This window comes from Salmo salar, chromosome 15 (assembly GCF_965601325.2).
Source record: "Salmo salar chromosome 15, fSalSal1, whole genome shotgun sequence".
NCBI lineage: Eukaryota > Metazoa > Chordata > Actinopteri > Salmoniformes > Salmonidae > Salmo > Salmo salar.
The window spans coordinates 90,480,444-90,552,532 of NC_138305.1; the positions used below are offsets into that span (position 1 = coordinate 90,480,444).

The 72,089-nt window shown below is 43.0% G+C and overlaps 2 protein-coding genes across 9 annotated transcripts; one reads left to right on the top strand and one right to left on the bottom strand.

Annotated features, from left to right (window-relative positions):
* Positions 1 to 6,379: 6,379 nt before the first annotated feature.
* On the top strand, positions 6,380 to 44,757 carry LOC106572391 (uncharacterized). 7 transcript variants are annotated; one of them, XM_082962139.1, is made up of 13 exons: positions 6,380 to 6,477; positions 8,165 to 8,277; positions 22,356 to 22,418; positions 22,527 to 22,662; positions 22,941 to 23,034; positions 34,830 to 34,896; positions 36,128 to 37,588; positions 39,785 to 39,903; positions 40,170 to 40,253; positions 41,375 to 41,509; positions 41,631 to 41,722; positions 42,635 to 42,735; positions 42,827 to 44,757. In XM_082962139.1, the coding sequence occupies exons 2-13, from the start codon at positions 8,229 to 8,231 to the stop codon at positions 42,976 to 42,978; spliced, it is 2,553 nt and encodes an 850-aa protein (XP_082818265.1). In that variant the 5' UTR covers positions 6,380 to 6,477; positions 8,165 to 8,228; the 3' UTR covers positions 42,979 to 44,757. The 7 variants fall into 7 exon arrangements, with proteins under 7 accessions (XP_082818265.1, XP_082818264.1, XP_082818263.1 ...); XM_082962138.1 differs by lacking the exon at positions 6,380 to 6,477 and adding an exon at positions 6,643 to 6,743; XM_082962137.1 differs by lacking the exon at positions 6,380 to 6,477 and adding an exon at positions 6,779 to 7,146.
* Positions 44,758 to 46,424: 1,667 nt separating this feature from the next.
* Positions 46,425 to 53,013, bottom strand: LOC106572390 (tumor necrosis factor receptor superfamily member 9). Of its 2 annotated transcripts, XM_082962143.1 has the most exons (8): positions 52,871 to 53,013; positions 50,654 to 50,736; positions 49,881 to 50,000; positions 49,591 to 49,734; positions 49,389 to 49,461; positions 49,065 to 49,177; positions 48,829 to 48,981; positions 46,425 to 48,642 (listed from the first exon to the last, which is right to left on the bottom strand). In XM_082962143.1, the coding sequence occupies exons 1-8, from the start codon at positions 52,885 to 52,887 to the stop codon at positions 48,530 to 48,532; spliced, it is 816 nt and encodes a 271-aa protein (XP_082818269.1). In that variant the 5' UTR covers positions 52,888 to 53,013; the 3' UTR covers positions 46,425 to 48,529. The 2 variants fall into 2 exon arrangements, with proteins under 2 accessions (XP_082818269.1, XP_014001972.2); XM_014146497.3 differs by lacking the exon at positions 52,871 to 53,013 and having other exon boundaries at positions 50,654 to 51,060.
* Between the last annotated feature and the right edge of the window lie 19,076 nt (positions 53,014 to 72,089).

The window sequence follows — 72,089 nt, forward strand, 5'->3', positions numbered from 1 at the left end:
TGTGCCTGCTCCCAGAGCCAGGCCTCCTGTGTCTCCCCAGCCTGGTGAGTCCTGTGCCTGCGCCCAGAGCCAGGCCTCCTGTGTGTCTCCCCAGCCTGGTCAGTCCTGTGCCTGTGCCCAGAGCCAGGCATACTGAAAGTCCCGCCAGTCCGGAGCCGCCAGAGCCGCCCGCCAGTCCGGAGCTGCCGGAGCCGCCCGCCAGTCCGGAGCTGCCGGAGCCGCCCGCCTGTCCGGCGCAGCCGGGAGCCGCCCGCCTGTCCGGCGCAGCCGGGAGCCGCCCGCCAGTCTGGGGCGGCCCGCCTGTACGGCGCAGCCGGAGCGGCCGGCCTGTCCGGCGCCCGCTGCGAGGGTCCCCACTCCAGAGGCACCACCTAAGTGGGCCAAGCCGAAGGTGGAGTGGGGTCCACGTCCCGCACCAGAGCCGCCACCGTAAGGAAGGCCCACCCGGACCCTCCCCTTTAGAGTCAGGTTTTGCGGCCGGAGTCCGCACCTTTGTGGGGGGGGGGGGGGGGAGAGAGGGTTTTGTTCTCTATTTTGGTTAGGCCAGGGTGTGACTAGGGTGGGCATTCTGTCCTTTTTTCTATGTTTTGTATTTCTTTGTTTTGGCCGGGTATGGTTCTCAATCAGGGACAGCTGTATATCATTGTCTCTGATTGGGAGCCATACTTAGGCAGCCTATTTTCCTTTGGGTTTTGTGGGTGGTTAATTTCTGTTTAGAGTTGATGTTCCTGACAGAACTGTTTGGCTGTCGTTCATTTTCTTGTTTTGTTTAAGTGTTCCATTAAACTTAAATGATGAGCACATACAGTTACATTGTTGTAGAATAGGCTACTACTGTATCCACACTATATTAGGATACCGTTTTGTCAGGCATGATTTTACAGTTGAAGTCGGAAGTTTACATACACTTAGGTTGGAGTCATTAAAACTTGTTTTTCAACCACTCCACAAATGTATTGTAAACAAACTATAGTTTTGGCAAGTCGGATAGGACATCTACTTTGTGCATGACACAGGTAATTTTTCCAACAATTGTTTACAGACAGATTATTTCACTTATAATTCACTGTATCACAATTCCAGTGGGTCAGAAGTTTACATACACTAAGATGACTGTGCCTTTAAACAGCTTGGAAAATTCCAGAAAATTATGTAATGGCTTTAGAAGCTTCTGATAGGCTAATTGACATAATTTGAGTAAATTGGAGGTGTACCTGTGGATGTATTTCAAGGCCTACCTTCAAACTCAGTACCTCTTTGCTTGACATCATGAGTAAATCAAAATAAATCAGCGAAGACCTCAGAAAGAAAATTGTAGACCTCCACAAGTCTGGTGCATCCTTGGGATCAATTTCCAAACGCCTGAAGGTACCACGTTCATCTGTACAAACAATATTGCGCAAGTATAAACACCGTGGGACCGTGAAGATACTGGAGGAAACAGGTACAAAAGTATCTACATCCACAGTAAAACAAGTCCTATATCGACATAACCTGAAAGGCCGCTCAGCAAGGGAGAAGCCACTGCTCCAAAACCACCATAAAAAAGCCAGACTACGGTTTGCAACTGCACATGGGGACAAAGATCATACTTTTTTAAGAAATGTCCTCTGGTTTGATGAAACAAAAATAGAACTGTTTGGAAATAATGACCATTGTTACATTTGGAGGAAAAAGGGGGAGGCTTGCAAGCCCAAGAACACCATCCCAACCATGAAGCATGGGGGTGGCAGCATCATGTTGTGGGGGTACTTTGCTGCAGGATGGCACCATGAGGGAGGAAAATTATGTGGATATATTGAAGCAACATCTCAAGACATCAGTCAGGAAGTTAAAGCTTGGTCGCAAATGGGCAGGGGCGAAAATCTGACATCAACTTTGGAGGGGACAATTACATTAAATTTTCTCAAGAGCAATTCCTGAGGGGGACACCAAAAGTAGTGCTGTAACACATAGCCTACGTTGTAATATGTTAAATGTATATTGGGGAACCATAATCACTACTACTGGATAATTGATAGGTACAGTAGTTAACAGAAGGATTGTCCCAACTTGTTCAAATGTTTAAATCATCATAATACTACTACTAATAATAGTTATAGCAGTGTTCCTTATCAGTCCAGTATGTCTGCAGGTATTTGTATTTACAACCAGCAATACCAAGAAAGGCCAGTAGGTGGCAATGGTACTGTACACTGTATGGGTGCAGTTTTCGTAAATACAATGAACATGGTGTGATCTCGTCTAAAATAATCTCCATTGAGTAACATCACAAAGTTGTTCTCCGTATTGAATTGACCTTTTAATTTGACTTTTTCTGATACATTTATAAAGTCATTAAATATGTGCCACTGGCCTGAGTCTACTACAATAGCTTTACAAGAACAAAAAGCTAAAAATAAGTACAGTTCTAAAAGCAAAATAACTACTTCTATGAATAACCCAAATAAATCAACCAAAATATCCTTCAGTCTGTGTCTCAACTCTTCAAACAGCAGCTATGAACAAGTATGTCACACAAAGTATGCAATTTTAAATAAAATAACATGAAATAAATAATTAGTAAGTGTACTGTCATGTACTAAAGCCTCCTGAGGACCTCTGCTGCCTCTCCAATGCTGCTACAGGGGTATTTGTTGTGAAAGAGAGGGATCTGCACTGAAAGAGAATCTATGTTCAGCTCTGGGTACTGATCTAGAGATCATCCAACTCCCCCGTGAGAAGCGCTCTTTCCAACTTTTGCAGGACGTTTAGACTGTCCTAGTCAAAACGGTCGCCAAACTGAACCTCCACACCATCAAACACTTAAAAAAATTCTGCCCTATAGTGATCCACTGCTTTGCCAGCAAATCGTCTTGAGTGTGTCTCAATGGATTCAATGGATTCAATAGAGTCAATCAATGTTGTTGCTTTCTCATACAGTGCAAGGTAGCTTTCGTCATTTCTCTTGCCCCTAAGAGATGACCGCACACACTCGACTGCAGCCTGCATACCAGAGACAGTCTGAGTTTTCTTCTGCAGTGAAATGTTTAGACATTCAAGCTCTCCAAGAACAGCAGAGGCAAGTGTGAGGCCCAACACAGTCTTGTCTTTGCTGAAGTGCTCGAATAAGCCACTGGCAGTTGAAGCTGTCTTGGATGCAGTTTTTGCCATCTCCTCTAGGCCGCTTAGTACCCGCTCATACTGCCCTAGCACAGCTCTAATAGCAGTATTCCGCACAGTCCACCTCGTTGGACATAGGGGTTTCAGGGTGGTCAGATTTGTATCTTTGGACGTGGCAATTGATTCAAACATGCTCTTAAACTTTCCTGACTGGCCATAGCGGACACCTAACTGATGGACCCAAGAAAGGGAATCCCTGATCAGTGGGGAGGCTGTGCAGCCAGCCTGTGTAATCAGATTACACAGTGTGCTCCACAATGCACATAGAGGGCTAATGGCTGCTGCCTCCTCACAATTGCCTGTGCACCAGTGTATTTTCCTGCCATGTTTAGAGTCACCATCGTAGCTCTGCCCACGTAAGCCAGACATGGGCAAATTGAGCCTCAACAACACATCAGTTGCCACTTTCACAATGCCCTCGCCTGTTGTCTCCGACACCCTGTATAGCCCAATAAACTTCTTGTGAGGGACAAGGTCATGGTAGACATAACGCAGGCAGACACTCTCCTGCTCAGCACCAGAGACATCTTGAGTACCATCAACAATTACTGAAAATTGTACAATCGGAAGAGACCTAATCTCAGCTGCAATGCCTTGAATGACTGTATTGGCCATGATGTTCAGAATTTAATTCTGTACTCCTAACTACCGGTACCCAAAACTACACAATTAATCAAAACAGCAATACCATTGCCTAAAACAAATCTTAGTTCAGTCACCAGTTTAAGTTGAGAGTGGGGGTATCTATGGCATTTTCCACTTATGTCCCTATTTTACAAGTTTAAAAAAAATAGAACCTTTCATAATGTTGCCAAACAAAGACTCAAACTTACCTGAGACTCCCTGTCTCTGCCAGTCTGTCCCTGCATATCTGTCCCCAACTCTGCTGTCTGTGTGCCATCTGTTGCCTGCTCTGCCTAATGACATCAATGTGAAACATTTCTATTAGCATTTCACTTCTTTCTTATGAACATTTTATCAACTAGTCTTTGAGATATTAGGCTACTAGGGTTCTTACTTTGCGTTTTGGTGTACTGAAAAATACTCTGATGTCCGTCTTTTTTCTGCCATTTTTCTACCTGGCTGGCTGGCTGGCTACACACACACACAGTGTGTAGGTTATTTACAGTAGGAGATGGGCTTCTATCATCTTCTATCATTCTATATGGACTTCGATCTAAAAGGTAGCTAGCAAATGTGAAACGGATTAAATTGACAAGAGTTGACAGCTGTATGAGTTCACCATTTACACAACATATGCTGCAACCTTTTGTAATTTTAATCGTTTATTTCATATTGGCTGGCTTCCAACAATAGCTGAATTTGCAAAGCTAGTGAGCACCAATTCCGTTTCAGTGGTGTTTGCTATAATCTTTGCTACCTGGGTTAAATAAAGTTGAAATAAAATAAATAAATAAAAGTTCCCTTGCGACAATTTAGCTTTTGCAACGAGACCATTAAATATATTTAAGACAATGGTAGAAGAGAGTGTAGATCTGTTCAGTTTGGATTTCAGTTTATCGCTAACCTTATCACAGGGACTTTGAAGCACTAACTTACATCATCTGCATGCTGATCTCGGAATAAATTGTCGATAGCAAAGATTCCATCTTTGACGAGGCCACATAAATGGAATAGGTACTAGCTAGCTTAATAGTTAATATTTGCGCGCTAGCTCTGCATATTCAGCTAGTGTGTGTGCGCGATTGACTGGATTAACCTCACGTCAGTTACGTGTATTGAGTGCCTTTCAGACAGTAGATACGACCTCTACGTTACCTAGCAAGCTAAGGAACTGGCAGTGGATCAAACCATTGTGAGGCAAAGGGTGGGGGTGTCGCAATCTTTTGAAACTTAAAAACGCGCTATTAAGTGTCTATAATCAGCACAATTGCTTTCATTGCGTATTATTAATATTATTTAAATTACATAGTTGTGTTTCAGTGATATATTGGGGGGGACAAATCATATTTTTCCCAGGATGGGGGGGTCGCCCCCCCCGGGATTTCCGCCCCTGCAAATGGGTCTTCCAAATGGACAATGACCCCAAGCATACTTCCAAAGTTGTGGCAAAATGGCTTAAGGACAACAAAGTCAAGGTATAGGGTGGCCATCACAAAGCCCTGACCTCAATCCTATAGAACATTTGTGGGCAGAACTGAAAAAGCATGTGCGAGCAAGGAGGCCTACAAACCTAACTCAGTTACACCAGCTCTGTCAGGAGGAATGGGCCAAAATTCACCCAACTTATTGTGGGAAGCTTGTGGAAGGCTACCTGAAACCTTTGACCCAAGTTAAACAATTTAAAGCCAATGCTACCAAACACTAATTGAGAGCATGTAAACTTCTGACCCACTGGGAATGTGATGAAAGAAATAAAAGCTGAAATAAATCATTCTCTCTACAATTATTCTGACATTTCACATTCTTAAAATAAAGTGGTGATCCTAACTGACCTAAGACAGGGAATGTTTACTTGGATTAAATGTCAGGAATTGTGAAACACTTTAGCCAAATACATTTAAACTCAGTTTATGTAAACTTCCGACTTCAACTGTAGGTCTTCCATCGAAGTTGCATGTTGTACCTCGTTTCCCTTCAGTGAAAAGTAGTGATTTCATTTATAATTGAATTAATCCATTAAATAAATACCAGCAACCCCCCAAAAATATTTTAAAATAAACCAAATTTTCCTTAACACAGTAGGACTAAATATTACCTATTGATATTACAAGTTAAATAAAGCCTACTTACTACTCAATTGGATCAAGTACATCTTGGCAATTATTTTGTTGTCTATAATGAAACTATCTGGGGCAGACACTCAAAAATCCCTTCTGCTGCTTGTTAAAAAATGTTTTTAAAAATGAATGTCTGTGTCGCTGCCGAGCTCACAAATACCGATGCCAGTCTCTCACTCTACTAACGGTCACTGCACTCCGGATTACTTGGGATGTCCTTACCCTAAACTAACACTAAACTTAACCAATTTACATGTATACTTGGTAGAGGTATGGACATCCCAAAGATCCCGAATAGCAACTATGAACTCTGAAAGCCGTGAACACATCTCTTATTGTTGTCTGATGTGGAACTTGTAACAACACAGTTTGTGATTGGCTAAAAACATTTAGATCTGTATACAGCCAGATAAGATAACATACCATGCCATGAGGTGTTGAGGGAAAGACAGATTATCTATAGATTGGGCATAATCTTTTCTAGGCCATTAGCCATAACAGGACATTCACAAGCCATAGGCTACACTATAGTTCAAGGTGGCTACGTCCCAATGTCTGCTTGGACAGAAAAATTGTAAGTTTCTAACATTTATGGTTGAGATTCAATTAATATAAAAATAAACTATGCACATTATGACTGTCATTAACACGCGATGCAGGCATCACACAGACGTTATAAGGCGTTGGTATCATGTCATGTAAATCAAAAAACGAAACGCATTGTTAGTAAGGCTTTGGTATCGTGTCATGTCAGGTGGAACGGTTGCCTAGGCTTATATATGTCCCTTATCACCCCCCATAACTGCCAGTGTTCGGTATCTCCAGCCAAACAACTTGACAGTGAGTGATCTAAGCTTTTCCTGGGCCTTGATAATGACTCTTAGTTCCATTGCACATAAGAGTCATTGGACGAAGGCGTCTTCTCTGTATAGGGTGGTTTTGTTAAGAGCCCTACTTGCGCTTGGTCTGAACATTAAACCGCGTCACTTACGGTATGGTTTTGGAAGCATAAGGACCTCGGCGAATTTGTATTTATTTTTAAACACCTTTATAGGGTTATTGCTCCCACACGGCCATATAAGCATGTTACAGCGCGTGTTTACGGAAGACAGTCGACTACCTGCGCTAATTAGTTATCTGAATCTCACCTGTGTGTAAATAGAAGATGGACGCCACAAACGTGTGTCACTGAAAAATACTGTCCGCTACAACGGTGTTAAAAAAACTGTTTAAACAGTGTACAGTAAGTATGTATTTTGAATTCGTGAAATAGTTGTTGATGTGATATGAAAGTAGAGTCATTTATGTTTCTGGAACCGTACCGCAATTAAGAATCAATCAAATTATCGTTTAGATGGCGTATTGGACTGTTTTGGCTGACAGGACATGTAAGGTCCTTGGACAATAAAGGACGCTCATTTAGTCCATTATTTGTCCGTGATGGCGTGCCATCAAAATATTAGCTTTGTTTCATTGATAAACTAAAAAGATAGTTGTCAGATCTAAATAGACGCCTGGAATAGGTTTATCGGATGTATCGGAGACTATGGCGAACGTGAAACGATAACTGCGGATAAAGTGTCTGGAAAATAGACAACCGCAACAAAATAATCTAAAGTTTATACTCAACTATCATGTTTACTTGTTGAATGTTCTTTTGTGTGCACGAAGGCTACAAACTATATTCATGGTAGTGCTGCGGATACAGATAGGTTACAGCTGTAGGTTTCTGTTTATTTTTTTGTTTGGGCATGTTTTTAGCCATTGATTGAGCTTGACAGACACGCATTAAACCATTGTTGATCTTTATATTAATTTGACAAAGAGCACGTTGTCTGTATCGCCATTATCATACAAAAAAAATACTTAATTGCAATGTTGTGCATTGCCTTTGTAATGGAGTTCTGCACGTGTTGTAGCATACTGCTGTGGAAATTCTTTCGAGTTTCTCGAGCTGTGTGTAACCGCCATGCAAGTATTACATGGGCGTTACATTTGTAGTTATTGTCATAATAGTTTTAGAATGTTTAACATAATTCCTATTAACTCTACTAAACTTATGTCATTATAATGTGTTTCAACGGTTTGCCTGCTGTAGACTTCTGTTCATACATAGACACATTTGGACGAAGGATTATTCAGCATTTGACTTTCATGTGCCCTCCTTGCTATAACAAAGAGTAACTACTGCAATTCAATGTTGAACATGACTGTTCTATGCTACTGGACTCATTTGTCTTTATGTACCCTTCATTCCCCAGGGTCTGTCTGTACTCTGACCGGCCCTGAGGGCAATGAGGCCGTGACTGACCTTCTGCAGCAGCCATGACAGAGCTGGAGATTGATCAGTCCCACCTGCCACGGGTCCAGGAAGGTATGTAGAGAACCAGACTCACTGGCCAGACCGACGTGTGTTTGGAAACGTAGGTGTAACACATTTGATTTGAAAGGCCAGGCCACAGATGCCCTGACAGTCCCCCACCCTCACTAAGACTTAAAAGAATGTGCCCAAGTGTGTGACTTCAAATTGCTGTGAAAATAAAAAGCCAGACCCTCATTACATAGATCCTTGAAGGATTTGGTTAAGGAAGGCTGGCATTAGTTAGCTACCCAGCATCCTTATTATGTGTTTCAGCAGAGGATTACGTGTTGTTGCCGTGTCCCTCTCCACCAGCGCTATGTTTTGTTTCCATCTGGGATAAGAGGTGCTCATGCGATGTCTTAGCATGGTAGGAAGGACTGTACACTGTCAAAGCCCAGAGTGGTCTGTAGCGTGTGGCAGCAGATAAGAGACTGTAATGTGATGGCCATTCCAGATACACTCCCTCTCTGATTGCAGCTGAGGGAAGAAGTTGGTCCCACTGGAAAGGTTCTTTGTGTGTGTGTGTGTTAGAGGCCAAGTTTCCTTAACTTGCTACTTTTTTGTTGTCACTTGTTGCAGTACTTTGACACAAAGTTACTGATTTCAACCTATGGGTTCTAATTTTCTTACATTATGAAAATAGTAGGTTGTGGCTTGGGTGGGTTAGCTTTCTTTGGCATTTCTGCATACATGCTAACTCATGAGCAGGACAGCAATAGATTTCTAGATAATAATTTCCCTTTCTGCTCTTGTTTCCATAGACAATGAGCAGTGTGTAAGAGCATTTTCACGCTTCATTAAGCAGCGAGCAGTGGACTAACAGTGGACTAACAAAGCCAGCTGTAGACTCTGTTGGACCCCTATACTATTCACTAAAACAATAGCAGCGCTCAAAGATGTCTGATCATGCTAAACTTTCCCTTAGAAATGTATTTTTACTGAAATGTTTTGTCAGTGTTCTCATTGTTTTACACTGATCAAAAATAAACGCAACATGTAAACTGTTGATCCCATTTTTCATGAGCTGAAATAAATGATCCGACAAATTTTACATACTCATAAAAAGCTTGTTTCTCTCAGTTTGTGCACAAATTTGTTTATATCCCTGTTAGTGAGCATTTCTCCTTTGTCAAGATAATCCATCCACCTGACTGGTGTGGAATGTCAAGAAGCTGATTAAACCGCATAATCAATACACCTTGTGCTGGGGACAATAAAAGGCCACTCTAAAATGTGCAGTTTTGTCACACAACACAATACTACAGATGTCTCAAGTTGAGGGAGCGTGCAATTGGCATGCTGACTGCAGGAATGTCCACCAGAGCTGTTGCCAGATAATTTAATGTTTATTTCTCTACCACAAGCTGCCTCCAACATCTTTTTAGAGAATTTGGCAGTACCATGTGTAACCAAGCCAGCCCAGGACCTCCACATCCGGTTTCTTCACCAGCGGGATTGTCTAAACCAGCCACCCGAAACAGTTAATGAAACTGGGTTTGCACAACCAAAGATTTTGTGCACAAACTGTCAGAAACCGTCTAAGGGAAGCTCATCTGTGTGCTTGTCATCCTCACCAGGGTCTTGACCTGACTGCAGTTCGGCGTCATAACCAACTTGAGTGGGCAAATGCTCACCTTTGATGGCCACTGGCACGCTGGAGAAGTGTGCTCTTCACGATCAAGAGCCTGATCAACTCTATGTGAAGGAGATGTCGCGCCTGGTGAGGAAAATTGTGATCACGCCAGATACTGACTGGTTTTCTGATCCACGCCCCTACTTTTTTTTTTTTTTTAAAGGTATCTGTGACAAACAGATGCATGTCTGTATTCTTAGTTGTGAAATCCATAGCCTAATGAAGGCATGCGCGTTCATCCTCGTGCACATGTAGATTTTGTTCCTCAACACCAGACGCGATCAGGACACGTAGGTTGAAATATCAAAATGAACTCTGAACCAACTATATTAGTTTAGGAACAGGTCAAATCACATGAAACATTCATGGCCATTTAGCTAGCTTTCTGTTGCTAGCTAATTTGTCCTGGGATATAAACATTGGGTTGTTGTTTTACCTGAAATGCACAAGGTCATTTTTATTCTGGCTCTTTGTAGAATTTTGAGTCACACAAAATGGTGTGTTCTCTGACAATTAATGCACAGATAAGAGGAAACCTAGTTAGTTTCTAGTAATCTCTCCTTCAGTCTTATTCTTATGTGGACTTTATATGGCAGTTGGCAACCAAATTTAAGGTGCATTACCACCACCTATTGGACTGGAGTGTGGACCTCAGTTCATCTTTCAATCACCCACATGGGTATATGCTCCTAAAAACCAATGGGGTGAGGAAGGGACATGCAGCGTGTCAAGTGTAAAAATAATACACACACACACACACACACACACACACACACACACACACGGTCTAGCGCCTGGTTATGCATACGCACATGAGCAGTTTGGATGAAAGGATTTTATGTGTACATTTTGCAGCGCATGTAATGCGAGCAGTGTGGTCAGCATGTTATATGAACTGTAACTCAGTAAAATCTTTGAAATTGCATGTTCTGTTTTTTTTTTATTCTTTGGTGTAGTTAGGTTTACTCAAAAGAGTTAAGTTAACATCCTGTATTTATGGGTTGTATTTATGCATCAATTTCCTGAAGTGTGGTGTTCTCAGTGTCCCACTTCTCCTTCCTCATCCTAGAATCTCAGCCAAGTCAACTTGCTTTGTTTTCACTCCCCTCTTATCTGTTCCTGTTTTAAAAAATGCTCTACTCTGGCTGCGTTCCTGATATAGCCTGCCTCACAGGGGGAATGTAGCTCCCTAAGGAATTCCCCCCATCCCAGTTACTCTTTCTCCCAGTGACTCTCTCCCAGTCCACACAGCCCCCCCCTCCCTCTCTGTGACCACTCTATCAGTGTGTGAGCACACAGGAGCTGATGGTCCCAACTCTTGTTAAAACAGTCCAACACAGAAAGAGAGGGACTGAGCGGAGTGCGATTTAAGGTTTACAGAACAGGGAATAGCAGTAAAAACAGACTCGTGGGAAGGAGTAAGGGAAGCAGTGAGGGGGTGCGTGGGTGATAGGGATTTGGCTTAAAATAGAACCCCTCGGCACTTTCTCCCACTCTCCCTCCTCCACTTCTTTTGTCTGCCAACCACTTTACATCTACAGCCAAGTGGCTGGGTAGATAAAAGCAAAATGGCTGTGTTCCTTTTGGAACACCAGTCGCTTCCTCTCACTGGAGGTTGGTTGGATAGATTTGCATTCTACTCGCATTGTTTAAGCACCAGTCATTTCCCTAATGCATGATTGACACCCTCCAGTGGAGGAAGATTAATGATAGGGGAAAGTGTTTTTACCCACAGGTCGCAAAGGTCATTGCTGCCTGCTTCTGGCTCTGCACTTTTTAACTTTAACCTTTTACAGTCCCTTCCCCTGGAGAGGCGACTGTCTGAAACCCTCATTAACCTCTTTCTGTATCGCTTTCAACCTTTCGGTCTATCAGAAACCCTGGCTGTCCTCCCCCTGACTCCCTCACCTTGGCAATCTGATACCCTTGTAACCCCTACCCAGCAATTCTTCCTTCCTTCATTCGCCACTACCAATTCCACTTGATATTTTACTCCCCATCCTCTTATGAAACAAGTTGGTGCCTTTGTAAAGAAGCTTAAGGTCCCCTCCCCTGTAAACTCACGTAAAGATCCCCTGGGTCATTCCATGACATTTCAGCAAGCCATGACACCCACCATCTGAGATTGTTCTGAAATCATTTCTGTAGTTAGATGCAGATAAGATAAGCATTCCTGCAACATTTATTTGGTTGAAAGACTATTTGAACCTTGAAATTAAGCTAGTTGATTTGCACCCAAATTGACCATTTTAGTTTTATAGGATTCAATCCAAAGAAATTGTCAAACGCCACCCACGGATCTCCCACACCCCACGCCAATCCCACCCTAACGAGTATCAATTTTCTGTCTCACGAGTAGTATGGCGATGCGGCTTGGAGTATTGTTTCTTCATCTTACGTAATGTATTCTCAGTGAATTTGGTGATATCATTTATCTGTACAGAAAAAAATTAAGTTATTGAAGTTGTTAGGTTTATGTCCCATCCTACATCCTGATATTACCAGTTTCTGACCACTAGAACCTGGTAATAAAAATAAAAAAAATCACATGGGGATAGTTCAGCCAAATTACAAAATCGCATATTGGTTTCCTTACCCTGTAAGCCAGGTGTTCCCAAACTCTTTTTTTTGGTCCCTCGACCCCATGTTGATATAAAAACAATCAAGACCCTACCATGTAAAAACAAAAAAACAGCAAGTTCACTAAGAATACATTACATAGGATGAAGAAACAATACTCCGAGCCGCAGATCCATACTACTTGTCAGACACAGAGAACTGATACTATATACTTGTTGTTGGGGTGTGGCGGGTCCAAATTGGATGTTAGGTACTATATTTATATTAATCCTATAAATTGAAATGGCCAATTTGGGTGCAATCAATTATCTTAATTTCTCAGTCCAAATTATATTTCAATCAAATAATGTTGTTGGAATGCTAACGTTTCTAACAAACAATTCAGAACAATCTTGAGGTGGTGGGTGTCATTCCTCTTTCTTGTGCTTGAGGTGGCCACATAATTGTTCTGACTCTATCCTCCCCGCCCTGAAAATGTTTTATTTTTGTTGTGGCCACTGACTACTTCCTCCCAGCCCTGTCATGTAATACTGTCTCTCTGTCCTTCCCGTCCACACCCTTGGATGTGTAACTTGAGTTTAGTTTTTAAAGGGCTGACTGAGTTCCAGAAAACGAGTTAACCCACATGGCGGACACACCTACACAGCCTGTCAGTCACTTCCACTGCTCTAGGGCCTGAGTGAGTTGAGCAGTCTTTGTTTAACATTCTTTTTTTTATTTCAAGAAGAATGCAGGCCTACTTGATTTTTTTTCTTTTCTTCCTGGAGTTCGTCCCATCCATTTAATTTCTCTTGAGTATGTTGAGGCATGGAGAAAGACTTAAACTCTTGAGCTGTTCTGGTTCAAAGCCCTACAGTCACATAATCTGTGCATTCTGTGAAGACTGGACACATAAAGGCAGCTGGCTGACCCATTTTGTTGCATAATCTCTTTAGCCACACGGCAGGTAACTGTAATTGAATGGCGTGTCTGTCTGGATGAGGGTTAATGCTGGGGTTAAACACTGAATGCTGGTTAGTCTCAGACTGGCATTCATCCACAGTGATAGTGGAATTTAATGTATCTGGGTTTAGTGGTCAGGAAGAGTGGTTACCTTTTGACTTGGGGTGTTGTCGAACACGTTTGCATGTTGTTGACCTCTAATTGACCAAAAAGAAGCGCCCTTCCTTCCCTACTTTACAGAACAAGACAAAGGGGAGACATCCTCAATTTCACTGGCTCTGTGAAATCCGGTTGCTTGTGTGAACCCAAGATGGAACATGGCATTGTTAGAGCAGGGTGTAGTGTAGGTACTAAAGGCCAACAGTTCCCTGTTAGCTATGTTGTCTCATCAGAGGAACCCACACGGAGGCTTAAGTCTACTGGAACAATTTAGAACAGCGAGATGGAGTGGAAAGGAAGAGGAGGATAGAGACACAGTGAGAGGGACAGAGTGGTCATTCACTGTTAACATAGGCTCTGCCAGTCCATGCTGAGAATCTTGTTTACACAGACATGGTTCAGTCTTGTTTATAGGTTAAGCAATGGGATTATGTGTGTTTAATTGGAATTGACATCTCCTGGCTCAGTGGCTTTCCCTGCAAGAGATGACCGCTGCCACACTAAATCTTGAGCAAATCTGCTCAGAACATACATACATACATACATACATACATACAGTTGAAGTCGGAAGTTTACATACACTTAGGTTGGAGTCATTAAAACTCGTTTTTCAACCACTCCACAAATTTATGTTAACGAACTATGGTTTTGGCAAGTCGGTTAGGACATCTACTTTGTGCATGACACAAGTAATTTTTCCAACAATTCTTTACAGATAGATTATTTCACTTATAATTCACTGTATTTCTGTTGAGTCTGCCGATTTAAGAATACGGTGATTGACAGAGTCGAAAGCCTTGGCCAGGTCGATGAATACAGCTGCACAGTATTGTCTCTTATCGATGGCGGTTATGATATTGTTTAGGACCTTGAGCGTGGCTGAGGTGCACCCATGACCAGCTCGGAAACCAGATTGCATAGCGGAGAAGGTACGGTGGGATTTGAAATTGTCGGTGATCTGTTTGGTAACTTGGCTTTCGAAGACCTTAGAAAGGCAGGGTAGGATAGATATAGGTATGTAGCAGTTTGGGTCTAGAGTGTCTCCCCCTTTGAAGAGGGGGTTGACTGCGGCAGCTTTCCAATCTTTGGGGATCTCAGACGATACGAAAGAGGTTGAACAGGCTAGTAGTAGGGGTTGCAACAATTTTGGCGCATAATTTTAGAAAGAGAGGGTCGAGATTGTCTAGCCCAGCTGATTTTAGGGGTGCAGATTTTGGAAAAATGCTTATTGAAATTCTTAATTATCGTGGATTTATCAGTGGTGACAGTGTTTCCTAGCCTCAGTGCAGTGGCCAGCTGGGAGGTGGTGCTCTTATTCTCCATGGACTTTACAGTGTCCCAGAACTTTTTGGAGTTTGTGCTACAGGATGCAAATTTCTGTTTGAAAAAGCTAGCCTTTGCTTTCCTAACTACCTGTGTATATTGGTTCCTAACTTCCCTGAGAAGTTGCATATTGCAGTGGCTATTCGATGCTAATGCAGTACGCCACAGGATGTTTTTGTGCTGGTCAAGGGCAGTCAGGTCTCGCGTGAACCAAGGGCTATATCTGTTCCTGGTTCAGTTTTTTTGAACGGGGCATGCTTATTTAAGATGTAAACTTCCGACTTCAACTGATGTGTGTGTGTGTGTGTGTGTGTGTGCGAAAGTATTCAGACCCCTTGACTTTTTCCACATTTTGTTACATTGCAGCATTTTTAAATTGACTAAATTGTTTTTTCCCCTCATCAATCTACACACAATACCCCATGATGACAAAGTAAAAAGAGGTTTTTAGAAATGTTTGCAAATTTATAATAAAAAAATATATATATTTAATTATTCAGACCTGTACCCAGTACTTTGTTGAAGCACCTTTTGGCAGCGATTACAGCCTCGAGTCTTCTTGGGTATGACGCTACAAGCTTGGCACACCTGTATTTGGGGAGTTTCTCCCATTGTTCTTTGCAAATCCTCTCAAGCTCTGTCAGGTTGGATGGGGAGTGTCGCTGCACAGCTATTTTCAGGTCTCTCCATAGATGTTTGATTGTGTTAAAGTCCAGGCTCTGGCTGGGCCACTCAAAGACATTCAGAGATGTGTCCCAAAGCCACTCCTGCATTGTCTTGGTTGTGTGCTTAGGGTCGTTGTCCTGTTGGAAGGTCAACCTTTGCCCAGTTTGAAGTCCTGAGTGCTCTTTGGCAGGTTTTCATCAAGGATCTCTCTGCCTGTTCGTCTTTCCCTTGATCCTGACTAGTCTCCCTGCCACAGCATGATGCTTCCACCACCATGCTTCACTCTAGGGGTGCCAGGTTTCTTCCAGACGTGATGCTTGGCATTCAGGCAAGTGTTCAATCTTGGTTTCATCAGACCAGAGAATCTTATTTCTCATGGTCTGAGTCCTTTAGATGCCTTTTGGCAAACTCAAAGCGGGTTGTCATGTGCCTTTTACTGAGGAGTGGCTTCTGTCTGGCCCCTCTACCGTAAAGGCCTGATTGTTGGAGTGCTGCAGAGATGGTTGTCCTTCTGGAAGGTTCTCTCTTCTCCTCAGAGGAGCTCTGTCAGAATGACCATCAGGTTCTTGGTCACCTCCCTGATCAAGACCCTTCTCCACCCGATTGCTCAGTTTGTCCGGGAGGCCACTGTGTTCTTGGGGACCTTCAATGCTGCTGCCATTTTTTGGTACCCTTCCCCAGATCTGCGCCATGACACAATCCTGTCTCGGAGCTCTACAGACAATTCCTTAAACCTCATGGCTTGGTTCTTTCTCTGACATGCACTGTCAACTGTGGAACCTTGTGTATATATGAGAGGTGTGTATATATGAGAGGTGTGTGTGTGTCTTTTTTCAAAATCATGTCCAATCAATTGTATTTACCACAGTTGGACTCCAAGTTGTAGAAACATCTCAAGGATGACCAGTAGAAACTGGATGCACTGGAGTTCAATTTCAAGTCTCATATGAAAGGGTCTGAACACTTACATAAATAAGGTATTTTTGAAAGAAAAAATATATATTTTTGCTTTTTCATTGTGGGGTATTGTGTGTAGATTTGTTAGTGCTTTATTTAATACAGTTTAGAATAAGGCTGTAACTTAACAAAATGTGGGAAAAGGGAAGGGGTCTGAATACTTTCCAAATGCACTGTAAAATGCATGCATACACATGTTGGAAAAGCACTGGAAAAACTGGAAAAGCTCTGACTTTGTTGAATGTGTATTCAGTCTGAGTGTGTTCTCTGAACTGAGGAAAAGGAGAATGTGACTGGGTAGAGCCTTTTGTCTAACAAGCATGTGGTGTTTATATTTATTTTATTTACCATGTCAGCCCCAGACTGAGTTTAAAAAAAATCCACACTGCAGGCAGAGATGTTTTGACCCTCTCAGGCTGCTGCAACAACTTAGGCGAAACAACCCACCCATTGGTCTCTTAACTAGCTATTAAAACAAGATCAGAGGACGGGAGCAATACAGTAGTCATTGTTCTACCTGAAGTTTCAAGTGTTTTGCTCCACTTAAACCTTTAACAACCAGCCTCCTCATTGGCCAGTTAATATTCTGTTACTAACCATGAAGTGCTCCTCTCTCTGAACATCAGGCATCACTTTCTCTCTGTGACCTACTCTCTTAATATCTCTGTCCCTCTATTTTACTTTCTGGTGGCTTAAGAACTGGGGGGAGTGATTAATGGTAGTGATGCACCGATATGACATTTTTGGCCAATACCGATAACGGATATTTTACATTTTTGCAGCCTTTTAAGCATTCTAGTACAGTTAAATAGTTAACACACATATGGACGCAGTGGTCTAAGGCACTGCATTTCAGTGCAAGAGGCGTCACTACAGGCCCTGGTTCGAATCACTACAGGCCCACATCCGACCGTGATTGGGAGTCCCATAGGGTGGCACACAATTGGCCCAGCGTCGTCTGGGTTTGGCCGGGGTAGGCCGTCATTGTAAATAAGAATTTGTTCTTAACTGACTTGCCTAGTTAAATAAAGGTTACACACACCACACTGACCAAAAAGTTATATTGTTGGCATTTACGTATGTCACCATTACCAGTAAAACATAATCAAAACCTATTTCTTTCACTTACTTGCTGTGCTGTTTCGTTGTTCATTTGTTCAGTCATTTCATTCTCAACCAGGATTTCTATGGAACGTCATTTGGGTCTTTGCGTGTCAAAGTTACTAGAGGTCGACCGATTTTAATCTGAATTTTTGGACACCGATTTGCCACATTTTTTATTTATTTAGCTAGGCAAGTCAGTTAAGAACATATTCTTATTTTCAATGATGCCCTAGGAACAGTGGGTTAACTGCCTTGTTCAGGGGCAGAACGACAGATTTTTACCTTGTCAGTTCGGGGATTCAATCTTGCAACCTTACAATTAACTAGTCCAACGCTCTAACCACCTGTTTTACATTGCACTCCACGAGGAGCCTGCCTGTTACACGAATGCAGTAAGAAGCCAAGGTAAGTTGCTAGCTAGCATTAAACTTAAAAAACAATCAATCATAATCACTAGTTAACGACACATGGTTGATGCTATTACTAGTTTATCTAGCCTGTCCTGCGTTGCATATAATCGATGCGGTGCGCATTCGCGAAAAAGGACTGTCATTGCTCCAGCGTGTACCTAACCATAAACATCAATGTCTTTCTTAAAATCAATACACAAGTATATATTTTTAAACCTGCATATTTAGCTAAAAGAAATCCAGGTTAGCAGGCAATATTAACCAGGTGAAATTGTGTCACTTGCATTCATTGCACGCAGAGTCAGGGTATATGCAACAGTTTGGGCCGCCTGGCTCGTTGCGAACTAATTTGCCAGAATTTTACGTAATTGTGACATAACATTGAAGGTTGTGCAATGTAACAGGAATATTTAGACTTAGGGATGCCACCCGTTAGATAAAATATCGAACGGGTCCGTTTTTCACTGAAAGAAAAAACGTTTTGTTTTTTGATGATAGTTTCCAGATTCGACCATATTAATGACCTAAGGCTCGTATTTCTGTGTTTTTATTATAATTAAGTCTATGATTTGATAGAGCAGTCTGACTGAGCGGTGGTAGGCACCAGCAGGCTCGTAAGCATTCATTCAAACAGCACTTTCATGCGTTTTGCCAGCAGCTCTTCGCAATGCTTCAAGCATTGCGCTGTTTATGACTTCAAGCCTATCAACTCCCGAGATTAGGCTGGTGTAACCGATGTGAAATGGCTAGCTAGTTAGCGGGGTGCGCGCTAATAGCGTTTCAAACGTCACTCGCTCTGAGACTTGGAGTAGTTGTTCCCCTTGCTCTGCATGGGTAACGCTGCTTCGAGGGTGGCTGTTGTCGACGTGTTCCTGGTTCGAGCCCAGGTAGGAGCGAGGAGAGGGACGGAAGATATACTGTTACACTGGCAATACTAAAGTGCCTATAAGAACATCCAATAGTCAAAGGTATATGAAATACAAATCCTATAGAGAGAAATAGTCCTATAAATCCTATAATAACTACAACCTAACTTCTTACCTGGCAATATTGAAGACTCATGTTAAAACGAACCACCAGCTTTCATCTGTTCCCATGTTCTGAGCAAGGCACTTAAACGTTAGCTTTCTTTCATGGCACATATTGCACTTTTACTTTCTTCTCCAAGACTTTGTTTTTGCATTATTTAAACCAAATTGAACATGTTTCATTATTTATTTGAGGCTAAATTAATTTTATTGATGTATTGTTGTAATTGTCATTATTACAAATAAAATAAAAATCGGCAGAGTTTTAATCGGTATTGGCTTTTTTGGTCCTCCAATCGGTATCGGCGTTGAAAAATCATAATCGGTCGACCTCTAAAAGATACTATTTGACGTGTCAAATAACATTGACCAATCAGGACCTGAAAATGACTGCACGTCACACAATCTAACGCGTTTTTTTTTTACATAGTTATTACACTATCACTCTTAATTCATGTCACATTGATTCATCGATACCTATGCTATGATGCTGGGAAAGTTGTCTCGCGCATATGCAGTGCTGGTCATAAAAAAGCTAGATCATGGGTGCAAACAATGTTCTTCCCCAAAAACATAGCAAAACGACATCTGTTTCAGTAGCTATATAGTTAGCTTTCTAACCGTGATTGGGAGTCCCAACTGTGGGACTCCCAATCTTATTCGATTAATGGTGGTCAGACCCATCTATGTGAAGCTAGCCACAATAGTGGACTTTGCGGTTAGCCTTCAAAAAAAAAGTATGGCATAATTCTACTGTTTGTATTCGTTTGCATCACTGCCAATGACATACTTTTATTTTGAAGGCACACCACAAATTCCACTTGTGCCTAATCATTATTGTGGCTAGCGTCACAACACAACCCGGTCAGGTCAAGCCTCACTAGCTAGATGGCTGCTTATGATGTTAGCTTTGGGCAACAGAGTTAAGTAGCTGGCTAGCTATTTATTTTCATGAACTGAAGTTCAATTTCAATAGGCGAACAACAAGTGGCAAGCTAGCTAATACTTACTCACAAGGATTCCTAAATCATTGCTAAGAATAATGAAAATGACTGCAGTTTCTACTGGTCATTGTTTTCAGGCTTGTTGTATTGGTGCTAGCTAGGTACCAAGCTAAAGCTAGCTACCCCAGAAGTTACGGTCGAATAAATTATGCTTTATTACCAACGCGGTATTGTAAACACATTGTTCGTGGCTGGTGTTTGCTTGTTTGCAGACTTTTTTTTGTACAGCTTTGACAGTGCTACTGTATCTTTTCTGACACTCAAAAGACCCAAACGGCGTTCCATAATGACAGTTTGTCGTGAAGCTAATAGCAGTGATGCTATTACTGTGTAACTCCAATAGGGCAACGTCAGAAAAATAATGCACTTGGTAGTGTGTACCGGTGCTCGACCAGTCGGCGAAAGCCAACATCACCCACGACAGAGAACGGTTGATTGTCAAGGGCAATGAATTCCATTATCTTGGCTTTAATGGATTTCGCCTTTGAGTTCTCTCTCTGAAATGTCCTTACTCTTTCAAATGACTGCTCGACTTGTTGACTGCTCGATCCACACAGCAGACATTGTGGGCTAGGTTAGGAATGCTGTGTTGCACGTAAGCGTAACATTTTACATGGCTTCATTACGTCATGTACCTTCGTTATATAGGTATGCACATCAGCTTTGACATTGGTTTTGCACATCGGGCTTTAAATTAGATATCAGCCGATACCGATGTTGGCATTTTTAGCTAATCTCGGCCGATTCCGATATATTGGAAACATATCGTGCATCCCTAGTTAATGGTGGAGTAAACTGATCTGCGGTGTTGCCATGTTCAGCAGGTGGCCAGGCCTGTGGCCAGGCCTGTGTTATCTCGGTCACTGATGGGGGAGCTGTGGCTGTTTAACAGTCGGACCATAATGCAGCAGGGTGATTGATTTGGAGGTCAGAGGTCAGAAGTCATTAGATGCTGCTGTGGAATGTCTTGGGGCCCCTGCCGGCACCCGCAGGGGCCAGGGCAAGGGAGTAGGTACTAAAGATATATTTTCTGCACCAACTGCTCTGTCCCCTGCAGGAACGGGTCTGATGGTCTGTTTAGAGACCTTTTTAATGCTTCTCCCACATAAAGACAAATATACCAAAGAGTTCAAACATTACACTTTTTATTCATTAGAACATGTGACAATATTTTTTGGGGGACATTCATTAAATTAATTGACAATCTACACAATTTTGCTGTTTGTGTAAGAGTGTGTAAAAAGGTTGCAATGCATAGGAGGCTGGTGGGAAGAGCAATAGGAGGATGGGCTCATTGGAATGAATGGAACAGTCAAATATGTGGTTTCCATATGTTTAATACCATTCCAGTCTTTTACAATGAGCCCGTCCTATAGCTCCTCACATCAGCCTCTGTTGCAATATAGTCTGTGGCTGTAGAGAGGAGTGACAGTAGAGGCACTGAAAGAGAGACCTGGCCCAGCACCTGGTTAACAACCACATCTGGTTTGGTGCACTGTTACACTGCAGCTGCTGGGTGTTCCTCTGAGACTCACTGGGCTGCCCTCCAGCTCCAGCCACTTTGGTCATCACACTACAATAATAGACCTACCTGTCCCAAACATGCCGAGATGGCTTGTGTTGTGTGAATAGCTGCCTGTTTAGATGTAGGCTATTTAGTGACTTGTATACCTTTCCATTGGTCTCTAGTGTGATTGGGACATCATGCAATGGGGAACTTTTGTTGTGCTCTGAGGGGACACCAAGTGCTGTGCCAAAAACATCAACTGCCCACTACATTGTGTCCATACAGCTCCATCAAGCACCAGTCAGATGTTTTGTCACTGTACCACACTGCCAGTTGCTGTTTCAGTTCAGTATTGTGCTCCTGTATATCTAAACATCTCCTAGAAATGTTTTGTGGCTGCAAGTGTCTCTCTATCTCTCTCTCTATCTCTCTATCCTTGTCAAGATATGGCCACATTTTTATGACATTGAAATATGAGTTTAAAATGTGTTGCTAAGGTGAATTTATGTCTAAAATAAAAAAATAAACTAGTTCTGATTGGCTGGGCCTGGCTCCCCAGTGGGTGGGCCTATGCCCACCCATGGCTGCACCCCTGCCCAGTCATGTGAAATCCATAGATAGGGCCCAATACATTAATTTCAATTGACTGATTTCCTTATGAACTGAACTGTGACTAAGTAAAATCTTTGAAATTGTTGCATGTTGCGTTTTTTATATTTTCGTTCAGTATAGATTTCTAAAATGCCTCTTGACTAACGGTCATGTCCTCTCCTTCAGTGTGCCATGTTTTTGCTGTCCTGGAGGATGGAGCATTGGCACAAAACCTACAGGAACAGGAAAGTAAGACCAACATTCCACGCACCCCTCACAGTAGTCTGTCAGAGTTACTGTAGTAGGTGGTCCATGGCTGTGTGTGTTTGTGTAACCCTGTGTTCCCCTCTGTCCCAGTTGAGCAGTATTACACCACCAACATCCAGAAGAACCAGCTGGTGCAAAATGACATCCGCATCGCCAAGAGGCTGCAGGATGAGGAGGAGGAACAGAGTGCTCAGCACAGAGCCCTGAGCCAGGTGTCTAGACAACTGTAAGGGCACTGTGTTCATCTAAATAAACACCTTGCTCGCACACCCGCATTTTTCATCTCACTCTCCTTGTACCCTCGTGTGTTTATTTTACTGTACACTCTGTCACTATTTTAAAAAACTATCTAGACTGTCTCCATAAACAATTCCTACATAATCTAAACGATCGGTGTACTTGTGGACCCCTGGCAATATTGTACTTACTGTATATGAAACACAGGGTGGTTTGGTCTCTGACAGTAATCCATGCCCCTCTCCCCTGTCCCGTCTGTGTACCCAGTGAGGAACAGGATTTGAAGTATGCCCGGATGATCCAGGAGGAGATCCAGAGATGTGCTGATGAGGAGGCTCAGAGGAGGGAGCAGGAGGATGAGGTGAGCTGCAGATGTCTTCTAATTTGATTTGAGGAGAAATTTGAGGTTCATAGTGGTTCTTTACAATACTGATAGTGTACTCACTACTCACTAATCAAGTGGATTTCCACTACATTTACATGTACACTAACTTTCTGTAGATAATGGAATGTCATCATTTGAGTTTCCCTGGCGACCAAATGGCTGGAAATACAGTAATGTGGCTCTGTAATGAATGAGGTCACAGTGGAGCTGAATGCTGCGCTCTCTGGGCCAGGGTTTACCCACTCAGATTTATCTACTCAACCTGAACACTGGGAGACGTCAATCTGAGCAGGCTCAAAGGCCACCACAGAGACAACCTGTGATCTATTATTAATCTGAATGCCAAGTTAAGCAGTTTCCCTGATAATTTACTCTAGGTTATGCTCCATCCCTCCTGCTCTGTCTCACTGAAGGTTAGTGTGAGGAGAAACATGCTAGGTAGATGCAGAGGCTTTATCTGTACCACTTTGTACAATATCATGTCTAAAATGAGTGCATGTAAGTTTCCACTTTCATGTATCATCTAGTTGGTCAACTGTAGAAAAGTAGCAGGAATTTTCAATCTACTGTGTTAGAAAGGAGGTATTTGACAAAGCGATCAGGGAGTTTCATGAAAAGGAGCTTCCTTTTATACATTTACATTTACATTTAAGTCATTTAGCAGACGCTCTTATCCAGAGCGACTTAGAAATTGGTGGATTCACCTTATGATATCCAGTGGAACAACCACTTTACAATAGTGCATCTAAATCTTTTAAGGGGGGGGGGGGGGGGTTAGAAGGATTACTTTATCCTATCCTAGGTATTCCTTAAAGAGGTGGGGTTTCAGGTGTCTCCGGAAGGTGGTGATTGACTCCGCTGTCCTGGCATCGTGAGGGAGCTTGTTCCACCATTGGGGTGCCAGAGCAGCGAACAGTTTTGACTGGGCTGAGCGGGAACTGTGCTTCCTCAGAGGTAGGGGGGCCAGTAGGCCAGAGGTGGATGAACGCAGTGCCCTTGTTTGGTTGTAGGGCCTGATCAGAGCCTGAAGGTATGGAGGTGCCGTTCCCTTCACAGCTCCGTAGGCAATCACCATGGTCTTGTAGCGGATGCGAGCTTCAACTGGAAGCCAGTGGAGAGAGCGGAGGAGCGGGGTGACGTGAGAGAACTTGGGAAGGTTGAACACCAGACGGGCTGCGGCGTTCTGGATGAGTTGTAGGGGTTTAATGGCACAGGCAGGGAGCCCAGCCAACAGCGAGTTGCAGTAATCCAGACGGGAGATGACAAGTGCCTGGATTAGGACCTGCGCTGCTTCCTGTGTGAGGCAGGGTCGTACTCTGCGAATGTTGTAGAGCATGAACCTACAGGATCGGGTCACCGCCTTGATGTTAGTGGAGAACGACAGGGTGTTGTCCAGGATCACGCCAAGGTTCTTAGCACTCTGGGAGGAGGACACAAGGGAGTTGTCAACCGTGATGGCGAGATCATGCAACGGGCAGTCCTTCCCCGGGAGGAAGAGCAGCTCCGTCTTGCCGAGGTTCAGCTTGAGGTGGTGATCCGTCATCCACACTGATATGTCTGACAGACATGCAGAGATGCGATTCGCCGCCTAGTTATCAGAAGGGGGAAAGGAGAAGATGAATTGTGTCGTCTGCATAGCAATGATAGGAGAGACCATGTGAGGATATGACAGAGCCAAGTGACTTGGTGTATAGCGAGAATAGGAGAGGGCCTAGAACAGAGCCCTGGGGGACACCAGTGGTGAGAGCGCATGGTGCGGAGACAGATTCTCGCCACGCCACCTGGTAGGAGCGACCTGTCAGGTAGGACGCAATCCAAGCGTGGGCCGCGCCGGAGATGCCCAACTCGGAGAGGGTGGAGAGGAGGATCTGATGGTTCACAGTATCAAAGGCAGCAGATAGGTCTAGAAGGATGAGAGCAGAGGAGAGAGAGTTAGCTTTAGCAGTGCGGAGAGCCTCCGTGACACAGAGAAGAGCAGTCTCAGTTGAATGCCCAGTCTTGAAACCTGACTGATTAGGATCAAGAAGGTCATTCTGAGAGAGATAGCAGGAGAGCTGGCCAAGGACGGCACGTTCAAGAGTTTTGGAGAGAAAATTAAGAAGGGATACTGGTCTGTAGTTGTTGACATCGGAGGGATCGACTGTAGGTTTTTTCAGAAGGGGTGCAATTATAGATGTAGCTTCTCTCCAGTAAGTTGTAGATGAACTGACCTCTGACCCAGACATAAGGAGAACACTCAGACATATCCCATCCATTACCTCTCTGCTCCTGCCATAGTAGTAAGGCCAGACCAGTCCCTACTATGCACACAGGAGCCAGGCCAGGCCTCACAATATACACAAGCTGGAGTAGACACAGAGAAGAAGTTGTGCATGTTTGAGCAAACATTCAGTGCGCCAGTATAGGACTGTTTAAAGCTAGACTGTTTAGTTGCTACATCAATATTTGGACATCTAAATTAATTATATATACCTGATTCTTGAAGAATAGGACTTATCCAGTGCTTTCAGGAAGTAGTCATACCCCTTGACTTATTCCACAAGTTGGTGTTAAAGCCTGAATTCAAAATGGATTAAATTGTTTTTTTTTCTCACCAATCTACATACTGACAAATAATGACAAAGTGAACACGTTTTAAGAAATGTTTGCAAATGTATTGAAAATGAAATACGCAAATACTAATTTACATATGTAAATATTCAAACCCCTGTCATTAATTTATAGAAGCACATTTGGTGGCGACTATAGCTTTGAGTCGTCTTGGGCATGTCTATCAGCTTTGCAAATGTGGTTTTGGGATTTTTCTTCCTTGCAGATTTTCTCAAGCTCTGCTGTTCACCACCACTCCCCATCTAATTTAACAATCTTCCAAGTCTTTCCACAGATTTTCAATGAGATTCAAGTCTGGGCTTTGGCTGGGCCATCAAGGGCTTTCACATTCTTGTTTCGATCCATTCCAGCGTTGCTTTGGCTGTATGCTTGGGGTCATTGCCCTGTTGGAATGTAAATCTTTGCCCCCAGACTAAGGTCGTTTGCACTCTGAAGCAGGTTCTCATTAAGGATTTGCCTGTATTTGGCTCAATTCATTGTTCCCTTTATCCTGACCAGTCAGTCTCCCAGTCCCTGCCGCTGAAAAGCATCCCCAGAGCATGATGCTGTCACCATCATGCTTCACGGTAGAGATGGTGTTATACCGGTGATGAGCTGTGCCTGGTTTTCTCCAGAGATGGCACCTTGCATTCAGGCCAAATAGTTGAATTTGTCTCATCAGACCACAGAATATTTTTCCTAATGCTCTGAGTCTTTCACGTGCCTTTTTGCAAACCGCAGGCGTGTGCCTTGTTCTTAGGAGTGACTTCCGTTTGACCGCACTCCCATAAAGCCCAGATAGGTGCGGAGTCTGGGTAGTTTCATATTTTATTTTCTATTTCTCAGTGATGCTCACTGTGCTCTTGGAAACTTTCAACACTCTAGAAATTGATTTATTCCCTTCCTCAGATATCCAGTGCATTTGGAAAGTATTCAGACCCATTATCTTTTTCCACATTTTGTTACTTTACAGCTTTATTCTAAAATAGATTAAAATGTTTTCCCCTCGTCAATCTACAAACAATAACCCATAATGACAAAGCAAAAACAGGTTTTATAAATGTTAGCAAATGTATTTAAAAAAAAAAAAAAATCCGGAAATGTCACATTTACATAACTATTCAGACCTTTTACTCAGTACTTTGTTTAAGCACCTTTGGCAGCGATTACAGCCTCAAATCTTCTTGGGTATGGCGCTACAAGCTGGGCACACCTGTATTTGGGGAGTTTCTCCCATTCTTCTATGCAGATCCCCTCAAGGTCTGTCAGGCTGCACAGCTATTTTCAGGTCTCCAGAGATGTTCGATCGGGTTCAAGTCCGGGAATCTGGCTGGGCCATTCAAGGACGTTGATACTTGTCCCAAAGCCACTCCTGTGTTGTCTTGGCTGTGTGCTTATGGCCACTCCAGATGTGATGCTTGGCATTCAGGCCAAAGAGTTCATGCTTGGTTTTGTCAGACTGTAAATCTTGTTTCTCATGGTCTGAGTCTTTAGGTGCCTTTTGGCTTGCCCCACCACCACAGAAAGCACTGCGCTAGGCTGAAACACATTTTGGAGCTGCCTCACTCAAGAAAACAAAAGAGGCCCTGTTTGTGTGTGGCTTTTTTAACGTGTATATGTATGTATATGTATGTATGAGTATCTATATCTATATATCTCACACACACACACACACACACACACACACACACACACACACACACACACAGTGGGGAGAACAAGTATTTGTTTGATACACTGCCGATTTTGCAGGTTTTCCTACTTACAAAGCATGTAGAGGTCTGTAATTTTTATCATAGGTACACTTCAACTGTGAGAGACGGAATCTAAAACAAAAATCCAGAAAATCACATTGTATGATTAAGTAATTCATTTGCATTTTATTGCATGAGATAAGTATGCACGCACCACTTTTCCGTTTTAGAATTTTTTGTAACAAGTAACTTTTTCACTTCACCAGTTTGAACTATTTTGTGTATGTCCATTACATGAAATCCAAATAAAAATCAATTTAAATTACAGGTTGTAATGCAATAAAATAGGAAAAACGCCAAGGGGGATGAATACTTTTGCAAGGCACTGTAAGTCAAAACTGTAACTCGGCAACTCAGGAACATTCACTGTCTTCTTGGAAAGCAACTCCAGTATAGATTTGGCCTTGTTTAAGTTATTGTCCAGCTGAAAGGTGTCTGGTGGAAAGCAGACTGAACCATTTTTTTCCTCCAAAATTTAGCCTGTGCTTAGCTCAATTCCATTTATTTTTAATGCTGAAAAACTCCCTAGTCCTTGCTGATGAAAAATATACCCATAACATGATACTGCCACCACTATGCTTAAAAATATGGCGTTGTACTCAGTATTGTATTGAATTGCTTTGCCACATTTTTTTCAGTATTACTTTAGTGCCTTGTTGTAAACGGGATGCATGTGTAACAGTTTAGGTTCCGTCCCTCTCTTCACCCCAACCTGGGCTTGAACCAGGGACCCTCTGCACACATCAACAACTGACACCCACGAAGCATCGTTACCCATCGCGCCACAAAAGCCGCGGTCCTTGCAACGCAAGGGGAACGACCACTTCAGGTCTCAGAGCGAGTGACGTCACCGATTGAAACGCTATTAGCGCGCACCACCGCTAACTAACTAGCCATTTCACATCGGTTACACATGTTTTAGAATATTTTTATTCTGTACAAGCTTCCTTCTTCTCCCTCTTGTCAATTAGGTTAGTATTGTGGAGTAACTACAATGTGGTTGATCCATCCTCAGTTTTCTCCTATCACAGCCATTAAACTCTGTTTTAAAGTCACCATTGGCCTCGTGATGAAATCCCTGAGCGGTTTCCTTCCTCTCCGGCAACAGAGTTAGGAAGAAAGCCTGTATCTTTATAGTGACTAGGTGTATTGATTCACCATCCAAAGTGTAATTAACTTCACCATGCTCAAAGTGATATTCAATGTCTGTTTTATTTTTTTCCCCCATCTACCTATGTGGCCTTCTTTGAGGCATTGGAAAGCCTCCCTGGTCTTTGTGGTTGAATCTGTCTTTGAAATTCACTGCTCGACTGAGGGACCTTTGTAGATAATTATATGTGTGGGGTACAGCGATGAGGTAGTCATAAAAAAACCATATTAAATACTATTATTTAATTTGCAACTTATGTGACTTAAGCATATTTTTACTCCTGAACTTATGTATGCTTTCCATAACAAAAGGATACTTATTTCAGCGTTTGTTTTATTCATTTGTCAATCATACGCAAACAATTGAATTGGCCACAGGTGGACTTGAATGAAGTTGTAGTCTGTCAACATTTATAAAAACATGTTTTCACTTTGTCATTATGGGGTGTTGTGTGTAGATGGGTGAGATCTTTTATTTTAATCCATTTAGAATTCAGGCTGGAACACAACAAAGTGTGGAATACGTCAAGGGGGTATGAATACTTTCTGAAGGCACTGTATATGCGTCATGAGCTTAGTCCAACTGTCATACCCCCATCAGAACCCAAAATATAAGCCTTTTTTACTCCTATGTTTGTAAACAATGTAAATGTAAACACTCTATAGCCTCAAAATATGGTTAAAATATAATTTTGATATCATTGGTCAGTCCATCCATAGCTCTCTGTCTATGAATTTCAACATTTTACATTTCATTTTTAATTTGTAAAAATATCTGAAAACATAATTGCACTTTCACATTATGGGATGTGTGTAAGCCGGTGACACACAATCTCAATTTAATCCATTTTAAATTCGGGCTGTACATAACAAAATGGCAATACTTTCTGAAGGTAGTGTATAATTAGAAGAGCGAGAAAGGGGTCTTGTGGAGAAATGGGCAGCAAATGGCTCCAGAGACCAGACCAGGTTATCCAGACTCACAAAGACAGTTTTCTCCTCCCTTTACTCTTTAGGTTTCCTTATTGAAGTTAGCTGCCTCAGAATCTCTCATAAAGGATCCTTGTTCAGAGTGAGTGAAGTCAGAGCAGACTGTTGGTGTGTCCAGCATTCTGGGGGTACAGTGGAGATCATTTAGTAGCTTGGCCCCCGAACAGTAGTGTTGCTGGAAGTGATGGTCTCGCACTGAACAAAAATATAAACGCAACATGTAAAGTGTTGGTCCCATGTTTCATGAGCTGACATAAAAGATCCCAGAAATATTCCATATGCACAAAAAGCGCATTTCTCTCATTTTGTGCACACATTTGTTCACATCCCTGTTAGTGAGCATTTCTCCTTTGTCAAGATAATCCATCCACCTGACAGGTGTGGCATATCAAGAAGGTGATTAAACAGCATGATCATTACACAGTTGCACCTTGTCCTGGGGACAATAAAAGGCCAATCTAAAATGTGCAGTTTTGTCACACAACACAATGCCACAGATGTCTCATGTTGAGGGAGTGTGTAATTGTTATGCTGACTGCAGGAATGGCACACATACACAATCCATGTCTCAATTCTTAAAAAAAAACCTGTCTTCTCCCCTTCTCCCACTGTTTGAAGTGGATTGTTGTGTTAAAGCCTGCATTTAAAATGGAATAAATTGAGATTTTGTGTCACTGGCCTACACACAATAGCACAATTTTAAAATTAAAAGCTGAAATATAGGAAACTCTTAAATTCATAGACAGAGCTATGGATGCAAGGACTGATCATCCATGATATCAAAGTTATATTTTAACTATGTTTTGAGGATATATTGTGTTTATTTACATTTGTTTTCTGCATGCTTATTTTGGGTTCTGATGGAGTATGACAGTTGGATTAAATTCATGACGCTCAGTGCCTTTAGAAAGTATTCATACCCCATGACTTTTTCTTTGTTACAGCCTGAATTAAAAATAAAAACATTTCTACACACAATACCACATAATGACAAAGTGAAAACAAGTTTTTATAAATGTTGGCAAATTTTATTGCAAATGAAAAGCCTAAAGTGCTCACACCCCTTTGACACTCCAAATTGAGCTCAGGTTCATCCAATTTACTTTGATCATCCTTGAGTTATTTTGTTAAATCCACTTCAATCACTGTAGATGAAGGGGAGAAGACGGGCAACAAAAATTATTTGAAAGATTTGAGACATGGATTGTGTATGTGTGCCATTCAGAGGGTGAATGGGCAAGACAACAGATTTAAGTGCCTTTGAGCGGGGTATGGTAGTAGCTGCCAGGCGCACCAGATTGTGTCAAGAACTGCAATGCTGTGTTTTTTTTTTGTTTTTTTTACGCTTAACTGTTTCCCGTATGTATCAAGAATGGTCCACCACCCAAAGGACATCCAGCCAACTTGACACAACTGTGGGAAGCATTGGAGTCAACATGGGCCAGCATCCCTGTGGAACGCTTTCAACACCTTGTAGAGTCCATGCCCTGACAAATTTAGGCTGTTCTGAGGGCAAAAGTGGGGGGGTGCATCTTAATATTAGGAAGGTGTCCTTAATGTTTTGTGTACACAATGTATAGGTAGGCGCTACCAAATGTCTTTCATTGACACAAGCGAATGCGAACAGGAGACGTGCAAATGAACAAAGTTTTGACGCCTGCTTGGCTGAAGGAAGAACAGTACTGGCTCTGGAGCAGCATGTGTACAAGCTGTGTCTGTGGAGTCTGGAGTCGCTAGGTCAACATCCTGCCTGCTCTGCTCTGAGAAGATTGGGGAGGAGCAGATGGGTCGAGAACAACCGAGAGTAGAAAGAAACGCAAGGAAATCAAGATGGCAGTAGCATCTGTACAGATCTCATCCAAAGGTCTTTTGACTTCTCGAACACAGCAGAAAGCTAACGCAATATGATGCCCTGTCACCTTATTTATTTAACCCACTTGCTTAGATAACACAACCCCTAAGTTTAACTGGATAGTTAATACAACATTCTACGCTTTTCACATAGGAAATAAAGATAAAACGCATAAGAAATATCTTGATACATTTTGTAATCACAGATCTGAAATGATTGACCTCCCGAGTGGCACAGCGGTCTAAGACACTGCATCACTACAGCCTGAGGTTCGATCCATAGGGCGGCGCACAATTGGCCCAGCATCGTCTGGGTTAGGGGAGGGTTTCTGCTCGGCATCAAACAAATTTTCTCCACTTTGCCCGTTCATGTATTCTCATCATTCTATCAGCAGACAGCGCTCTGACTGATGTGTAGCTACTTTTCTCTTGTACTTTTCTCATAGTAGCCAGCCTACTTTTCTCTGGTAAAATGCAAGGTTAACTTTTAAGCAAAATATTAGAAAGTAGCCAGCTACATTTCCTATGATAAACATTACAAAATATGAAGACCATGCATCATTTTTGCGACAAAAAAAACGACATTGCTTTTTCTTTGTAAGCTCATTTACTTGTGTGGCTGATGGCGAAATAGCATTGCCCTTCTGTTGTCATCTGATGAAATGAAGCTGTTTTCTGCTGAATGTGTTGCACTAATGTATTTTCTGTGAAGGAAAACTATAGTCGCACGTCCCTGATCACTCTATTGAAGCAAAAAAACACTTGACTTGCAATATAAAACGTGACCCCTGTCAATACACATCTGGACTCACCTGCTCCTGTTTTCTCCCGTTGTGCTACTTACAAACACACGTGACTGGCTCAACTGTGCTGGGATACTACGGTAAGCTTCATAATGTGAAATGAAGAACACGGTCTGCTTTATGTCCTAACTTTTTGCACAAGTTGACTGCAGGTATTAACTTAAGAAGTAGATAAAAATGTATTGAAAAACTTAAGTTTCAATGTTGATGATATTGAAAAACCATCCCGTGGCTCTTTCCAAATACCCCAGTATACGGTGTATATACCACCAAGCCTAATACAGAGTCATATTCTACTTCCAAGGTCTTGTGAATGCCTAAAAGACAGTCCAAGCAAATTCACATTTATGTAACGTTGGCTGATGTAGTGTGTTGATTAAATATTAGCGTCCCTGCTGACCGTGTGTTTAATTGTGCAGCAGAACAGAAGGCACCAGGCGGTGCAGTCAGTCTGAATGCCAGTTCCCCATGGCACTCCCTGAGCTAACCTGCCATGTCAAGCTGCTAACTGTCTGCTGAGGCTGGCAAGGCTAAGTTGGCTAAGCACTGGGATTTAGCCAACCAAGAGGCTCTTAACACTTGTCATTGGAGTTTTTTTTGTACCGATGGGCCCACCCCTCTAAACATGCCCTATTTGATCTAGTTGTTGTCTTAGGTCTCTCTCTTTATGTGGTGTCTCTTGTCGGGATGTGTGTGTTGTCCTAGATTTTATTTTGAACCCCCGTCCCCGTCTGGTAGGCCGTCATTGTAAATAAGAATTTGTTCTTAACTGACGTGCCTAGTTAAATAAAGGTTCAATAAATAAAACAAATCTACAAGTGGCATCAAGGGTGTACTGATAAGGTTTGTTGTCACCTTCACCCCCCCCCCCCCCCGCACTGCATGTATCAATGGACCCACACTCCATTTCCGTTATGTATAATTTGTCACACAGGACTTCAATACTGTCTCAGAGGAGGCAGAGCACAAGTCTTTTTTGAGGTCAAAGTTACAAGGGAGGCAGCCCTTGTGCAGGGTGGCAGTGGCATGCCCAGTTGACAAGGTGTTAATGAAAGTAAAGCAGCCCACTCTCTCAGCAATTTTCCCAGACCAGAGCCCAGCTGCCGAGCCAGGCAGAGGGAGATGAAAGGTTGGCCTTCTCTGTTTCTCTGGTCTGCCTGCCTGGCCTCTTATTTTCCATTGAGTCAGCCCCCAGGCCTTCCTGAAATTACCAGCCTGGCCTGGCCATCTGAAGCTAGCCTGTTCCTAGATCTGTTTGTGCCGTTTTGCCACAATGACCATAGGAGTTGGTAAGACCAGGCTAACCCGAAGCTGGTTTTGTGATGAGCAGCCACTGTGGTCATGCTAGATCTCCCTCATAATGGAGACAAGTCACCTACTGTGGCTCTGCATTCAGCAACACTTCCACTGTCTTTCTAGTGCAGGCCACCCAGACTCTGTCTATACAATTACAGAGACTAGTTGTCAGTCTTTATCATGTTGCAAGTTTCCACACATCATTAAATACTATTTAGTTGTAGTGCTATTATTTCCACAGAGCAAAGCAAAGATACATGTGTGTCGTGTTCTGAAAAGTCTTTGATATTTTGTCAGGAAAATGTTCAAATTCTCAAGAAAACATACCTGGTCATCTCTTCTAAACACAAATGTTTAGTTTGTAAATGATGTCTGAGTGTTGGCGTGTGCCCCTGGCTATCTGTAAGTAAAACAAGACAATTGTGCCATCTTGTTTGCTATAAGGAATTTGAAATGATTTAGACGTTTACTTTTGATACATAAGTATATTTGAGAAATTACTTTGGATACTTATATTTGAAACCAAATACTTTTAGACTTTTACTGAAGTAGTATCCTACTGGGTGACTTTCACTTTTATATTAAGGTATCTTTACTTTTACTCAAGTATGACAATTGAGTAGTTTTTCCACCACTGGATCCTTATTTGAATTGTGATTTTTAAGAACAATGAGCCAATAATTTCTAAGTCTAATGCCATGTCACTCATACTCCTTAACATGTAGCAATAATATATCTGTGGCTTGATTTGATGCTTTGCATCACTCACCAGTCATTCATGACCAAGAAGTAAGAACCCTGACCCTATTTCTCTGATTCTCTGTTGATATGGTTCATTTGACACATGTTTTATTTTTAGGGTAACAGGGCTTGGGTCTTTCCTATTTATTTTGTAATGTTGGGCCATGTTATACTGACACCTTGTGGTACTAATCTGTAATGTACAGAATGATCTCTTTCAAAGGTTCTCTGAATGTAGATGGGTGGAGGCTGAATAGAAAACCACAGTGATTTGATGCCAGCGTCTGCCCACACATTGGCATAAGCCTAGTTAACCTCAGCCATATGCTTGGCAAGCATTTGGAGGTTGACATAGTAGGCATTTTCTGACTGACTCAGTACTGCAACTGAGCACAAACTGAGTTTGTGAAGGATACAATGAACATATTTCTTCTCCTGTTCTGGGCTCTGAGTCAATCCTAAATCACTAGTACTCTGTTATATGATACTGAAGACAACCATTTCTATAATGATTTTATTTACATCTGCTGACTGAGTGTATTGTTACAACTCTGGTTCCATGGAGGAAACAATAATAGACCTAACCTTGTTTCCACAGGAAATGGCTAAACACATCCAGGAAGAGGAGGAGCTGAGGAGCAGGGGGCAGGAAAGCCACCGTGATGGTACAGTCACACTTAGTATCTGTTGCTTCACTATAGAAGAAAATAAACTATCACTATTGTTTTGTTTGGGCCTCAAACAAGATTTCCAATTATTTCTAGGCATGACAATACTCTATAATCTAACAGTGTACTTTATGGGTAAAAGGCCCCTCTGTTGACAGGGTCGTTTGCTTTAGGGTTATTTTTTATCATCTCCTATCTGTGGTTTCGTCTTTCTTTTATTCCTGAAATAATGTCTAATGGTGGCAAAGGTTGGTTGAATGATTGCTTTGGTTTAAATCATACTTTGGGTGGTACCTGCTATTCTGACCTGTCCTCTTGATTTTATTATGTTACTTCTCAATGCTTTTTCACCATGGTTGGTGTGCATACTGTTTCTTTTATGATCATAACAAGGACAAAATATGGCACAGAAGGACTTGAAATCCTAATCAACTCTGGACTCTTAAAGTCTGATGAACCCTAATGATCAAGCCCTCCACACCTGGGTCATTGTAGCTGGGTTGTAGCTGTGGGGAAACGGGGGTACCTAGCCAGTTGCACAACTGAATGCATTCAACCAAAATGTGTCTTCTGCATTTAACCCAAATCCCTCTGGATCAGAGAGGTGCGGGGGACTGCTTTAATCAACGCCCACGTCATCAGCGCCCGGGGAACAGGTGTTGTGGGTTAACTGTCTTGCTCAAGGGCAGAATGGCAAGTTTTTCTACCTTGCCGGCTCAGGGATTCAAACTAGCGACCTTTCGGTTACTGGCTCAATGCTCTTAACCACTAGGCCTCCTGCGTAGAGCTGAAGTTACTTGGGGAGACTGAGCTCTAATCTAACCCTGCTTTGCTCTGCATGCTTGACTGCCTGTCCTCCTCAGCCGGACATTCCAATCTGCATCCACTGGACTCAACAGGTTTCCCAGCAGCCTTATCACTCTGGCAATCACTTGGCTCTAGCTGGCTTGTTAATAACATGGACCATGGCACTGTGTGCGTTGTGTTTTGTCTGTCAAGCTTGTATTTAAATGTTCACTTATAGATAAATAATCTAGGATAATTTAATGACATGCCTCTGAGCCAAATATTAAAAATAATTATTACAAAATGGCATGTCTAGCATGGTCCCTTGTATATTGACATGAACCCTGTGTTAGCCTGACACCATTCACTGCGCCTTTCTAATATAAACCATTAACACCCACACTCACTTGCTTTTGTGTTTGCATGTTTGGCTTGATTAAAGATGGTACCAGCGTCCGTGGCTCACCCTCGTCATCCCCACGCCAGCCTGCTCTCAGCACCAGCCCTAGCCAGGGAGAAGGGCTGCACCATCAGCCTGCTACCAGCAGGTGGCAATGTTCCACCTCTTACACACAGCCACAGTCAGACTCTACTGCTGAGCCTCTGTATGAGACCCACAGGTCAGCAGGACAGGATAATAGAAAACAATCATCACATAATGGACACTCTAATCTGCCTAGACTCATCAGGAACTACCTCCAATGCCCACCACCTGACTATTTGAGTGATGAAGGCTCAGAGGATGCAGACACTGTTTTCCCTGAACACCTCCCTCCATCCCGGCCCTGTAGACTGGAGAAATGGCTCAATACTGCCCCTAGTGGTCACCAGGCTCCTGTGTACCAACCACCGGAGAGGAGTTACAGGAGTCTCGGCAGTCCCATCAGCTCCAGAGAAGAGCGCAGCAGGATGTGGGAGAGGGGAAATGGAGCAAGGGAGGAAAGGCATAGGGGGAGTTGGCAGGACAGGGATAGAGGGGTTAAGGAGAAGAGGGCTAGGATTTGGGACAAGAATCCCAGGGCAAAGCGTGACCGGGGTTATGACAGGGACCCCAGGTCAGAGGAGGGGAGAGGGGGGCGCTACATCAGTAGTACTAATGACTCTGCCAGAGGGCTGCAGGATAGAGACCGAGACGGGGTTAGGAGGAGGTGGACCTACAGAGAAACCAGCGACAACAAACAAGTCCGCTTCCAGGGCGATGCCAGCAGGCATTGTTATAGTTACCATGACGACAGCAGGCGCGCAGTGAATGTATGGGAGCTGATTGCCCATGACTTAAGAGAGAGGGGTGTGGCCGTGAGGCAGAGCTTCCACGGGGGGTCAAGGTCACGGGAGGTCAGAGGTGAGATCAGAGACGGCCAAGTGCATGATGGGGAAAATGCCGTTGCCCACAGTGACTCTCAACACCAACCGAGAGCTTTTCTAAGAGCTGTCCCCACCAGGCGTAGTCACCATGGAGATGTCGGGGAAAGAACGAGAGCCTCACAAAGAGAAGGCTACAGTAACCAAGGCCATGGAGGAGACGGAGAGAGAATCCTTGAAAACCTGACCATAGTGGAGGGTAGTGGGACTGAGGTCAATGTTGAACACAGTAGAGATGATGGGCTTTTCAGCAGAGGGAGAGGGGGGAGGAGGAGTAGTGGCGACCCTAGGAACAGGGTCAGCTCAGGTGGGGACCAGAAGAGGGAGGGCGGGGATGATGGGCACCACCATAGTGAGCGCAGGGTGAGGAGTGCAAGTGATCGCCAGCATGGGCTTAAGCAGGAGGAGCAGAACAGCTCAAAGGAGGAGGAAGAGGAGAGGAGGGAGGAGAGACCCCTGCGGAGAGTCCACCATCTCAGCCAAAGCTTCTGCAGCAGAGGGGCCTCCATCAGGGCCAGATCTAGGCACTCCTCCAGAGCAGGTAACACCCTGAGCTGCAGGTAACACCCTGAGCTGCAGGTAACACCCTGAGCTGCAGGTAACACCCTGAGCTGCAGGTAACACCCTGAGCTGCAGGTAACACCCTGAGCTGCAGGTAACACCCTGAGCTGCAGGTAACACCCTGAGCTGCAGGTAACACCCTGAGCTGCAGGTAACACCCTGAGCTGCAGGTAACACCCTGAGCTGCAGGTAACACCCTGAGCTGCAGGTAACACCCTGAGCTGCAGGTACCTCAGCACTCTGAACACAGACCTGCAGGGGAGGTGGCTACTGTGCTCTTTACCCAAAGCTTCCCAACAACCTCTCTGTGTGTACATCTACTCCTCTTCACGTCCTCCCTCATTCAACAATCAAATCTGGAAAAATCTACTCATCTTGGTTTTCTTGTGTTTAAGGGAGGGGCCTCCAATTTATACATTTTCTTTTCTCAGAAATGAGATTTTTCTTTTGTAGTAGTGTTCATTCTGATGGTCTGGGAAATACCTTCATCTGGATTTCCCTCATTTATAGACTAGCTGCTCTTCAACCCCTCCCCATCCTTCATCTTTGTCCTCTCTTGAAATTATCCACGCGATGATTGTTGTTCTTCTTGATGAACCTATTTTATTCTTAAATAAGGATTTTGTCACATACACGGGATAGGTGAAGTGAGATGTTGTTCTGTAGGGTCAGCCATAGTAGTGTGACGCCCCTGGAGCAAAATAGGGTTAAGGCCTTGCTCACTTTTCATCTTGACAGCACAGGTATTTGAACCAGCAACCTTTCAGTTCCTGGCCCAATGCTATCTGCTACCCCAGACCTGTCTTCCAGCACGTGTGCTGTATGTTTCTTTTCTCTAAGTACACTGAAGAAAAATATAAACGCAGCATGTAAAGTGTTGGTCCCATGTTTCATAAGCTGAAATAAAAGATCCCAGAAATTGTACATGCGCACAATAAGCATATTTCTCTGAAACGTCTCTGTTAGTGAGCATTTCTCCTTTGCCAAGATAATCCATCCACCTGACAGGTGTGGCTTGATCATTGCACAGTTGCACCTTGTCCTGGGAACAATAAAAGGACAGTCTAAAATATGCAGTTTTGTCACACAACACAATGCCACATATGTCTCAAGTTTTGAGGGAGAGTGCAATTGGCAGGCTGACTGCAGGAATGTCCACCAGAGCTGTTGCCAGAGAATTGAATGTTAATTTCTCTACCATAAGCCGCCTCCAACGTTGTATTACAGAATTTGGGAGTACGTCCAACCGGCCTTACAACCACAGACCACATGTAACCACGCCATCCCAGGACCTCCACATCCGGCTTCTTCACCTGCGGATCATCTGAGACCTGCCACCCGGACAGCTGATGAAACTGTGGGTTTGCACAACCAAATAGTTTCTGACATTTTGTGCAGCTCATCTGCGTACTCGTTGTTCACACCAGGTTTTTGACCTGACTGCAGTTTGGCGTCAGAACCGACTTCTGTGGGCAAATGGTATGGGCAGGCATAAGCTAGGGACAACGAACACAATTGTATTTAATCAATGGCCATTTGAATACACAGAGATACCGTGATGAGATCCCGAGGCCCATTGTCGTGCCATTCATCCACTGCCATCACCTCATGTTTCAGCATGATAATGCACTGCCTCATGTCACAAGGATCTGTACACAGTTCCTGGAAGCTAAAAATGTCCCAGTTCTTTCATGACCTGCATACTCACCATTTGAGAATGTTTGGCATGCTCTGGATTGACGTTTACGACAGCGTGTTCCAGTTCCGCCAATATCCACCAACTTCGCACAGCCCTGGAAGATGAGTAGGACAGCATTCCACAGGCTACAATCAACAGCCTGATCAACTTTATGTGAAGGAGATGTCGCAATGAGTCACACCAGATACTGACTGGTTTTCTGATCCACTCCCCTACTTTCTTTTTCTTTTTTTTTTTTTTTTTGGCAACTGTGACCAACCGCTGCATATCTGTATTCCCAGTCATGTGAAATCCATAGATTGGGGCCTAATTAATTGATTTAAATTGACTGATTTCCTTATATGAACTGTAACTCCGTCAAATCTTTGAAATTGTTGCATGTTGCGTTTATTTTTGTTCAGTGTACTTATCTTCACAAGATGTCATATCACAGCCTTTATCTCTAAACCTTCCTGACCCAGGTCTTTCCTTCTACAGGAGCCGCGCTGCAGCCGGAGGAGGGGGTGTGTCTGGACCTGGGGGAACTGCACCAGGTGTTGCTGGATGAGGAGCTGGCCAGGAGGCTTCAGAAGGAGGAGGAGAAGCTGTTGACTAGGGTAAGGGAGGATCATCCTACTGGCTGTACTGTCGGCTCACATCCAGCTATGTTACTTAATGTTGCTGTCTGATGAAAAGTCTGTTTTGAAAATTTGAGGTTTTCAGGAAAGGTATTTTATTTTTTACACATTAACGAACATACAATTATGAAACTTCAGAAGCTATTTTGAATATGTTCTTGGTCCTAGAGTCATGACCTGTTCAGAGTAGATTGAGGGGAGTTACTGTGGCAACACCATGCTGAGTTATCCTCTTGTCATTGCAGAGCCCTCCAGCCCGTTCTTCCCTCTCTCAACATGACTCCTACCCAGAGGGAGACTTCAGAGTTGCGCAAGTGGCTCAGGATGAGGTAAGATACAGGTGTAAAAGGAAATATCATGATTTCGGTATTATATCCCAACAGAAGAGGCTATGATTTAGGTCAGAAGTCTTCAACCTTTTCTTGCCCAGGCACCCGCTCCCAGGAAAACCGAAGACCCAGGGACCCCATCATATGTTAACAAAACGAATAATGGCGAGAAGTAATCAATATTTTAAAATGAATAGATCTGCTAAACATTTTTTTTCATTATTTTGACCTCCCCACGTTATAATTGGAGGAAGTGTAAACTCTAACATACTGCAGCCTATTAGCTAGAAAGGTAACTCCAAACACATTTTTGCTTAGAGCAGCTATTTATCTGGTTAAACAAAGGTTAGCAAAAGCTTGTCCAAGTCAATAAAACTTACCAGCAGCCAGTGGTAGCCTGTCCGCAGGTGCTTTTTCAAGGCCTATGTTAGATAGATATTCCAGTGAGTGTAATTGGCTCTTATTTTGCTCAATATTAGGAGTTAAGAAATAAAGTTGACATCATTAGAAATAATATATTCTACTCTTTTCTACTGTAGGTATGTAATTCAAAAGTTGTTTATTTCTTGCTTCTATATTTTTCGCAGACCCCCTGCGAAAAGGGCTCCCGAGTGGCGCGGTGGTCTAAGGCACTGCATCTCAATGCTAGAGGCATCACTACAGACCCTGGTTTGATTCCAGGCTGTATCACAACCGGCCGTGATTGGGAGTCCCATAGGGCAGCGCACAATTGGCCCAGCGTCGTCCGGGTTAGGGTTTGGTCAGGGTAGGCCGTCATTGTAAATAAGAATTTGTTCTTATTATCTTATCTGACTTGCCTAGTTAAATCAAATTTTAAAAAATTATAAAAAAGTACCTTTGGGGGCTGTGGACCCCCAGTTGAATTCCCAGATTTAAGGAGAGGTATATTACCTTCTTTAACTAGGGGATGTGCTTCCAAAGTTCATTTGACCTTTTTATCAACCCATCTCAAAATTCATCAGATAAATCATAGGCTCAGCAAAAACCAGCAGACCAATGCGTCCTTCAAAGCCTTGAGTTCAGCTAGAGTCCACCTGTTCAATGTGTAACAACATGCCTATTGTGTATTGACCCTTCATGGTCACTGTGTCCTCTGTCAGGAAATCGCCCGCTTCATGCAGAAACAGGAAATACAGTTGAAGCACCAGTCACGTGACCTTAATGGCCCGGGGTCACAACGTGAACAGCATGACCTGGCTGACCCTCACAACAGGAGAACTGTCAGAGAGAGACTGGTAGCTGCTGCTGCTTTTATGAGCCATTGTCTACATAGAATGTTAACTATTGACACTATACATTGACTTAACAGTCTTATTTCAAACCAATATTATAATAATAATGTGTTCTGTGTGTCAGATTCAGCGGGAGAGACTGGACTCTGAGGGCCTTCCATCTCCTACTGAGGATTGTTCTCCAGACTATCAGGCCCCTAGCCCCACCTCAACACTGTGAGTCAGGCTTGGGCGGTATCCACATTTCCATACCTTCAAACCAACCATCCTGGAGTATGCGGTATTAACAAGTACATGTAAAATCCCATTGTGGATGCTAGCTAAATGCAAATGAGCGTATGCAAACAATTTATATGGTCTCACAAACTATTTCCAGGACAGACATCCCAGCTCATAAAGTTATACAAGAAACTCAAAAATGCTACTCACATTTTTCCTCACGCACAAAACAAATATTAGACCGCAAGGATCTTGATCCTGGATGGGATTCTCTGCAGTTACCAAGATAAGCTTGATTTTTGTAGGAAGCTAGCCACTTGGATAACTAGTTAGTAAGTTAGCAAACAAAATACACAACTGCAGAGTATTTAGCACCTTTTAGACAGTTCATAGTTATAGCACATCTGGCTGGAAAATATTTAGCTAAGTGTTACTAGATCACCTTGTCTCTCGTTGTTGTGCGTTTCTAAACAAACGTGACCGGTTCAGCTATTTTAAGGGAACTAGGCCTACTGGTAAGCTTCATAATGAAAAATAATGTAACAGGTAAAATGAAGGACGCGATCTGCTTTATCTCCTAACCTAGTGCACAAGTTGACTGCAGGTATTTAAAGTAAAAATAAATACTTAAATGTAATAAAAACTTTATTGAAAATCATACCATGAGTATTTCAAAATACCCCGGTATACCGCCCAACCCTACTGTGCCACTCTAATGTAATGTATAATGCTGGGAAATGCCCTCCTTAGCACCTGACTGATCTTATCATTTGCTGCTAAAATATGGGTCTTTTGAAAAAGTCTTTGCTAGAGATTTCCTACCTGTTGAATGGACTGCAATCATATGTTTTGTAATAGATTAGGCTATGAAAAGTTCTATATTTCAAGCTGCTACTTATATCCTTACAGATCACAACAGCCAATCAGAAACATTGCAGAGGAACTGGACCCAACTTTCAAGACCAAGAGACCAGGCAAGGAGAGCATCAGAGCAGGACAGACCATTTCTGGTAGGAATAACAACGTAACACCTGACCATAACATGTAGCTTTATATAGAGGTAATGTACAGTTATAGAACCTTCTCTTGTCTTCCTTATAGGGCCATCCTCCTGTCAGTCTCATCCAATCCCCCACTCTGGCTTACATGACTTCATGGAGGAGCCTACGTTCATCCCGCCCACCAAGAGGCAAAGCGCCAAATCAGGACGCGCCAAATCCAAAGAGAAGAAGGAGAACTGTAAGCAGCAGTGATGTCACAGTTAGCGATACTGGGCCTGGGTGTACAGGGAACAAACCCTCACCCCCCATATCCACTTACACCCCCCACACTACTTAACCTGGTCCCAAGAGGACTATCTCCAGATACTTGTATTATTATTTAGTTGTCCCAACTAGCACTTTAACCAGTTAAGAAATACAATTGGAGATTTTGTTTTTGTTTAAATTACTGGTGTAGATAAATCAACAATTTGGGTTCATATAACCTAATATAATTAACAAAGGGAAGAATTATAGTTGACCTGCCAATTATTATCTCTTCTGTGTTGATAAGGTTAATATCAATCACTATATGTTTGATTGTTTGTTACTTTTATTTGTTTTATTATTTAGTATTATTAAAGGGATACTTCAAGATTTTGGCAGTGAGGCCCTCTATCTACTTCCCCAGAGTCAGATGAAGTCGGATACCATGTTTGTGTCTGTCCAGTATGAAAGAAGTTAGAGGTAAATTTGTGAGCCAATGCTAACTAGCGGTAGCGCAATTACTAGGAGTCTATGGGTATCTACTAGCATGCTAGCAGATAGCACAATGACTGGAAGTCTATGGGTAATGCTAGTTAGCATTGACTCACAAATCTACCTTCAACTTTCATACTGGACACTGAGACACAAACATGGTATCCGAGTTCATCTGACTCTGGGGAAGTAAATACAGAGCCTCACTGCCAAAAACCTGAAGTATCCCTTTAATGGGAGATCTTAGTAACACTCCAATTCAAACGGCTTCAACCATATCTGACAGAGATTGCATCCAATCCCTCCTCTTGTCAATATCTGTTTGAAAAATACCTGAGGAGCTCTCTACCATTACTATCATGTCATTCACACCCTGCTAAAGTGACAAGTTTCCCAATTACTGGGAAATAGACGTGTCACTTTATGCTAATACAGTATTTCCCCAGTAATTCAAGTCTATGGTAGGATATTGAGTCATATGTTTAATCCCTGGGATCCCCATGCTGTACATACTGTAGTGTAGCCATGCTACAGCTAACTCTCCATCTTTAGTGTATGACAGGAGGATACTGCAAACCCAGTCAACAGAGCATACTGCTGACATGAGTTAACTAAACCTTCTACCAGCAACCTTAACTGGACATTGATTGGTTATGTAAGTTCAACTACTAAAATGCATCCTCAATGTAGTTTTCCCACCAACTCTCTGCTTCCCATCCTTTTGCAGCGCTCCAATTGTCATTCGAGCATTCAACAGACAATCATCGCTCCATACTGTACATTTCCCTTTTATTTAAACAGCATTTTTTTGCACACATCAGACAGTCACTGCTGGGCTTGTAGTTTGCTACAACTGTTATCTTTATTGCATGATTTTTGTTTAAGCACACACAATTGTTGCTTACTTATATTTTGTGACCTATTATTGCCAGTTATTTTGTATGGAAGAGTTGATTCAAACGATCACATTTATTTTGTATTGCTAGTTTTATGTTTATAGTGTCTTATGAACACAATCTGCTTCATCGCTTGAATTTAATCTTGTACATTACTTTTATTTGAACATTATGGTCCAAATATTTTTTGCCTGTTTGAGCATGAACGTTCTTCATTCTGTTCTTCTATTTAAATAGAAATGTCCATATTACCATTGAGAGACATATTAGATACACACACACACACACACACACACACACACACACACACACACACACACACACACACACTGGTATTAGTGCTCTCGTAGGTTTATGAGAAGCTTTTCTGAATAAAATTAACAGCCATGAAACCTCAGCAGTAACATTGTCTTTTTTCCTCTCTCTTAGTGAAACTTGCAGTGCCTTTGGAAAGTATTCAGACCCCTTGACTTTTCCCTCGTCTTGTTATGTTACAGCCTTATTCTAAAATTGATTGTTCTTTTTTTCCCTTAGCAATCTACACACAATACCCCATAATGACAAAGCAAAGTTATTTTTTTGCAAATGTATTAAAAAAACCCATCTTATTTACATAAATATTCAGCCCCTTTTGATATGAGACTCGAAATTAAGCTCAGGTACATCCTGTTTCTATTGATCATCTTTGAAATGTTTCTTTGAAATGTTTCTACAACTTGATTGGAGTCCACCTGTGGTAAATTCAATTGAATGGACATGCTTTGGAAAGGCACACACCTGTCTATATAAGGTCCCACAGTTGACAGTGCATGTTAGAGCAAATACCATTCCATGAGGTCGAAGGAATTGTCCGTAGAGCTCCAAGACAGGATTGTGTCGAGGCGCAGATCTGGAGAAGGGTACCAAAACATTTCTGCAGCATTGAAGGTCCCCAAAAACACAGTGGTCTCCATCTTTCTTAAATGAAAGATGTTTGGAACCACCAACAATCTTCCTAGTGCTGGCCGCCCGGCCAAACTGAGCAATCGGGGGAGAAGGGCCGTGGTCATGGAGGTGACCAAGAACCTGATGGTCATTCTGAAAGTTCCTCTGTGGAGATGGGAGAACCTTCCAGAAGGACAACCATCTCTGCAACACTCCACCAATCAGGCCGTTATGGTATAGTGGCCAGACGGAAGCCTCTCCTCAATAAAAAACACATGGCAAAATGCACCTAAAGGACTCTCAGACCATGAGAAACAAGGTTCTCTGGTCTGATGAAACCAAGATTGAACTCTTTGGCCTGAATGCCAAGCGTCACGTCTGGAGGAAACCTGGCTCCATCCCTACGGTGAAGCATGGAGGCAGCAACATGCTGTGGGGATGTTTTTCAGGGGCAGGGACTGGGAGACTAGTCAGGATCGAGGGAAAGATGAACGGAGCAAAGAACAGAGATCCTTGATGAAAACCTGCTACAGAGCGCTCAGGACCTCAAACTGGGAGACGGTTCACCTTCCATCAGGATAACAACCCTAAGCACACAGCCAAGACAACGCAGGAGTGGCTTTGAGACACGTCTCTGAATGTCCTTGAGTGGCCCAGCCAGAGCCCGGACTTGAACCCGATCTAACATCTCTGGAGAGACCTGAAAATAGCTGTACAGCAACGCTCCCCATCCAACCTGAGCTTGAGAGGATCTGCAGAGAAGAATGGGAGAAACTTCCAAAATACAGGTGTGCCAAGCTTGTAGCGTCATACCCAAGACTCGATGCTGTAATAAATGTCAAAATGTGCTTCAACAAAGTACTGAGTAAAGGGTCTGCATACTTACATGACATTTCAGTTTATTTTTAATAATTTAGCAACAATTTCAAAAATGTTTTGCTTTGTCATTATGGGGTATTGCGTGTAGATTGAGGTGGAAAAAACAATTTAATAAATTTTAGAATAAGGCTGTAACATAACAATGAAGAAAGTCAATGGGTCTGAATACTTTCCGAAGGCACTGTATGCCGACGAGAAATGTGCTGTAGTAAATTTAGCTGACTATGACAAAGTTGGTTGGAATACAATAAGACGACCCAGTGGTATTTACTTGTTCTTTAATATCAAAACATCCAACAATATTACAGTACTTATTCAATCAGTACCATTTTCACATGGCCCAAGTGAAATGACATAACATATTGTATAGGAAGTCCTAGGAGCCTGCCAGTCCAAGTACTTCAGGATATTCGCATGAATGCCACTCAATAATCCATCAGTGTAACTGGCTCTTTAAAAACCCTGTCCTCGGATGACTGACAGTCTGTGGCGGTGATGACTCATTAACACCACTACTGTTATAAACCCACTCCATGGGTGTGGGTTAACATTTTACACCATGTAGGTAATTATGGCCCCTATTGTGAATGTGAGATGTTCCATCTCAGTGGGCTATGCCTGTCACACTAGCTAAATACAGATACAGTTCAGACACCCATGCGTAGTTACTGTAACTCCACGATACGCTACTCCTCTGTATACTCATGACAAGTCAAGGTTACATGAGTGCAGATCTGACCAATGTTTCTACACGATCCTCTGCCTGAGGTGCTCTTTTTAACAGTCACGGGTCTTCCCTGCACTGTGTAATTCAGCATTCCAACAGGATCCCGTGAGCTTTAGTCAGACCAGTTTCATTCTGTGTTCATTGTGTACATTCCCAGCAGTGATGGTACTACATGATTAATATGACACATCAGAATCCCTCGGCTTTCCCAGCTCTGCCTAGTGGAGAGGCCACAGGGAAGTATCGCGTGTCAGACACTTTATCTGAATAAAAACGTGTTGTACAATGGGATGACAGATCCGTGATAAAGTGTCTGACACGCGATACTGCTGCCCTGTTCCTGCTGAGGGTGGTGGAGACTGACTGTCAGGCTCCTCAGCTCATCTGAGATGGAGAGGGGGGGGATGACTTGTGAAAGCTATTCTTTACAACTAGGGCAAAACGGCTTGAGTTAACATGCATGTATAAGCACGCCAAAGGAACACCCACAAACAATGCTTGTGATTGCAAAACTAGTGGTGAAAGGATTTAATCAAACTAGGTTAAAGGTAGCCCTTTGGAATCACTTGCAATGCCTATTGCCTACATTATAAATTGCGTGTCAAGTGCAATTTACAGTTCCAATGACCTTAGATAAGCTTCTGTGTAAAGGGCTGGGGAAACCCCCAGGAGAGGATTCCCTGACCTTTAGCATTCCCTACTACATTTATAAGGAAAGTCCAGACCCCTTGCTTCCTGGCAGTGTATCATAGAGAAGAATATGACATCATATTGTTTCCCACACATGTCCTTCACTCTTATCCCATTCAATACAAGCAGTACTTTCACACAAAAAGCTGCTCCAAGTCCCGTACTGTATCACATTGGCACATTCCTAACAAAGTGCTGAGAAAAACACCTTATGTCCTTGCTGTAATTAATCTCCTGTGCAATTAAATGTCACATTTTGGGTTACAGTAATGTTAAATAGGGGTATTTACTTCTGCTCAGTAACTGTGGGCAGTGGAGTTTAGCCTTACAGGAAATCCGTGAATATGATATGCCAGTGGGAGGCATGTGGGCAGTCACATCTAGCTGTCTGTGGTTTACACTGTTGCTGCAACCCCACATGCGCTGTATTATACTTAAACGGCATGACTCTGCTCACACCCTCGCACATACAAATGTCAAGTGGATTTCATCACGTTTAGGTCATCTAAACTATATTAACAGGAAACTGTGCTAATAAAACCAGGAAATGTACATAGTTGAACTAATCCAGCAGCAGACACTTGATAGGTCAAACAATGACAATGTTTTTCCAGCTGAAAACTTCCCCACCACTACTGACATTTGAATATCAGTTTACTGGCTGACATAAATTGTATACTTTCACAGAAAGTTATTGTTACATAGAGATCTCAATATTCACATCTTTGAATGTGCATGTAAGATACAAACAAATACTAAGGTATTAAAGAGCTCAAATGCTCAAAAGTATCTGAACCTCTCAATTCCTTAGTGACTGCGTGTGGCATGAACAATCAGAGTCTAACAGTACCGGAACGATGTGTTGGCCAATCACTGGAAAGGCATCAGAGAGCCAGTGTGTGAGGTAGTGGCCTGTAGATCAGACCTAGTATAACCCCGCCACTCCCAATCACACTGGCAGGAGCTTGGTCTCAGAGTCCTGGGAGTGCAGTGTTTCAGAACTGCTGCCCTGTTCCTGCTGAGGGTGGTGGAAACTGACCTCCATCAGGCTCCTCGGATCATCTGAGATGGAGAGGGGGGGGGGATATAGGGGAGCGAGGGAGGAACGGAGAGAATATTGAGTTTATATTTGAATCTGAGGTTAAGACAAAGCTGTTTCCACATTTCAGGACTACAGTTTGAAAGCTTACAGAATATTGATCCAGTATGGATGAGTTGTCCCCTGATAATGAGGAGGAACATGATTACCTGTAGGAGGAGTTGGCACAATAAGGTTTGGCTCATTGCGGGTTGTCTTCTCTGGTTTCTTTTTGTTGTTGATGATGATGACCAGAAACAAGATGATAAGGATGATAAAGACCCCACACGAGGCCGTTATAGCCCAAACCAGCCCTGTGCCATCTGGGAGTAAGAGGATGGCATCTTTCAAACAAAGTGATATTACAACATAAATTTTGCCATAGTGTTAGATTCACAGGTCTTACCTTCAGAGCCCCGTTTCGTAGGTAAGGTAATCACTTGGGGGATTAAATTGCTGCACTTGCTGTCACTAACTGCATCTCCCAAGGCCACAATGTGTTCATGGGGATGGGGACAGCTGGGACAGAGATGGAGAAATAAAGATTCAAGATTGGCTTTCTCCAATATCAGATTACATTGAGTAGCCATGGCGCAGGATTTTTGTTCCGGGTTGCCGTGATTTGCTGCATTCGGTAATAATTTGTTGGCAAATTAATGCCATGGCATTAGTACTACCAGTACACCAATATTTAATCAAACTCAGAGTTTAGGGGGAAATTAAATCTAACCTTGTTCTCCAAGGCTTGCACTTCTCATGGATTTGGTCACTGAAGGTCCCAACTGGACAATTCCGGCAGGAGCCTATGAAGACAGACAGACAGGCAGAGGTTTGAGACTTGGTGAACAAGTGTCCTGAGCTTGTGCGTCTTATTAGGCATGACAGATAACTTGTATGACTTTAGTGTTTGCAGGTACAGATATGTGTCTTACGTGCAGCGGGAAGAGGTTCCTGGCCCTTTCCACACTCCTGGACACAGAAGTTGCAGTGGCCATCGCCACATCTGAGTCCTGCCTTACAGTCACACTCTGTGTCCTTGCTTCTTGTACAGGCCTTCTTAAGGGTCTGGGCCCCACCTACACACACACACACACACACACACACACAAGCATGCGAAAGTGGAGTAAAATGAATAATTCTTAAGTCTAATTTATCAAACAATAGACATTTCAGTTCAGGGGTTAATAAATGATGTTAAAGCTTCAATATCCTGGTGACATACCTACGCACTGAGTACACCTGCGACAGGAGAGTGATGTTGTGTCAGTTGTGTAGGTCTCATTACTACAGGGAACACACAGCTTTTTGGGGTCTGGACCACAGGGAGTCACCAGACGGTTCCCTACACAAATACACACACAGACAACATTGAACGTACTATATTGAAATCAAATCTGCATCCATAATAACTCAACAGTCAGGTGATTAACATCACATTTGCTTCATCAGTAGCAATTGCAGTGGACATGAATATATAAGGTAAATGCTTTTGATAGGAAACTATTTCCATTCCCCTCCCACATAGAGCTGAGTTTATCATTGATCTGATCCCGGGTGATCATTATCCATCCCCTTTAATGTGGTCCTAATAGAAACCACTGAAGATCAACTGGGTCACTGTGGTATAACCACTAAAGAGGAAATAATATTTAATTCACAACCTGGGATTCATTCATCGCCATGAAAGAAAAATCTGCCTCCCAGAAGTTAATTTGTACAGTTTTGTTGACATTTAAAGGCAATGTTTCAGCTTTAGCAGAGACAGCATTCACGGTTAACGCTGCATATGTCATGTCAATCGGAAATTAACTTTACATTTCTATCGCGGAATCTGTAAAGCTTCAATTTTACATATTGAATAGACCCCATTATTTAACCTGATAAACCCTCTAGAATTGATTTCTCAAAATCCAAGCCATATTACATTAATTGTTGATTATTTACTGAGTACAGTTAAAGTTCAACCATATACAGTTGCCTAGTTTAGAAACGTACCTTTATGGCAGCTTTCACAGCAGATATCCGGAGAACCGGGAGAGGTTGTCCATTTCGCACAGCCTATCGCTATCTCGCCAGCGCTACTCAGACAGCCCGATAAGAGCAGAGAGAAACACAGTACCCTGAGGACCAGATGCATCGTCTTTCACAGCCCTCCAGACCAAATATATAGCTAAGCAGGGCTATAGATTCCAGATGACAGCAGTGCAGGTGTTAGAAAATAATAATAATCCAAATAGAATTGACATTAACAATGGTGTTTAATCTACTTGAAAGCACCTTCTTGTACCAGTAAACCCAGATATTACTAACTGTCCTTGGCTTAATGTACCCTACCATTGCCTTGAGGGCGTGGCAAAATATTTATTGACGGTATTAAAACCAATGATTTCTATTTGTTGAAAACCAGCGTGCCAAAAAAAAAAAAAAAAATACCCAGCCTGCCTCCATCTTGGCACTCCCCCCACGATTGTAAAAAAAGCTGTAGAAATGCATTTGGACGTTCGTTTTTGACACATTTACTGTATTACAGACACCTTAATGCATACTTTTAAATTATATTATGTGAGCTAAACATACAAATATCAATTATTTTAATATATTAAAACATTTTTCATAAAGTATACTTTTTTGAGATTACTAATGTTACTGTCCCATCTACAACAACAAAATACTTAATTAAGCAATAAGGGCTGAGGGGGTGTGATATATGGCCAATTTACCGAGGCTAAGGGCTGTTCGTATGCACAACGCAGAGTGCCTGGCTACAGCCCTTAGCCTCGGTATATTGGTCATATACCACAAACCCCCGAGGTGCCTTATTGCTATTATAAACTGGTTACCAACATAATTAGAGAAATACAAATAAATGTTTTGTCATACCTGTGGTATACGGTCTGATATACCACGACTGTCAGCCAATTTCTACTGGCAAATTAACACATTTCTAGTGGCAAATGTGTGAAATTATAGCCATGGTATAAAAGGGATAATCAACTCGGGGCTCTATCCGTTCTCTGGAAAATAATGCAACTCCGTGGAAGGTCACCTTACTGGATTATCCCTTACTTAAATTAATTTTAATCGTGATTGTGCCAGCATACTTATCCAATTATTTTTCCAAGTTGTGTTTCCAACATTAAAGAGGCAGTGCAGTCAAAAACGTGATATTCTTGTGTTGAATATAATTTTCCACACTGAGGTTGGAATAATAATGTGAAATTGTGAAAATGATAATGCCCTTTTTAGTGTAAGAGCTGTTTGAAAAGACCACATGAAATGTCAGCTTGTTTTCAGGTTACATATCCCTCCCTTCCATTAGGCTCCTCCAATTAGGCCCTTCACTCAGACGACTCCCAGACTGTCCTAGCTAAATTCTTGCTTGAGAAATAGCTTTTTGCTAAGAAGCCATTTTTGACCATTTTAATTGAAAACAGTCACAGTAAGGTACTAAATTGTTACCCAGAAAGGATTTGATATTGAGTTAAAAACGTCTGCAGGAGAATTTACCCGCCCAAGTCCAATTCTCCATGGAGACAGAGCACTTTGAATTAACATCTTGAAATATAGGACTTGGTTCAATCAATCAATCACGTTTATTTTATAAAGCCCTTTATATCAGCAGTTGTCACAAAGTGCTTATACAGATAACCAGCCTAAAACCCCAAAGAGCAAGCAATGCAGAGGCAGAAGCATGGTGGCTAGGAAAAGCTCACTAGAAAGGCAGGAACCTAGCAAGAATACAAGAGAGAACCCAGACTCCGAGGGGTGGCCAGTCATCTTCTGGCTATGCCAGGTGAAGATTATAAAGCCGTGTTCACATTGGCACTTTCAAATAACTCAAATCCTATTTAGTTGCATATCCGATTCGAATTTGTTCTTTTTCCTGCAGTCTGAACAGCCATAAAACACATGGAATTGGATATTTCAAGCCATATTTCAAATCTGATTCCTAGCCATGTGACTTGTGTCTGACCGGTCAAATCTGATTTATTTACCCACAAGTGGTTTTTAGACTGTTATTTTGCATATCTTGTTGCTTGCTAGCTACTCTGTTGACAGTTTGACAAGAACATGTGGTAGCAAACTAGCTTGGTAATTGTTTACAAACAAATTAGTGAATGTTCTAGAAAGCTAAACAGCTACCTAGCTAGCTAGTTGACTGCTGTGGCTAGTCAAAAAGGACTTGACTTGAGACTTTAAAAGTGTTCTTACCCTATGATTATGAACATTCAAAGCAACTGGGAAACGTCCATGACAGGCACTGTTGTCACCTTAGCTTGCTTCATAACTTCTGAGTGATGGGAAGCACAAGCACCACCACCAATCAGCCTGCACTACCACACACACACACACACACACACACACACACGTCATTACTATGACAACTAGCATAGCCTTATCAGCAGACTACTGCTGTCTGAACACACACAAATCTGATTTGGTCACATGTAACTTGCTGTTTGGACAGTCCATAGTGCAAAACGGATTTGAAAAACTAAACTGATTTGAGCATTAAGGCCTACAGTGTGAACACGGCTTAAGAGTCCATGGCCCTAAACTATATGGAAATGTTTTTACAATGTCATACCAAGGATAATTTTGCTATTTGATTTTGAATCGTAAGCCCCCTTGAAGCTTTACAGCTATTAGCCCATACAAACGTATTGAATAACAGATTCACTACATGGAACAACAGATAGCCCCCCCCCCCCCCCCCCCCCCCCCCCAAAGAAATCTAAAGGAAGTTTGTTCTGAAGTGTCTGTCCAATATCTGGGAGATATAAGAAAGATCAGGAAACATTTACTTTGGTACTAAACAGTAAAAGGGGACCGTCAGACGAGTCTTGTGAGGCCTGGGGGCGTCCTAGAGCAAAACAACCGACGCAGTGGGTAGCTCAAACTGTTCGAACGCTAAAGACAGAAGTTAGCAGATCGGCTGTACCAACTTCAGATGAGTCCCAAGATCCTTGTGGGGGTCGTAGAGCAAAACGGAGAACACCATGGTGTTCGTGAGAGTCTCATATTTCCATGTTGGCCCAATGTTGCGTTATGAAAGGAACTAGACACGGACACGTTATGAAAGGAACTAGACACGGACACGTTATGAACTAGACACGGACACGTTATGAACTAGACACGGACACGTTATGAACTAGACACGGACACGTTATGAACTAGACACGGACACATTATGAACTAGACACGGACACGTTATGAAAGGAACTAGACACGGACACGTTATGAAAGGAACTAGACACAGACACGTTATGAAAGGAACTAGACACTGACACGTTATGAACTGGACACGTTATGAAAGGAACTAGACACGGACACGTTATGAACTAGACACGGACACGTTATGAACTAGACACGGACACATTATGAACTAGACACGGACACGTTATGAAAGGAACTAGACACGGAAACGTTATGAAAGGAACTAGATATGGACACGTTATGAACTAGACACGGACACGTTATGAAAGGAACTAGACACGGACACGTTATGAAAGGAACTAGACACGGACACGTTATGAAAGGCACTAGACACGGACACGTTATGAACTAGACACGGACACGTTATGAAAGGAACTAGACACGGACACGTTATGAACTAGACACGGACACGTTATGAAAGGAACTAGACACGGACACGTTATGAAAGGAACTAGACACGGACACGTTATGAAAGGAACTAGACACGGACACGTTATGAACTAGACACGGACATGTTATGAACTAGACACGGACACGTTATGAAAGGAACTAGATACGGACACGTTATGAACTAGACACGGACACGTTATGAAAGGAACTAGACACGGACACGTTATGAAAGGAACTAGATACGGACACGTTATGAACTAGACACGGACACGTTATGAAAGGAACTAGACACGGACACGTTGTGAACTAGACACGGACACGTTATGAACTAGACACGGACACGTTATGAACTAGACACGGACACGTTATGAAAGGAACTAGACATGGACACGTTATGAAAGGAACTAGATACGGACACGTTATGAACTAGACACGGACACGTTATGAAATGAACTAGACACGGACACGTTATGAAAGGAACTAGACACGGACACGTTATGAACTAGACACGGACACGTTATGAACTAGACACGGACACGTTATGAACTAGACACGGACACGTTATGAAAGGAACTAGACACGGACACGTTATGAACTAGACACGGACATGTTATGAACTAGACACAGACATGTTATGAAAGGAACTAGATACGGACACGTTATGAACTAGACACGGACACGTTATGAACTAGACACGGACACGTTATGAAAGGAACTAGACACGGACACGTTATGAACTAGACACGGACACGTTATGAACTAGACACGGACACGTTATGAACTAGACACGGACACAATATGAACTAGACACGGACACGTTATGAAAGGAACTAGACACGGACACGTTATGAAAGGAACTAGACACGGACACGTTATGAACTAGACACGGACACGTTATGAAAGGAACTAGACACGGACACGTTATGAACTAGACACGGACACGTTATGAAAGGAACTAGACACGGACACGTTATGAAAGGAACTAGACACGGACACGTTATGAACTAGACACGGACATGTTATGAACTAGACACGGACACGTTATGAAAGGAACTAGATACGGACACGTTATGAATTAGACACGGACACGTTATGAAAGGAACTAGACACGGACACGTTATGAAAGGAACTAGATATGGACACGTTATGAACTAGACACGGACACGTTATGAAAGGAACTAGACACGGACACGTTATGAAAGGAACTAGACACGGACACGTTATGAAAGGAACTAGACACGGACACGTTGTGAAAGGAACTAGACACGGACACGTTATGAAAGGAACTAGACACAGACACGTTATGAACTAGACACGGACACGTTATGAACTAGACACGGACACGTTATGAAAGGAACTAGACACGGACACGTTATGAACTAGACACGGACACGTTATGAAAGGAACTAGACACGGACACGTTATGAAAGGAACTAGACACGGACACGTTATGAAAGGAACTAGACACGGACACGTTATGAACTAGACACGGACATGTTATGAACTAGACACGGACACGTTATGAAAGGAACTAGATACGGACACGTTATGAACTAGACACGGACACGTTATGAAAGGAACTAGACACGGACACGTTATGAAAGGAACTAGATACGGACACGTTATGAACTAGACACGGACACTTTATGAAAGGAACTAGACACGGACACGTTATGAACTAGACACGGACACGTTATGAACTAGACACGGACACGTTATGAACTAGACACGGACACGTTATGAAAGGAACTAGACATGGACACGTTATGAAAGGAACTAGATACGGACACGTTATGAACTAGACACGGACACGTTATGAAAGGAACTAGACACGGACACGTTATGAAAGGAACTAGACACGGACACGTTATGAAAGGAACTAGATACGGACACGTTATGAACTAGACACGGACACGTTATGAAAGGAACTAGACACGGACACGTTGTGAAAGGAACTAGACACGGACACATTATGAACTAGACACGGACATGTTATGAACTAGACACAGACACGTTATGAAAGGAACTAGATACGGACACGTTATGAACTAGACACGGACACGTTATGAACTAGACACGGACACGTTATGAAAGGAACTAGACACGGACACGTTATGAACTAGACACGGACACGTTATGAACTAGACACGGACACGTTATGAACTAGACACGGACACGTTATGAAAGGAACTAGACACGGACACGTTATGAAAGGAACTAGATACGGACACGTTATGAACTAGACACGGACACGTTATGAAAGGAACTAGACACGGACACGTTATGAACTAGACACGGACACGTTATGAAAGGAACTAGACACGGACACGTTATGAAAGGAACTAGACACGGACACGTTATGAACTAGACACGGACACGTTATGAACTAGACACGGACACGTTATGAAAGGAACTAGACACGGACACGTTATGAACTAGACACGGACACGTTATGAAAGGAACTAGACACGGACACGTTATGAAAGGAACTAGACACGGACACGTTATGAAAGGAACTAGACACGGACACGTTATGAACTAGACACGGACATGTTATGAACTAGACACGGACACGTTATGAAAGGAACTAGATACGGACACGTTATGAACTAGACACGGACACGTTATGAAAGGAACTAGACACGGACACGTTATGAAAGGAACTAGATACGGACACGTTATGAACTAGACACGGACACGTTATGAAAGGAACTAGACACGGACACGTTATGAACTAGACACGGACACGTTATGAACTAGACACGGACACGTTATGAACTAGACACGGACACGTTATGAAAGGAACTAGACATGGACACGTTATGAAAGGAACTAGATACGGACACGTTATGAACTAGACACGGACACGTTATGAAAGGAACTAGACACGGACACGTTATGAAAGGAACTAGACACGGACACGTTATGAAAGGAACTAGATACGGACACGTTATGAACTAGACACGGACACGTTATGAAAGGAACTAGACACGGACACGTTATGAAAGGAACTAGACACGGACACGTTATGAAAGGAACTAGACACGGACACGTTATGAACTAGACACGGACACGTTATGAACTAGACACGGACACGTTATGAAAGGAACTAGACACGGACACGTTATGAACTAGACACGGACACGTTATGAACTAGACACGGACACGTTATGAAAGGAACTAGACACGGACACGTTATGAAAGGAACTAGATACGGACACGTTATGAACTAGACACGGACACGTTATGAAAGGAACTAGACACGGACACGTTATGAAAGGAACTAGACACGGACACGTTGTGAAAGGAACTAGACACGGACACGTTATGAAAGGAACTAGACACGGACACGTTATGAACTAGACACGGACACGTTATGAACTAGACACGGACACGTTATGAACTAGACACGGACACGTTATGAAAGGAACTAGACACGGACACGTTATGAACTAGACACGGACACGTTATGAAAGGAACTAGACACGGACACGTTATGAAAGGAACTAGATACGGACACGTTATGAACTAGACACGGACACGTTATGAAAGGAACTAGACACGGACACGTTATGAAAGGAACTAGACACGGACACTTTATGAAAGGAACTAGACACGGACACGTTGTGAAAGGAACTAGACACGGACACGTTATGAAAGGAACTAGACACGGACACGTTATGAACTAGACACGGACACGTTATGAACTAGACACGGACACGTTATGAACTAGACACGGACACGTTATGAAAGGAACTAGACACGGACACGTTATGAAAGGAACTAGATACGGACACGTTATGAAAGGAACTAGACACGGACACGTTATGAACTAGACACGGACACGTTATGAACTAGACACGGACACGTTATGAAAGGAACTAGACACGGACACGTTATGAACTAGACACGGACACGTTATGAAAGGAACTAGACACGGACACGTTATGAAAGGAACTAGATACGGACACGTTATGAACTAGACACGGACACGTTATGAAAGGAACTAGACACGGACACGTTATGAAAGGAACTAGATATGGACACGTTATGAACTAGACACGGACACGTTATGAAAGGAACTAGACACGGACACGTTATGAAAGGAACTAGACACGGACACGTTGTGAAAGGAACTAGACACGGACACGTTATGAAAGGAACTAGACACGGACACGTTATGAACTAGACACGGACACGTTATGAAAGGAACTAGACACGGACACGTTATGAACTAGACACGGACACGTTATGAAAGGAACTAGACACGGACACGTTATGAAAGGAACTAGATACGGACACGTTATGAACTAGACACGGACACGTTATGAAAGGAACTAGACACGGACACGTTATGAAAGGAACTAGACACGGACACGTTATGAAAGGAACTAGACACGGACACTTTGTGAAAGGAACTAGACACGGACACGTTATGAAAGGAACTAGACACGGACACGTTATGAACTAGACACGGACACGTTATGAAAGGAACTAGACACGGACACGTTATGAAAGGAACTAGATACGGACACGTTATGAACTAGACACGGACACGTTATGAAAGGAACTAGACACGGACACGTTATGAAAGGAACTAGACACGGACACGTTGTGAAAGGAACTAGACACGGACACGTTATGAAAGGAACTAGACACGGACACGTTATGAAAGGAACTAGATACGGACACGTTATGAACTAGACACGGACACGTTGTGAACTAGACACGGACACGTTATGAACTAGACACGGACACGTTATGAACTAGACACGGACACGTTATGAAAGGAACTAGACATGGACACGTTATGAAAGGAACTAGATACGGACACGTTATGAACTAGACACGGACACGTTATGAAAGGAACTAGACACGGACACGTTATGAAAGGAACTAGACACGGACACGTTATGAACTAGACACGGACACGTTATGAAAGGAACTAGATACGGACACGTTATGAACTAGACACGGACACGTTATGAAAGGAACTAGACACGGACACGTTATGAAAGGAACTAGATATGGACACGTTATGAACTAGACACGGACACGTTATGAAAGGAACTAGACACGGACACGTTATGAACTAGACACGGACACGTTATGAAAGGAACTAGACACGGACACGTTATGAAAGGAACTAGACACGGACACGTTATGAACTAGACACGGACACGTTATGAACTAGACACGGACACGTTATGAAAGGAACTAGACACGGACACGTTATGAAAGGAACTAGACACGGACACGTTATGAACTAGACACGGACACGTTATGAAAGGAACTAGACACGGACACGTTATGAAAGGAACTAGACACGGACACGTTATGAACTAGACACGGACACGTTATGAACTAGACACGGACACGTTATGAAAGGAACTAGACACGGACACGTTATGAACTAGACACGGACACGTTATGAAAGGAACTAGACACGGACACGTTATGAAAGGAACTAGACACGGACACGTTATGAACTAGACACGGACACGTTATGAAAGGAACTAGACACGGACACGTTATGAACTAGACACGGACACGTTATGAACTAGACACGGACACGTTATGAAAGGAACTAGACATGGACACGTTATGAAAGGAACTAGATACGGACACGTTATGAACTAGACACGGACACGTTATGAAAGGAACTAGACACGGACACGTTATGAAAGGAACTAGACACGGACACGTTATGAAAGGAACTAGATACGGACACGTTATGAACTAGACACGGACACGTTATGAAAGGAACTAGACACGGACACGTTATGAAAGGAACTAGACACGGACACGTTATGAACTAGACACGGACACGTTATGAACTAGACACGGACACGTTATGAACTAGACACGGACACGTTATGAACTAGACACGGACACGTTATGAAAGGAACTAGACACGGACACGTTATGAAAGGAACTAGACACGGACACGTTATGAACTAGACACGGACATGTTATGAACTAGACACGGACACGTTATGAAAGGAACTAGATACGGACACGTTATGAACTAGACACGGACACGTTATGAAAGGAACTAGACACGGACACGTTATGAAAGGAACTAGATACGGACACGTTATGAACTAGACACGGACACGTTATGAACTAGACACGGACACGTTATGAACTAGACACGGACACGTTATGAACTAGACACGGACACGTTATGAAAGGAACTAGACACGGACACGTTATGAAAGGAACTAGATACGGACACGTTATGAACTAGACACGGACACGTTATGAAAGGAACTAGACACGGACACGTTATGAAAGGAACTAGACACGGACACGTTATGAAAGGAACTAGATACGGACACGTTATGAACTAGACACTGACACGTTATGAAAGGAACTAGACACGGACACGTTATGAACTAGACACGGACACGTTATGAACTAGACACGGACACGTTATGAACTAGACACGGACACGTTATGAAAGGAACTAGACATGGACACGTTATGAAAGGAACTAGATACGGACACGTTATGAACTAGACACGGACACGTTATGAAAGGAACTAGACACGGACACGTTATGAAAGGAACTAGACACGGACACGTTATGAAAGGAACTAGATACGGACACGTTATGAACTAGACACGGACACGTTATGAAAGGAACTAGACACGGACACGTTATGAAAGGAACTAGACACGGACACGTTATGAACTAGACACGGACACGTTATGAACTAGACACGGACACGTTATGAACTAGACACGGACACGTTATGAACTAGACACGGACACGTTATGAAAGGAACTAGACACGGACACGTTATGAAAGGAACTAGACACGGACACGTTATGAAAGGAACTAGATACGGACACGTTATGAACTAGACACTGACACGTTATGAAAGGAACTAGACACGGACACGTTATGAACTAGACACGGACACGTTATGAACTAGACACGGACACGTTATGAACTAGACACGGACACGTTATGAAAGGAACTAGACATGGACACGTTATGAAAGGAACTAGATACGGACACGTTATGAACTAGACACGGACACGTTATGAAAGGAACTAGACACGGACACGTTATGAACTAGACACGGACACGTTATGAACTAGACACGGACACGTTATGAAAGGAACTAGATACGGACACGTTATGAACTAGACACGGACACGTTATGAAAGGAACTAGACACGGACACGTTATGAAAGGAACTAGATACGGACACGTTATGAACTAGACACGGACACGTTATGAAAGGAACTAGACACGGACACGTTATGAAAGGAACTAGATACGGACACGTTATGAACTAGACACGGACACGTTATGAAAGGAACTAGACACGGACACGTTATGAAAGGAACTAGATATGGACACGTTATGAACTAGACACGGACACGTTATGAAAGGAACTAGACACGGACACGTTATGAAAGGAACTAGACACGGACACGTTGTGAAAGGAACTAGACACGGACACGTTATGAAAGGAACTAGACACGGACACGTTATGAACTAGACACGGACACGTTATGAAAGGAACTAGACACGGACACGTTATGAACTAGACACGGACACGTTATGAAAGGAACTAGACACGGACACGTTATGAAAGGAACTAGATACGGACACGTTATGAACTAGACACGGACACGTTATGAAAGGAACTAGACACGGACACGTTATGAAAGGAACTAGACACGGACACGTTATGAAAGGAACTAGACACGGACACTTTGTGAAAGGAACTAGACACGGACACGTTATGAAAGGAACTAGACACGGACACGTTATGAACTAGACACGGACACGTTATGAAAGGAACTAGACACGGACACGTTATGAAAGGAACTAGATACGGACACGTTATGAACTAGACACGGACACGTTATGAAAGGAACTAGACACGGACACGTTATGAAAGGAACTAGACACGGACACGTTATGAAAGGAACTAGACACGGACACGTTATGAAAGGAACTAGACACGGACACGTTATGAAAGGAACTAGATACGGACACGTTATGAACTAGACACGGACACGTTGTGAACTAGACACGGACACGTTATGAACTAGACACGGACACGTTATGAACTAGACACGGACACGTTATGAAAGGAACTAGACATGGACACGTTATGAAAGGAACTAGATACGGACACGTTATGAACTAGACACGGACACGTTATGAAAGGAACTAGACACGGACACGTTATGAAAGGAACTAGACACGGACACGTTATGAACTAGACACGGACACGTTATGAAAGGAACTAGATACGGACACGTTATGAACTAGACACGGACACGTTATGAAAGGAACTAGACACGGACACGTTATGAAAGGAACTAGATATGGACACGTTATGAACTAGACACGGACACGTTATGAAAGGAACTAGACACGGACACGTTATGAACTAGACACGGACACGTTATGAAAGGAACTAGACACGGACACGTTATGAAAGGAACTAGACACGGACACGTTATGAACTAGACACGGACACGTTATGAACTAGACACGGACACGTTATGAAAGGAACTAGACACGGACACGTTATGAAAGGAACTAGACACGGACACGTTATGAACTAGACACGGACACGTTATGAAAGGAACTAGACACGGACACGTTATGAAAGGAACTAGACACGGACACGTTATGAACTAGACACGGACACGTTATGAACTAGACACGGACACATTATGAAAGGAACTAGACACGGACACGTTATGAACTAGACACGGACACGTTATGAAAGGAACTAGACACGGACACGTTATGAAAGGAACTAGACACGGACACGTTATGAAAGGAACTAGACACGGACACGTTATGAACTAGACACGGACATGTTATGAACTAGACACGGACACGTTATGAAAGGAACTAGATACGGACACGTTATGAACTAGACACGGACACGTTATGATAGGAACTAGACACGGACACGTTATGAAAGGAACTAGATACGGACACGTTATGAACTAGACACGGACACGTTATGAAAGGAACTAGACACGGACACGTTATGAACTAGACACGGACACGTTATGAACTAGACACGGACACGTTATGAAAGGAACTAGACATGGACACGTTATGAAAGGAACTAGATACGGACACGTTATGAACTAGACACGGACACGTTATGAAAGGAACTAGACACGGACACGTTATGAAAGGAACTAGACACGGACACGTTATGAAAGGAACTAGATACGGACACGTTATGAACTAGACACGGACACGTTATGAAAGGAACTAGACACGGACACGTTATGAAAGGAACTAGACACGGACACGTTATGAACTAGACACGGACACGTTATGAACTAGACACGGACACGTTATGAACTAGACACGGACACGTTATGAACTAGACACGGACACGTTATGAAAGGAACTAGACACGGACACGTTATGAAAGGAACTAGACACGGACACGTTATGAACTAGACACGGACATGTTATGAACTAGACACGGACACGTTATGAAAGGAACTAGATACGGACACGTTATGAACTAGACACGGACACGTTATGAAAGGAACTAGACACGGACACGTTATGAAAGGAACTAGATACGGACACGTTATGAACTAGACACGGACACGTTATGAACTAGACACGGACACGTTATGAACTAGACACGGACACGTTATGAACTAGACACGGACACGTTATGAAAGGAACTAGACATGGACACGTTATGAAAGGAACTAGATACGGACACGTTATGAACTAGACACGGACACGTTATGAAAGGAACTAGACACGGACACGTTATGAAAGGAACTAGACACGGACACGTTATGAAAGGAACTAGATACGGACACGTTATGAACTAGACACTGACACGTTATGAAAGGAACTAGACACGGACACGTTATGAACTAGACACGGACACGTTATGAACTAGACACGGACACGTTATGAACTAGACACGGACACGTTATGAAAGGAACTAGACACGGACACGTTATGAAAGGAACTAGACACGGACACGTTATGAAAGGAACTAGACACGGACACTTTGTGAAAGGAACTAGACACAGACACGTTATGAAAGGAACTAGACACGGACACGTTATGAACTAGACACGGACACGTTATGAAAGGAACTAGACACGGACACGTTATGAAAGGAACTAGATACGGACACGTTATGAACTAGACACGGACACGTTATGAAAGGAACTAGACACGGACACGTTATGAAAGGAACTAGACACGGACACGTTGTGAAAGGAACTAGACACGGACACGTTATGAAAGGAACTAGACACGGACACGTTATGAAAGGAACTAGATACGGACACGTTATGAACTAGACACGGACACGTTGTGAACTAGACACGGACACGTTATGAACTAGACACGGACACGTTATGAACTAGACATGGACACGTTATGAAAGGAACTAGACATGGACACGTTATGAAAGGAACTAGATACGGACACGTTATGAACTAGACACGGACACGTTATGAAAGGAACTAGACACGGACACGTTATGAAAGGAACTAGACACGGACACGTTATGAACTAGACACGGACACGTTATGAAAGGAACTAGATACGGACACGTTATGAACTAGACACGGACACGTTATGAAAGGAACTAGACACGGACACGTTATGAAAGGAACTAGATATGGACACGTTATGAACTAGACACGGACACGTTATGAAAGGAACTAGACACGGACACGTTATGAACTAGACACGGACACGTTATGAAAGGAACTAGACACGGACACGTTATGAAAGGAACTAGACACGGACACGTTATGAACTAGACACGGACACGTTATGAACTAGACACGGACACGTTATGAAAGGAACTAGACACGGACACGTTATGAAAGGAACTAGACACGGACACGTTATGAACTAGACACGGACACGTTATGAAAGGAACTAGACACGGACACGTTATGAAAGGAACTAGACACGGACACGTTATGAACTAGACACGGACACGTTATGAACTAGACACGGACACGTTATGAAAGGAACTAGACACGGACACGTTATGAACTAGACACGGACACGTTATGAAAGGAACTAGACACGGACACGTTATGAAAGGAACTAGACACGGACACGTTATGAAAGGAACTAGACACGGACACGTTATGAACTAGACACGGACATGTTATGAACTAGACACGGACACGTTATGAAAGGAACTAGATACGGACACGTTATGAACTAGACACGGACACGTTATGATAGGAACTAGACACGGACACGTTATGAAAGGAACTAGATACGGACACGTTATGAACTAGACACGGACACGTTATGAAAGGAACTAGACACGGACACGTTATGAACTAGACACGGACACGTTATGAACTAGACACGGACACGTTATGAAAGGAACTAGACATGGACACGTTATGAAAGGAACTAGATACGGACACGTTATGAACTAGACACGGACACGTTATGAAAGGAACTAGACACGGACACGTTATGAAAGGAACTAGACACGGACACGTTATGAAAGGAACTAGATACGGACACGTTATGAACTAGACACGGACACGTTATGAAAGGAACTAGACACGGACACGTTATGAAAGGAACTAGACACGGACACGTTATGAACTAGACACGGACACGTTATGAACTAGACACGGACACGTTATGAACTAGACACGGACACGTTATGAACTAGACACGGACACGTTATGAAAGGAACTAGACACGGACACGTTATGAAAGGAACTAGACACGGACACGTTATGAACTAGACACGGACATGTTATGAACTAGACACGGACACGTTATGAAAGGAACTAGATACGGACACGTTATGAACTAGACACGGACACGTTATGAAAGGAACTAGACACGGACACGTTATGAAAGGAACTAGATACGGACACGTTATGAACTAGACACGGACACGTTATGAACTAGACACGGACACGTTATGAACTAGACACGGACACGTTATGAACTAGACACGGACACGTTATGAAAGGAACTAGACATGGACACGTTATGAAAGGAACTAGATACGGACACGTTATGAACTAGACACGGACACGTTATGAAAGGAACTAGACACGGACACGTTATGAAAGGAACTAGACACGGACACGTTATGAAAGGAACTAGATACGGACACGTTATGAACTAGACACGGACACGTTATGAAAGGAACTAGACACGGACACGTTATGAACTAGACACGGACACGTTATGAACTAGACACGGACACGTTATGAACTAGACACGGACACGTTATGAAAGGAACTAGACACGGACACGTTATGAAAGGAACTAGATACGGACACGTTATGAACTAGACACGGACACGTTATGAAAGGAACTAGACACGGACACGTTATGAAAGGAACTAGACACGGACACGTTATGAAAGGAACTAGATACGGACACGTTATGAACTAGACACGGACACGTTATGAAAGGAACTAGACACGGACACGTTATGAAAGGAACTAGACACGGACACGTTATGAACTAGACACGGACACGTTATGAACTAGACACGGACACGTTATGAACTAGACACGGACACGTTATGAACTAGACACGGACACGTTATGAAAGGAACTAGACACGGACACGTTATGAAAGGAACTAGACACGGACACGTTATGAAAGGAACTAGATACGGACACGTTATGAACTAGACACTGACACGTTATGAAAGGAACTAGACACGGACACGTTATGAACTAGACACGGACACGTTATGAACTAGACACGGACACGTTATGAACTAGACACGGACACGTTATGAAAGGAACTAGACATGGACACGTTATGAAAGGAACTAGATACGGACACGTTATGAACTAGACACGGACACGTTATGAAAGGAACTAGACACGGACACGTTATGAACTAGACACGGACACGTTATGAACTAGACACGGACACGTTATGAAAGGAACTAGATACGGACACGTTATGAACTAGACACGGACACGTTATGAAAGGAACTAGACACGGACACGTTATGAAAGGAACTAGATATGGACACGTTATGAACTAGACACGGACACGTTATGAAAGGAACTAGACACGGACACGTTATGAAAGGAACTAGACACGGACACGTTGTGAAAGGAACTAGACACGGACACGTTATGAAAGGAACTAGACACGGACACGTTATGAACTAGACACGGACACGTTATGAACTAGACACGGACACGTTATGAACTAGACACGGACACGTTATGAAAGGAACTAGACACGGACACGTTATGAAAGGAACTAGATACGGACACGTTATGAACTAGACACGGACACGTTATGAAAGGAACTAGACACGGACACGTTATGAAAGGAACTAGACACGAACACGTTATGAAAGGAACTAGACACGGACACGTTGTGAAAGGAACTAGACACGGACACGTTATGAAAGGAACTAGACACGGACACGTTATGAACTAGACACGGACACGTTATGAACTAGACACGGACACGTTATGAAAGGAACTAGACACGGACACGTTATGAAAGGAACTAGACACGGACACGTTATGAAAGGAACTAGACACGGACACGTTATGAACTAGACACGGACACGTTATGAACTAGACACGGACACGTTATGAAAGGAACTAGACACGGACACGTTATGAAAGGAACTAGATACGGACACGTTATGAACTAGACACGGACACGTTATGAAAGGAACTAGACACGGACACGTTATGAACTAGACACGGACACGTTATGAAAGGAACTAGACACGGACACGTTATGAACTAGACACGGACACGTTATGAAAGGAACTAGACACGGACACGTTATGAACTAGACACGGACACGTTATGAACTAGACACGGACACGTTATGAACTAGACACGGACACGTTATGAAAGGAACTAGATACGGACACGTTATGAACTAGACACGGACACGTTATGAAAGGAACTAGACACGGACACGTTATGAAAGGAACTAGATATGGACACGTTATGAACTAGACACGGACACGTTATGAAAGGAACTAGACACGGACACGTTATGAAAGGAACTAGACACGGACACGTTGTGAAAGGAACTAGACACGGACACGTTATGAAAGGAACTAGACACGGACACGTTATGAACTAGACACGGACACGTTATGAACTAGACACGGACACGTTATGAACTAGACACGGACACGTTATGAAAGGAACTAGACACGGACACGTTATGAAAGGAACTAGATACGGACACGTTATGAACTAGACACGGACACGTTATGAAAGGAACTAGACACGGACACGTTATGAACTAGACACGGACACGTTATGAAAGGAACTAGACACGGACACGTTATGAACTAGACACGGACACGTTATGAAAGGAACTAGACACGGACACGTTATGAAAGGAACTAGATACGGACACGTTATGAACTAGACACGGACACGTTATGAAAGGAACTAGACACGGACACGTTATGAAAGGAACTAGACACGGACACGTTATGAAAGGAACTAGACACGGACACGTTGTGAAAGGAACTAGACACGGACACGTTATGAAAGGAACTAGACACGGACACGTTATGAACTAGACACGGACACGTTATGAAAGGAACTAGATACGGACACGTTATGAACTAGACACGGACACGTTATGAAAGGAACTAGACACGGACACGTTATGAACTAGACACGGACACGTTATGAAAGGAACTAGACACGGACACGCTATGAAAGGAACTAGACACGGACACGTTATGAACTAGACACGGACACGTTATGAACTAGACACGGACACGTTATGAAAGGAACTAGACACGGACACGTTATGAACTAGACACGGACACGTTATGAAAGGAACTAGACACGGACACGTTATGAAAGGAACTAGACACGGACACGTTATGAAAGGAACTAGACACGGACACGTTATGAACTAGACACGGACATGTTATGAACTAGACACGGACACGTTATGAAAGGAACTAGATACGGACACGTTATGAACTAGACACGGACACGTTATGAAAGGAACTAGACACGGACACGTTATGAAAGGAACTAGATACGGACACGTTATGAACTAGACACGGACACGTTATGAAAGGAACTAGACACGGACACGTTATGAACTAGACACGGACACGTTATGAACTAGACACGGACACGTTATGAACTAGACACGGACACGTTATGAAAGGAACTAGACATGGACACGTTATGAAAGGAACTAGATACGGACACGTTATGAACTAGACACGGACACGTTATGAAAGGAACTAGACACGGACACGTTATGAAAGGAACTAGACACGGACACGTTATGAAAGGAACTAGATACGGACACGTTATGAACTAGACACGGACACGTTATGAAAGGAACTAGACACGGACACGTTATGAAAGGAACTAGACACGGACACGTTATGAAAGGAACTAGACACGGACACGTTATGAACTAGACACGGACACGTTATGAACTAGACACGGACACGTTATGAAAGGAACTAGACACGGACACGTTATGAACTAGACACGGACACGTTATGAACTAGACACGGACACGTTATGAAAGGAACTAGACACGGACACGTTATGAAAGGAACTAGATATGGACACGTTATGAACTAGACACGGACACGTTATGAAAGGAACTAGACACGGACACGTTATGAAAGGAACTAGACACGGACACGTTGTGAAAGGAACTAGACACGGACACGTTATGAAAGGAACTAGACACGGACACGTTATGAACTAGACACGGACACGTTATGAACTAGACACGGACACGTTATGAAAGGAACTAGATACGGACACGTTATGAACTAGACACGGACACGTTATGAAAGGAACTAGACACGGACACGTTATGAAAGGAACTAGATATGGACACGTTATGAACTAGACACGGACACGTTATGAAAGGAACTAGACACGGACACGTTATGAAAGGAACTAGACACGGACACGTTGTGAAAGGAACTAGACACGGACACGTTATGAAAGGAACTAGACACGGACACGTTATGAACTAGACACGGACACGTTATGAACTAGACACGGACACGTTATGAACTAGACACGGACACGTTATGAAAGGAACTAGACACGGACACGTTATGAAAGGAACTAGATACGGACACGTTATGAACTAGACACGGACACGTTATGAAAGGAACTAGACACGGACACGTTATGAACTAGACACGGACACGTTATGAAAGGAACTAGACACGGACACGTTATGAACTAGACACGGACACGTTATGAAAGGAACTAGACACGGACACGTTATGAAAGGAACTAGATACGGACACGTTATGAACTAGACACGGACACGTTATGAAAGGAACTAGACACGGACACGTTATGAAAGGAACTAGACACGTACACGTTGTGAAAGGAACTAGACATGGACACGTTATGAAAGGAACTAGACACGGACACGTTATGAACTAGACACGGACACGTTATGAAAGGAACTAGATACGGACACGTTATGAACTAGACACGGACACGTTATGAAAGGAACTAGACACGGACACGTTATGAACTAGACACGGACACGTTATGAAAGGAACTAGACACGGACACGCTATGAAAGGAACTAGACACGGACACGTTATGAACTAGACACGGACACGTTATGAACTAGACACGGACACGTTATGAAAGGAACTAGACACGGACACGTTATGAACTAGACACGGACACGTTATGAAAGGAACTAGACACGGACACGTTATGAAAGGAACTAGACACGGACACGTTATGAAAGGAACTAGACACGGACACGTTATGAACTAGACACGGACATGTTATGAACTAGACACGGACACGTTATGAAAGGAACTAGATACGGACACGTTATGAACTAGACACGGACACGTTATGAAAGGAACTAGACACGGACACGTTATGAAAGGAACTAGATACGGACACGTTATGAACTAGACACGGACACGTTATGAAAGGAACTAGACACGGACACGTTATGAACTAGACACGGACACGTTATGAACTAGACACGGACACGTTATGAACTAGACACGGACACGTTATGAAAGGAACTAGACATGGACACGTTATGAAAGGAACTAGATACGGACACGTTATGAACTAGACACGGACACGTTATGAAAGGAACTAGACACGGACACGTTATGAAAGGAACTAGACACGGACACGTTATGAAAGGAACTAGATACGGACACGTTATGAACTAGACACGGACACGTTATGAAAGGAACTAGACACGGACACGTTATGAAAGGAACTAGACACGGACACGTTATGAAAGGAACTAGACACGGACACGTTATGAACTAGACACGGACACGTTATGAACTAGACACGGACACGTTATGAACTAGACACGGACACGTTATGAACTAGACACGGACACGTTATGAAAGGAACTAGACACGGACACGTTATGAAAGGAACTAGATATGGACACGTTATGAACTAGACACGGACACGTTATGAAAGGAACTAGACACGGACACGTTATGAAAGGAACTAGACACGGACACGTTGTGAAAGGAACTAGACACGGACACGTTATGAAAGGAACTAGACACGGACACGTTATGAACTAGACACGGACACGTTATGAACTAGACACGGACACGTTATGAACTAGACACGGACACGTTATGAAAGGAACTAGACACGGACACGTTATGAAAGGAACTAGATACGGACACGTTATGAACTAGACACGGACACGTTATGAAAGGAACTAGACACGGACACGTTATGAAAGGAACTAGACACGAACACGTTATGAAAGGAACTAGACACGGACACATTGTGAAAGGAACTAGACACGGACAAGTTA

Excerpts from the sequence above, each read along its gene's own strand:
- LOC106572390 (XM_014146497.3), bottom strand. The coding sequence starts at position 50,795 with ATGCATCTGGTCCTCAGGGTACTGTGTTTCTCTCTGCTCTTATCGGGC. Across the intron at positions 50,001-50,653 it reads CTGTGAAAGCTGCCATAAAG|GGAACCGTCTGGTGACTCCC; the intron begins GTACGTTTCTAA and ends GTATTTGTGTAG. Across the intron at positions 48,643-48,828 it reads TGTGCCAACTCCTCCTACAG|ATGATCCGAGGAGCCTGATG; the intron begins GTAATCATGTTC and ends TCTCCATCTCAG.
- LOC106572391 (XM_082962139.1), top strand. The coding sequence starts at position 8,229 with ATGACAGAGCTGGAGATTGATCAGTCCCACCTGCCACGGGTCCAGGAA. Across the intron at positions 22,663-22,940 it reads AGCCAGGTGTCTAGACAACT|TGAGGAACAGGATTTGAAGT; the intron begins GTAAGGGCACTG and ends CTGTGTACCCAG. Across the intron at positions 40,254-41,374 it reads CGCAAGTGGCTCAGGATGAG|GAAATCGCCCGCTTCATGCA; the intron begins GTAAGATACAGG and ends GTCCTCTGTCAG.